This window comes from Moschus berezovskii, chromosome 26 (genome assembly GCF_049115385.1).
Source record: "Moschus berezovskii isolate FMDL1 chromosome 26, NW_MosBer_1.0, whole genome shotgun sequence".
NCBI lineage: Eukaryota > Metazoa > Chordata > Mammalia > Artiodactyla > Moschidae > Moschus > Moschus berezovskii.
The window spans coordinates 43,094,009-43,166,097 of record NC_142485.1 but is presented as its reverse complement, the minus strand read 5'-3'; positions in this window follow the sequence as shown (position 1 = coordinate 43,166,097).

Sequence of the window (72,089 nt, the reverse complement as noted above, 5' to 3'; positions counted from 1 at the left end):
ATAACTCACACGATCTTACAGTCCTTTGCCCACATCCCCATTCAAGGCCACTGGAGACCTTGAAAGCTCAGTAGCTCTGGGATGGCTTTTTTCTCCAGGCCCTCAGGTCAGGACTAAACGAGATCAGAGCATCCTTCTTTCAAACCAATCTCCCTAAAACACATGTATGAAACTGTGTCTCCTGCTGTATATCCATGAACAATTCTTGCCAAAACTTCACCTTGAGAATGTTCTCCTAACCTTCCACCAGCTCTTATTTTAAGCAGTTACCTTCCTCTCCCCACTCCAGGCAATAGTCACCAAAGACAAACTACACCATTTGCATTTTAATCAACACTATCTTAATTCGGCCAATCAGGGTTAAAAATGACTATACTGTTGGCCTATGAATCCCTAGCATGAGAAATATCTGAGGTGATTCCTATGTGTATCAGAAACCCTCTGAGTTCACCTGAGCCATCTTTAAGATCAAGTTCAAATACTACCTCTCACCAGAGGGTTCCATTGATTCCCATTTTCCCCTGTCAAAATCAATTATTTGCTCCTGTGTACTCTCATGAGGCTATTGCTGCACACTTGTCCAAGCTCAGCGGTATGTATCTGTGTATCTATTTTTCAATTCACTAGATAAAAAAAATAATACAGTAACTCCTCAATAAATGTTACTGGACCAAATGTGTTATTCATCTGCAACCATCTATGTACAAAAGCATATTTCATGATATACTTATAATCATTTTGAGAAAAATCTGATAAAATATAGGAGCTTGCTTTAACAATCTGCATCTGAAGGAAACTTACTTTATATTCCAATACTAGTGAATTCTGATTCTAATCAAATAATGAAAAGAGACATATTTGGAATTTGGAAATTTTTCTTTCAAATATTTAATACTTGGAGATGAGGACAAAATATAACCAGTATTATTTAGTAACAGAACTTCTCAGCCCACGTGCTGCTCTCCCAGACGCCCCTTCTGTGTTGCCTGGTTCAGGCTGTAGAAGCAGTGATGAATATGCATCATTTTTTTAATGAGCACAGGAGGATCCCACAGAGAAACACCAATCTTGTTCTCCAAGCAGTGGTGTGCTTTTCAGAGAGAGCATTTAATACATTCCCAACTTTGGATCTTACTCTTTTCTGAAAATAGCTTTGGAAATACCATTTGCTGGAAGCATCTTCTTACATTCTCTATCTGGGAGCCTGAAAGCTGAGCTCTGTGGTAACGGCCACATCTCTTATGGGGCATTTTAGACTGTTCTTTGCATAATATTCAAATCATAAGAGAAGATTTGCACCTGGGCTCAACTATGTTCCGTGGTTTCTGGGGACAGGATCTTTGCAAGAAATCCATCTCGGCCCAGAAGACAAGGAGGAACATCCATCCATCATCTGCAGCGATGGAAAAACAGGAAAGAAATGTGGGAACAAAGACACAGCAATACCTGCGACAGGAAGTGGTTTCAGCAAGAGAGCTGCCACAGCAGTAAAGGAGCGCCTTGCTGTGTGTTCAGGTCGGCGTCCTCCAGGCAGAGTGAGCTTTGATTGGTATTAGTGTTATCATCGGACCCCTTAAGTCCTGTAGGGGAATTATTAATTCCACAGGGGATTCAACTTCAGTTTTTTTTGGTTCCAGTGCTGTTTTTTTGAGGAGCTTTCCATAGGTTTCCACAGTTTATTGTGATCCACACAGTCAAAAGTTTCAGCGTAGTCAATGAGGCAGAAGTAGATGCTTTTCTCTTCTAAAGAGATGGGAATACCAGACCACCTTACCTGCCTCCTGAGAAATCTGTATACAGGTCAAGAAGCAATAGTTAGAACCAAACAAGGAACAATGGACTAGTTCCAAATTGGGAAAGGAGTACGTCAAGGCTGTATATTATCCCCCTACTTAGTTAACTTATATGCAGAGTACATCATATGAAATGATGGACTGGATGAAGCACAAGTGGGAATCAAGATTGCTGAGAGAAATATCAATAACTTGAGATATGCAGATAACACCACCCTTATGACAGAAAACAAAGAGGAACTAAAGAGCCTCTTGATGAAAGTGAAAGAGAAGACTGAAAAAGCTGACTTAAAACTCAACAAAATTCAACATTTAAAAAAACTAAGATCATGGCATCTGGTCCCATCACTTCATGGCAAACAGATGGGGAAACAAAGACTTTATTTTCTTGCACTCCAAAATCACTGCAGATGGTGACTGCAGCCATAAAATTAAAAGACACTTGCTCCTTGGAAGAAAAGCTATGACAAGCTTAGATAGCACATTAAAAAGCAGAGACATTACTTTGCTGACAAAGGTTTGTCTAGCAAAAGCTATGGTTTTTCCAGTAGCCATGTATGGATGTGAGAGTTGGAGCATAAAGAAAGCTGAGCACCAAAGAATTGATGCTTTTGAACTATGGTGCTGGAGAAGACTCTTGAGAGTCCCTTGGACTGAAAGGAGATCAAACCAGTCAATCCTAAAGGAAATTAGTCCTGAATATTCAGTGGAAGGACTGATGCTGAAGCTAAAGCTCTAATACTTTGGCCACCTGATGAGAAGAACTGACTCACTGGAAAAGACCCTGATGCTGGGCAAAAGTGAAGGCAGGAGAAGGGGCTGACAGGATGAGATGGTTGGATGGCATCACTGACTCGATGGATATGAATTTGAGCAAGCTCTGAGAGTTGGTAATGGACAGGGAAGCCTGGCATGCTGCAGTTCCATGGGGCTGCAAAGAGTTAGACATGACTGAGGGACTGAAATGAACTGAACTGAACTTCCATGGGTTTAGGCATCTTCCATCCTGGTGAAGGCATTAAGACTTCCCTGGGGGGATTTCAAGTTGGAATTGAAACTCACCCAACTGTCTCCCTCAGCACTCTGGATTCCCTACAACCCTGCTTCAAGACTGCACCCATCCGGATGAACCTTCAACAGCCTCATATTGGTCTGGTCGCCATGAAGCCCTGGATGGTGTACAGTGCTGCCCACCCCATCACTTGCATGTAGTGCAAATAAAGATAGATTTTGAGGCTCATAAAGCCTGTTGCTTAAGGGACCCAACTTGTGTTACTTTACACACCTAGAGTCAGAGGAGGGGAACTCTTAGATTTCTAATCAAAGAGAGCAGGGGTGGCCCCTGCTCTCAGAGAGCTAGATTCAGAGGCCTGTGATAAGACACCAGCATTGATTGCATCTGCCAGGCTAAAATGTAACACGTTTTATTCACATGATGGGAAAGGGTGAAAGGCAGCTTCAAACCCAGCCTACCAGCTGAGCAATGCTGCGTTTCCATCAGGTTCAGCAGGAGGTCCAGAAGTCATCACTGTATTACACGGAGAGAGGACTTCTGAATGAATCAGTGATGAGGCCTCAGGTCACTTTCTCCATCACTGTGGCTTTGGGACAAGTGGGACTATCTCCCTCACAAAGCTTACGGTACTGTGAGGGGTCAAGCACTTCAACTACAAAAATGGGTGGCAAAAATGGCAAATTTCAAAACTACAATTTAACATATGGTCATGGGTCATTTCAATGACACTGTACAACTGCACAGAACTTTCCCATGGATTTGAATAAATATCACCATGTCTGCTCGTTGGAACAGTTTTGTAAAAGAGAAAAATAATTATAACCCTTATTTTACAGTGTATTTGAATTTCAGGTTATGAGGTTAACACAAGGATATACATCTATTGCAGTGGCAATCAGGACATTTAATGTCTATTTCAGGTTTATATATGTAGCGATGTGCTGAACTTTAAACTCTAGCATTTTCAGAAAGCCTACTACAACATTTAAAAACTTAATAAACTTAAATTTTAATGAATAAAATTTATATATACTTACATTTTGTTGTTGTTCAGTCACTTAGTTGTGTCTGAATCTTTGTAACTCCATGGACTGCAGCACGCCAGGCCTCCCTGTCCATCACCAACTCCTGGAGCTTGCTCAAACTCATGTCAATTGAGTCAGTGATGCCATCCAACCATCTCATCCTCTGTTGCCCCCTTCTCCTCCTGCCTTCAATCTTTCCAAGCATCAGGGTCTTTTCCAAAGAGTCAGCTCTTCCCATCAGGTGGCCAAAGTACTCGAGCTTCAGCTTCAGCGTCAGTCCTTCCAATGAATATTCAGGACTGATTTCCTTTAGGATGGACTGGGTGGATCTCCGTGCAGTCCAAGGGACTCTCAAGAGTCTTCTCCAACACCACAGTTCAACAACATCAATTCTTCGGAGCTCAGCTTTCTTTATAGTCCAATTCTCACAGCCATGCATGACTACTGGAAAAACCATAGCTTTGACTAAGTGGACCTTTGTCAGCAAAGTGATGCCTCAGTTTTTTATTATGTTGTTCAGGTTTGTCATATATAAAGTATATTACAGAATTTTAAGAAACTATGCAAAGCAGGCCCAATTTGACAATCAATCACGTTAATATATTTTTCTTGACATTTGGCCTCAAATTAAAATCTAAATTAATATGCTACTGCTTACATTGTTTTCTTCTGTCATTTCTCTGAGGATTTATACAATCTATTTCTTTGGATTCTACTAAGATATACAACATGTAGCAATGCAGCATCCTACTGACAATTTCATTTTACTTTTACCTGGTTGGTCTTAAAGATAAAGAGTCTCCTTTGGCACATAGTTTACCATGAAACAAATGCTGGAGCCTGCAGCTCTTCCAGCGCTGAGTGGCTTCTGCTAAGTCCCCACAGCGCTCTCCTCTATTTTCTTTCTTTTTAAAAAAAATTTATTTATTTTAATTGGAGGCTAATTACTTCACATTATTGTACTGGTTTTGCCATACATTGACATGAATCTGCCACGGGTGTACATGTGTTCCCCATCCTGAACCCCCTTCCCACCTCTCTCCCCATCCCATCCCTCTGGGTCATCCCAGTGCGCCAGCCCCGAGCATTCTGTATCATGCATCAAACCTGGACTGGCAATTCGTTTTACATATGATAATATATACGTTTCAATACCATTCTCCCAAATCATCCCACCCTCACCCCCTCCCACAGAGTCCAAAAGACTGTTCTATACATCTGTCTCTTTTGCTGTCTCTCAATATCCACAAATCAACCAATGTAATACACCACATTAACAAATTGAAAAATAAAAACCATATGATTATCTCAATAGATTCAGAGAAAGCCTTTGACAAAATTCAACATCCATTTATGATAAAAACCCTCCAGAAAGCAGGAATACAAGGAACATACCTCAACATAATAAAAGCTATATATGACAAACCCACAGCAAACATTATCCTCAATGGTGAAAAACTGAAAGCATTTCCCCTAAAGTCAGGAACAAGACAAGGGTGCCCACTCTCACCACTATTCAACATAGTTTTGGAAGTTTTGGCCACAGCAATCAGAGCAGAAAAAGAAATAAAAGGAATCCAAACTGGAAAAGAAGAAGTGAGAAAACTCTCACTGTTTGCAGATGACATGATCCTCTACATAGAAAACCCTAAAGACTCCACCAGAAAATTACTAGAGCTAATCAATGAATATAGTAAAGTTGCAGGATATAAACTCAACACACAGAAATCCCTTGCATTCCTATACACTAATAATGAGAAAATAGAAAGAGAAATTAAGGAAACAATTCATTCAACATTGCAATGAAAAGAATAAAATACTTAGGAATATATCTACCTAAAGAAACAAAAGACCTATCTATAGAAAACTATAAAACACTGGTGAAAGAAATCAAAGATGATACAAATAGATGGAGAAATATACCATGTTCATGGATCAGAAGAATCAATATAGTGAAAATGAGTATACTACCCAAAGCAATCTTTAGATTAAATGCAATCCCTATTAAGCTACCAACAGTGTTTTTCACAGAGCTAGAACAAATAATTTCACAATTTGTATGGAAATACAAAAAACCCTGAATAGCCAAAGCAATCTTGAGAAAGAAGAATGGAACTGCGGGAATCAACCTGCCAGACTTCAGGCTCGACTACAAAGCCACAGTCAGCAAGACAGTATGGTACTGGTACAAAGATAGAAATATAGATCAATGGAACAAAATAGAAAGCCCAGAGATAAATCCACGTACCTATGGACACCTTATCTTTGACAAAGCAGGCAAGAATATTCAATGGAGAAAAGACAATCTCTTTAACAAGTGGTGCTGGGAAAACTGGTCAACCACTTGTAAAAGAATGAAACTAGAACACTTTCTAACACCATACACAAAAATAAACTCAAAATGGGTTAAAGATCTAAACGTAAGACCAGAAACTATAAAACTCCTAGAGGAGAACATAGGCAAAACACTCTCTGACGTAAATCACAGCAGGATCCTCTATGAACCACCTCCTCTATTTTCACCTCACGGTGGCCACTGGCTGCCATCTTACTCACGCTGCCCTTTGTCACTGCTCAGACCTGCTGCCCATGTGCCCATGGTCTGCACAGCTCACACTCACTGCTGGATTTAGGCTGCTTTTAAATAACTGCAGATGCCTTCCATATACTCAGATTCCAGGAAATTTTATTTTTATTCCCACATATTTCTATCTTCAATTATTAATAATTTGTTCATGACCAAGTCTGGATGGTGCTAGAAGCTTGATTTGACATTTGGCAAGCTATTTTGAAAAAGGTGTTGGAAATTTGATTAGGATATCTGCAGCTTTCCCAGAAATCAGAAAATATACTGTGATATTTTGGTATATATATTGTGGTTGTTTAGTTGCTAAGTCGTGTCTGACTCTTGTGACCCCAGGGACTGTGGCCCACCAGGCTCCTCTGTTCATAGCATTTCCCAGGCAGGAATACTGGAGTTGGTTGCCATTTCCTCCTCCAAGGGATCTTCCCAACCCAGGGATCAAACCTGCATCTCCAGTGTCTCCTGTATTGCAAGCAGATCCTTTACCACTGGGTCACCAGGGAAATGCCATATATATATATATATATATATATATATATATACACACACATACACATACATACACACGCATATATATTTGGAGAAGGAAATGGCAATCCACTCCAGTGTTCTTGCCTGGAGAAGCCCATGAACAGGGCAGCCTGGCGGGCTACTGTTCATGGGGTCACAAAGAGTTAGACACAACTGAGCAACTAAGCACACACATATATTTAACACAAGGAAATCCATCATATTTTTAAAGAATTAACTCCACAACTATTTCAAAAAACTGAAGAACACTTCCAAACTCATTTTATGAAGCTAGCCTTGCTCTCATTCTAAAGCTAGACAAAGACACCATGAGAAAAGAAAACTACAAGCCATATCCTCAATGAACACAGATACAAACTTCTCAATACAACACTAGCAAATCAAATTCAACAACATGTTAAAAGAATCCTACACCATGACCCAATGATTTCACTCCCGAAATACATGGATGATTGAACATATGAGAATCAATCAATATGATGAATTACATTAGCACAATGGAAGCTGAAAGCCATGTGTTTATCTCTATTGATGGAGAAGCATTTGATAGAATTCAACACCATTTTATGACAAAAACTCTCAAGAAACTAAGAATAGAGGGTAATCATGTCAATGTAAGAAAGATCATACATGAAAAACATACAGCTGATATCATATTCTACAATGAAACACTGGGTTTTCATTGTAAGACCAAGCAGGGTTTTCCCGTAAGACCAAGAAAAAGGCATCTGAGAAAACATGCTCCTTGCCTATCAAAATGGAGCAGGCCAGTTCAGTTCAGTTCAGTCGCTCAGTTGTGTCTGACTATCCGCAACCCCACGAATCACAGCACGCCAGGCCTCCCTGTCCATCACCAAATCCCGGAGTTCACTCAAACTCATATCCACAGAGTCGGTGATGCCATCCAGCCATCTCATTCTCTGTCGTCCCCTTCTCCTCCCAGGCCCAACCTTTCCCAGCATCAGAGTCTTTTCCAGTGAGTCAACTCGTCGCATGAGGTGGCCAAAGTATTGCAGTTTCAGCTTTAGCATCAGTCCTTCCAATGAACACCCAGGACTGAACTCCTTTAGAATGGACTGGTTGGATCTCCTGGCAGTTCAAGGGACTCTCAAGAGTCTTCTCCAACACCACAGTTCAAAAGCATCAATTCTTCGGTGATCAGCTTTCTTCACATTCCAACTGTCACATCCATACATGACCACGGGAAAAACCATAGCCTTGACTAGACGGACCTTTGTTGGCAAAGTAATGTCTCTGCTTATCAATATACTATCAAAGTTGGTCATAACTTTCCTTCCCAGGAGTAAGTGTCTTAATTTCATGGCTGCAATCAGCAACTGCAGTGATTTTGGAGCCCCAAAAAATAAAGTCTGACAGGGTTTCCACTGTTTTTCCATCTATTTCCCATGAAGTGATGGGACCAGACGCCATGATCTTTGTTTTCTGAATGTTGAGCTTCAAGCCAACCTTTCCACTCTCCTCTTTCACTTTCATCAAGAGGCTTTTCAGTTCCTCTTCACTTTCTGCCATAAGGGTAGTGTCTGCATATCTGAGGTATTAATATTTCTCCCAGCAATCTTGATTCCAGCTTGTGCTTCTTCCAGCCCAGCGTTCCTCATGATGTACTCTGCATATAAGTTAAATAAGCAAGGTGACAATATACAGCCTTGACATACTCCTTTTCCTATTTGGAACCAGTCTGTTGTTCCATGTCCAGTTCTGACTGTTGCATCCTGACCTGCATACAGGTTTCTCAAGAGGCAGGTCAGGTGGTCTGGTATTCCCATCTCTTTCAGAATGTTCCACAGTTTATTGTGATCCACACAGTCAAAGGCTTTGGCATAGTCAGTGAAACAGAAATAGATGTTTTTCTGGAACTATCTTGCTTTCTCCATGATCCAGTGGATGTTGGCAATTTGATCTCTGGTTTCTCTGCCTTTTCTAAAACCTGCTTGAACTGTACAAGGAACAACAGACTGGTTCCAAATAGGAAAAGGAGTACGTCAAGGTTGTATATTGTCACCCTGCTTATTTAACTTATATGCAGAGTACATCATGAGGAACGCTGGGCTGGAAGAAGCACAAGCTGGAATCAAGATTGCTGGGAGAAATATCAATAACCTCAGATATGCAGATGACACCACCCTTATGGCAGAAAGTGAAGAGGAACTAAAAAGCCTCTTGATGAAAGTGAAAGAGGAGAGTGAAAAGGCAGGTTTGAAGCTCAACATTCAGAAAACAAAGATCATGGCATCAGGTCCCATCACTTCATGGGAAATAGATGGAAAAACAGTGGAAACAGTGTCAGACTTTATTATTCTGGGCTCCAAAATCACTGCAGATGCTGATTGCAGCCATGAAATTAAAAGATGCTTACTCCTTGGAAGGAAAGTTATGACCAACCTAGATAGTATATTAAAAAGCAGAGACATTACTTTGCCAACAAAGGTCTGTCTAGTCAAGGTTATGGTTTTTCCCGTGGCCATGTATGGATGTGAGAGTTGGACTGTGAAGAAAGCTGATTGCCGAAGAATCGATGCTTTTGAACTGTGGTGCTGGAGAAGACTCTTGAGAGTCCCTTGGACTGCAAGGAGATCCAACCAGTCCATTCTAAGGGAGATCGATCCTGGGTGTTCATTGGAAGGACTGATGCTAAAGTATACTTTGGCCACCTCATGTGATGAGTTGACTCACTGGAAAAGACTCTGATGCTAGGAAAGGTTGGGGGCGGGAGGAGAAGGGGACGACTGAGAATGAGATGGCTGGATGGCATCACTGACTCTGTGGACATGAGTTTGAGTGAACTCCGGGAGTTGGTGATGGACAGGGAGGCCTGGCGTGCTGTGATTCATGGGGTCGTGGAGAGTCGGACACGACTGAGCGACTGAACTTAACTGAACATCTGGGAGTTCACGGTTCACATATTGCTGAAGCCTGGCTTGGAGAATTTTGAGCATCACTTTACTAGCGTGTAAGATGAGTGCAATTGTGCGGTAGTTTGAGCATTCTTTGGCATTGCCTTTCTTTGGGATTGGAATGAAGACTGACTTCTTCCAGTCCTGTGGCCACTGCTGAGTTTTCCAAATTTGCTGGCATATTGAGTGCAGCACTTTCACAGCATCATCTTTCAAGATTTGAAATAGCTCAACTGGAATTCCATCACCACCACTAGCTTTGTTCGTAGTGATGCTCTCTAAGGCCCACTTGACTTCACATTCCAAGATGTCTGGCTCTAGGTCAGTGATCACGTTATCGTGACTATCTTGGTCATGAAGATCTTTTTTGTACAGTTCTTCTGTGTATTCTTGCCACCTCTTCTTAATATCTCCTGCTTCTCTTAGGTCCATACCATTTCTGTCCTTTATCGAGCCCATCTTTGCATGAAATGTTCCCTTGGAATCTCTAATTTTCTTGAAGAGATCTCTTGTTTTTCCTATTCTGTTGTTTTCCTCTATTTCTTTGCATTGATTGTTGAGGAAGGCTTTCTTATCTCTCCTTGCTATTCTTTGGAACTCTGCATTCAGATGCTTATATCTTTCCTTTTCTCCTTTGCTTTTCGCTTCTCTTCTTTTCACAGCTATTTGTAAGGCCTCCTCAGACAGCCATTTTGCTTTTTTGCATTTCTTTCCCATGGGGATGGTCTTGGTCCCTATCTCCTGTACAATGTCACAAACCTCCGTCCAGAGTTCATCAGGCCCTCGATCAGATCTAGTCCCTTAAATCCATTTCTCACTTCCACTGTATAATCATAAGGGATTTGATTTAGGTCATATCTGAATGGTCTAGTGGTTTTCCCTACTTTCTTCAACTTGAGTCTGAATTTGGCAATAAGGAGTTCATGATCTGAGACACAGTCAGCTCTTGGTCTTGTTTTTGCTAACTGTATACATTTCTCCATCTTTGGCTGCAAAAAATATAATCAATCTGATTTCGGTGTTGACCATCTGGTGATGTCCATGTGTAGAGTCTTCTCTTGTGTTGTTGGAAGAGGGTGTTTGCTATGACCAGTGCGTTTTCTTGACAAAACTCTATTAGCCTTTGCCCTGCTTCATTCCGTGCTCCAAGGCCAAATTTGCCTGTAACTCCAGTTGTTTCTTGACTTCCTACTTTTGCATTCCAGTCCCCTATAATGAATAGGACATCTTTTTTGGGTGTTAGTTCTAAAAGGTCTTGTAGGTCTTCATAGAACCGTTCAACTTCGGCTTCTTCAGCGTTACTGGTTGGGGCATACGCCTGGATTACTGTAATATTGAATGGTTTGCCTTGGAAACGAACAGAATCATTCTGTCGTTTTTAAGACTGCATCCAAGTACTGCATTTTGGACTCTTTTGTTGACCATAATGGCTACTCCATTCCTTCTAAGGGATTCCTGCCCACAGTAGTAGATATATAATGGTCATCTGAGTTAAATTCACCCATTCCAGTCCATTTTAGTTCACTGATTCCTAGAATGTCTATGTTCACTCTTGCCATCTCCTGTTTAACCACTTCCAATTTGCCTTGATTCATGGACCTAACATTCCAGGTTCCTATGCAATATTGCTCTTTACAGCACCGGACCTTGCTTCTATCACCAGTCACATCCACAGCTGGGTATTGGTTTTGCTTTTGCTCCATCCCTTCATTCCTTCTAGAGTTATTTCTCCACTGATCTCCAGTAGCATACTTGGCACATACCAACCTGGGGAATTCCTCATTCAGTATTCTATCATCTTGCCCTTTGATACTGTTCATGGGGTTTTTACGGCAAGTATACTGAAGTGGTTTGCCATTCCCTTCTCCAGTGGACCGCATTAGGCTGTGGTCCATGTGATAAGGGACTGTTAAAAGTGCAATTCTTCAGAGATACCCCACCTTTGTTTTGGCCATCATTACAAACTATTGGCAAGACCTAAAAGCCCTTCCAAGACTCTGGGACGTTTTTTAATTCACCAGAGCAACAAAACCTTTATGGCTCCTGTGTTAAAGGCTGTGAGTCTGAACAGAGACATTTTAGTGATGGCTGGATCTGACACTTGGAATCAGTATCACAATACAAATTTTATAAGAGAAATTACAGATTGAAATTCTAAGCCATAAACATACAGCCAGTTTCCAAACTAAGATAAAAGCAAAAATAAAGAAAAATTGTTTAAATTCATTTCCCTGGCTACTAAAAATGAAGTCCCAACCTTGTTAAAACTAAGTATAGAATGGAAGCAATGTTATAAACAATAACTGTGTATTTTTATTTGAAAGATTAACGTCAAGGTCCCAAGGAGATCATTACATTTTAGAACTGACATAAAACTTCACTCACCTATTGGTATTATTTTACTATGTTCTATGAAAAGAACCGTATTCAGAGACCTTGATCTCCTGTGTTTACTAACATCCAATTCTGAGTCCTCTGTTCTTTTCAAACTTCAACTGCAAGGTTATGCTCTTCAGCTCCTCCCCAACCCACCCTGCAGTAGAGTCTTCTCTGCACTTGTTAGCATGCCTTCCTCATGATTCTGAAATCTGGAGCCTTCTTATTTCATGCTTGCCAGCGTTTCTCATCTTCCTTATTCTTGAAGAAACATTGCTTATAAACACTCCATCCGCTAGACTCTTCCATAAACCTCCTTAGTTCCAAATCACTCCTGCTCTCAGTATTTGCTGAGGCCTCTGAGGGGATCCCTAAGAGCTGGACTGTTCTCCATGAACTCTTTACAGAACAAGCTTAAAATAAATCATGCCACCAGGGGAGCCCCATGTAAATACAGAAGTGCCAAATTAACATCATCACTCATTGTGGCCTAGTTACTTCTGTTAGAAAGATGTCCATGCTGATACTGAATTCCAAATTTGCAAGTTTATCACTATTTTCAGTGTGCAGGACCAGGGTGAGCTATCTCCAGAAGCCCAAGACCCCCTACAACATACACTTTGGGGTTGCTGACAACGAGAGCACAAGCTTTCTCTGGACAACACAGTTACCAATAGAGGAAAGATGAAGCCAAGCTGTACCTGCTCAGTGATTCTCACCAAAAGCATCCATCAGCTAACCCACTCCCCTTATCAGAAGATGGAGTTAACAAAGGGCAGAGAGATGCCAGTGCATACCTTAAGAACACACATACTGTTCTTTTATGTTGGCGTGCAAACGACTTACCCCAAACTCTGGCACACACTGTTTCAACACTCAGGCTGTGGTTGCTGTTAAGTGTTAGTGAAACGAGGGGGAAATGTCTAAACTAAATCAGGAGTATGGCCCTATGGAAAGCTAACATTCTACCTCATTGACCCTTGACCCATATTCCAAATCCATATCTATGTTTATGATGATAATTTATTTTCTTGAAATGTTTCTTTTCACATTTCAATACAGATTAGGTGAAGGTCTTAAGCTGAGTTTAGAAGCGTCTCTTCTTTTCCATTTTCTGGAGGATTTTGTATAGGACTAGTGGCATTATTACTGTGTTGTTGTTTAGTCTCTAAGTTGTGTCTGACACTTGCAACCTCAAGGACTATAGACTGCCAGGCTCCTCTGTCCACGGAATTCTCACTGGGTTGTATAGCCATTCCCTTCTCCAGGGGATCTTCTCCACTCAGGGACAGAACTCAGGGTTCCTGCATTGCAGACAGATTCTTTACCACTGAGCCACCAGGGAAGCCCAGTTATTTCTAACATGTCACTAACATAAAAGTGCTATCTTGTTGCACATGTTTTTTCAGACCTGAGGAATATTACCTAGAGGATAAATTGTTAAAACAGAAATGCCAGGTTATAAAGCAGAAAATTTTACTAGACATTGCCAAAATGCTTTCTAAAATATACTATCAATTTATACTTCCATTAAGACTGTAGAAGAGAGACCATCTCACCACAGCTCTCCAGTAAGGATATTATCTTTCATATTTTAAAAAATCAATAGTCTAGATGTAATATTTTATTGCCATTTAAATGATCAATTCTGTACATTTTAATTACGCATTGCCCACTTTAGCAATTTAGACAGTGTTTCTGCTGAAGTTCAACATGCAATTTGTTAATAGGATTCCACAGGCAGTAGAAGCAACCTTCTATTTGCTATTTGTTTCCAAAATACGTACATACCATACAACATTTGACCTGTAGAAATTATACTCAATGTTGACTGGTAGATTTGATATAAATGGGGCATAAATACTTATCTAATGTTCCTTCTAACGTCTCTGGAATTAACTATATTCTTTGAAAGCATAAACTATGGGACTTTTCCCACTGTTCCCAGAAGAAACTCTTCTGTTCTAATGAAACTCTTCTGTTCTATCGAAACTCTTCTCCTACCTAGATCTATAATCCTTCCAATTCAGACACTAGCATTCTCAGCCACTTTTGCACTTACAAGTATTAGTCACTGGCTTCACCTACACATAGATGAGTCAAGAGTTAACTATTATCTAGCACAATTTTCACTCTCATGCCAAGAGAAAGATGTCCTAAAGCATAAAATCTAGAGTGGCTCTGGTAGTCCCTGGTTGTATTTTCTCCTGGGCCGTCCTCACATTATAGGATAAATCTGTTCCTTATGGTTTTTTGCCTGCCTAACATTTTTATTTTTTTCAAAATGTTGTTTGACACAAAAAAATATATCTTTAATATACTGATTCTCTTATATACAAAAGTATATACAAATTTATGCAAAAATTACACAAGTATATACAAAAATTATATACAAAAGTATGGCTACTGAGATGACCACTTGAAATAAGTGCTACCACACATATTGTCACTGTACAAGGTTCTCAGTTCCCAGGGCCCGGGTCACCCAGTTCAAAGACTGGGCTATATTCTGGGTACACTGAGGATGTAAACATGACTGGTGGTGGAACCAGCCTGGTCAGGAACTGACTTCATTTATATATGAGACTCCTCAAAGCATACACGTTTTCAGAATTCTTTTTTATTTCCACAACATATCATCTGTAAAGTTTAAAATTTTTATATTGGCTTCATAAACCCTAAAAACAATGATAAATCTTTCTAGAAATCAATACATCTATATTGCTCACAAATATTTTTAGGAACTCTATTTCCTCTATTTCTAGGGCTTCAGTTTTGTGTAGAAATATTAGGGTCAGAGGGCACTGACTATTCTAAGTGCACCAGATGGTCCCCTCCTGGTATCTGAATACTGCCATGAACATCACAAATTCTGAGGAGACTAGCAACAGCAAAGTCCACACACTTAGAGAAGAGCAGAGCTGAACTGAGTCTTATAGGAATTTGGACTGTTTGAGACATAACATACAAAACTGAAGAAAAGTTAACATGCAAAAATGAGATAATATTTTTCAAATATTTGAACTATAGATATATTGGGTAGGGATGTCATGCATTACTAACCACTGGGTCAGAGCCAGAACAAATGTGCATACTGAGCATTGGTCTGAGCTCACTGTTCAGAAGACTTTGACAACAGGGTTCTTCAAGGAGAACTTGCTTGCTTCAGAAGGTTCTACATTTCATGTCTCTGTACCTTTCAAGCTGGACAGCCAGTTAGGAAGCCTTGTGGTTGAGAGGTCTGAGTGTCAGATAGGGTGGATTCAATGAATGGCTTTACCCACAAGTTAGGCTTTGTAAGGGAAGGGTAGGTAGTGAAATGGGTAGAGGAACAGATTTGTGATCTGATTAATTTCACACATCAATGTGACTGGTCAGGGGCCCTTATCAAACACAACTTCGAGGTACGTCTGAGAGTGTTGCCAGATGAGTTTCATTCCATTTTAGTGGAATGCTGAGGTGCTGCAGCACAATTCCAGCCGCCCTGTAACCACACCCTGACGGCCACCACGCCTTCTTTCTGAGACAACATATCTTTGGTTCTCCTCCAGATCAAAACACACCGCAGGGCCTATCTCTGGTCTCTGTGCTCTTTGCTCCATATTTTCTCCTTGGCGCACCCACATCTGGCTCTGCCTCTCACCATCCTCGTTTCCAACAGGAATGGGATTTCAAAACCAGACAGCTGAGTTTCATGAGAGAAAACTCTTCCTTAGAAAACAAGGCCAACTAAGGAGTGTGGGGAAAATTGATGAAATTTGAAAACCACCATTTTATAATTCAGAAAAGAAGTTGTCTGTGAATAATAAACTAGTCCATGAAAAGATAAGAGAGAAATGAAGACTCAAGCAATGTTGGATTATCACCATAACACTGAAGGTTCAAACCACATTTACATGGGGAAATGGATGTTTTGAAACCAGCAGAGTTAGAACTGCACAGAAGAGAGAAGCAGAGGAGTGCAAGGTCTCAGCTCGTGAGTGATGAAACATAAGTACAATTCCTTAGAAAGAGCACATCAAGAAAGCAAAAAACACAATGAAGAACTGTGAAAAGTGGCATGTGAGATCATCAGGTAACACAGAAAGTAAAAATCCCATTAGATCAAAAGAAGAAAAAAATGAACTTTGAGTCTCATAATTTTAAGGCATAACAGAGTATTCATTGGAGAAGGAAATGGCAACCCATTCCAGTATTCTTGCCTGGAGAATCCCAGGGATGGAGGAGCCTGGTGGGCTACTGTCTGTGGGGTCGCACAGAGTTGGACATGACTGAAGCGACTTAGCAGCAGCAGTAGCAGAATATTCATTATTTGCTTATCAAAATATATGGTTAACATTGTGGTTATTACATAATGACACTATACTTGGGCTAACATAATATATATACACCAGTATTACCAGATTAAATCCATTCTTTTCAACTCATAGAAAGCAGGATTCCGAAAAATTGTTAACTGTATAATATAATCTAACATCTGGACAAAATTCTTTCATAAATACAAAAAAAAATATATTAAGGCTGCAACAAAGTAATTTTTGGGTGATTCTTTTGCTAGCAGAGCAGGGAAAGCAGTGTCCCCATGCTGAATTAATTATGTTTGATTGCAGCAGCTGAAGAAGGGTGTTTAAAGTGGCCTTTTAAAGACTATTATCCTTCACTGAGAAGAGTTGTTTGGCAAGTTAATGACACTGGAAGTATTATCAGTCAATAAAAAACTAAGACAAATAATTTCAAGTGAACCTTCTTGGACCTTTAAGAGTCAATGGATGTTACCAATACTGCTTAGTTGTTTATTCCAAGAGTCAATGCCAAGGCTGAAATGACTGAAAAAACAGTACCTATGTTTTTCTTCTATAGAGTCTGTTCTATAACCACAATTGACAATATTTTCAAAGAAGCTGAGGAAACACTAATTCAATACAATGCAAAGGTGAATCTGTATGTTACAAAGCATGGTGGTGAAAATATATGTAGAGCATAAAAAGTCTTTGAAAAATATATAAGATGTCTTTGAAAACAAAATATGTCAAATATCTGTGGTTATTCATTTTATGATCAATCACCAGGTATTTTTCAAAAACATTGAATTTATTATGCATTATTGAACCAGTTGTGTCAAGGATACCTGTGAATTATTGTCAGAAACTGAACATTGACTTGTCCAATACAAAGCAAGAAATGGAATGGCTAGGTAAAACCAGACCAGTTAAAGAACTAGTCAAGGACTAAATATATTTAAATAAAAATATGACTGAAGAAGGGAGGATCCCCTGGAGAAGGGAATGGAAACCCACTCCAGTCTTCTTGCATGGAGAATTCCATGGAGAGACGAGTCTGGTGGGTCACAGAGTTGGACACAACTGAGCGAGAAACATTTTCACTTTTTCATGAGTAAAGAAAAGTGCATTGAGGATAGGACAAAATGCATAATGATCTTAAGTGTTCTTACAACTTAGAAATAACACAATGGTAAATGAAAAGAACTGTCAAGAGAAAGTTAGGAAAAGAGTATTCTGGGGGGATTATAATAGGTAGAAGTCAAGAATTAAAGTTAATACATTATAAAACTAAGAAAGGAAAAATGAAATGAAGGACATTATAAACATAAAAAGGCCCAGATGAAAACAAAATATAAATATCCCTGGAATTTTGGGTTATATAAAGAATCTACCCCAAGTCACTGTGGTTTTAAACAACATCTAGATAAGCCACTTTATTTAGTCAAAGTGGCTTGAGGCCCAAATGCACTGCCAGGGAGGGAAGGAAGGCTCCGCTGGTGGCCGAGTGGTCTCTGTACACGGAGAGGGGCAGAACCACGTGGAGGCTGCATCTGGAGACCTCCTCACACTCAAGGCAGCAAAATAAATCCAAATGAGGAAGCAAACACATAGACCACACAGAGACACAGACAAAACCCCATAGAACACAACAGACACCGTGAATAAACATGACAAAGCACAGTTAGCCTGCATCTAATGATACAGAAACACCCAAGCCACCTGTGACACAGTCCATAGGGTAACTGGCAGTTTATTGTTTCCTAAGCATTATTACCTATACATGGAACGAAAAGCTAGGAAAATAACATGGAAGTACTCAGACCAGGGAATCTTAAGTCACATTTGAGCAATGGGTCTGCTATCAGTCCTAGAGGAATAATGGGAATAAAAGCTATTCTCTTGCTGTAAACAGCTGGAAAAACCATTAAAATACATGAAAATCAGTCTCCACACACTGGAAAACAACTCTAACAGGACTGTGACTCTTGAGATAGGTGACAGTGTGATGATTCCTACAGTTGCCCTGTTTTTCTTGGAGGAACTTTCATTCCCACCTCAGTGAGTGACCAGGTTTGAAGATACTGGGGGTGGTGAGACTGTAGCTCACCTGGGAACTCACACACTGCTGGTGGGGATGTAAAATGATGCAGGTCATTTGAGAAATACTGTGTCAGCTTTTTTAGAAAATACTGAAAATATACCTCTCAAGCAATCCAGCCCTTACACTGCTAGGTAACATATGGAATTTATTAAAATTACATACACTGTCTAAAGTTCAGTCTTTCACAAAACTACAGCTGAACACCTTGAAGTTGGTGGTTTATAAGATCAGCTCTTAAATGAGCCCACTGCTGCTGGTTGGGCTGTTATAAAATGTTTACCTGGTTTCCCACTGCAGAAAACAAGTAGAAGCTGTGACAAAATGTCAGAAACAACCATATCAATTTCCTGAATATTTACCAAATGCAGAAGACAATGCATTGGGCAGATTTAATTCATTTTTATAAAAAAAGAAATTACAATTCTGGGCAACTTTGTCATCTGTGAGTCTGCAGCTTTCCCACCAGCTGTCACTCCCTTTCCTGATTGTCTGGATGGGGCAGCCTGTGGCTTCATGGCCAGAGGAAACTCCATGAGGCAGGACAGAGGTCGTTCACACACCATGACCTTGTTGGCTAAACCGGCATTTTTAGTTTAGAGCACAGATTTCTCACCCCAAGCTGGCAGGCTGCATTCAGGTGAGAGGCCATCAGCCAAAGACTTAATAGGAATATCCTAGAAGGAGGAGAACCATAGAAGGACTGAGACATGCTGTCCACACCTCTCCCTGCCTGCTTCCCTGTGAACATCTGGGGGAGACAGATCCAACACACTGAGATAAATGAAAGCCACTGAGCACTGGATGCACATCTGAATGCATTTCTCAACCCATAGACAAGTCAGTTTTCAGAAGTTAGAAGCTTTATAGCATAGACACCTGATTACAACTCTGTTTAAACCACTGGAACTGGTCACTGAACTATGCATAGATAGATGGGACCATAGCATAAATAAAGAAGTAAACAGACAGATGATAAAATAAGCAGACACAGCCAGAGCTGCACATCAGGAGAGACACTAATTTTGCAGCTGAAGTTCAGGCCAGTTACTAAAAATAATTCAACAGTCCTGAGGGGGGGAAAAAAATCTTGAGTGCTTGCTGTACTTTATCTTAAATGTCAGTTTTCAACCAAAATTTCCAGTTACAGAATCAGGAAAGCATGATCTATATTAGAAAAAATAAAAACAAAGCAATCAGTAGCAACTGTCTGTGTGGAACTAGGTGTTGGACTTAGTATAAGCTAAGTTAGTTAGTTAAGTCACTCAGTCATGTCCGACTCTTTGCGACCCTGTGGGCTGTAGCCCACCAGGCTTCTCCGTCCATGGGATTCTCCAGGCAAGAATACTGGAGTGGGTTGCCATTTCCTTCTCCAGGGGTTCTTTCTGACCCAAGATCGAACCCAGTTCTCCCACATTGAGGGCAGACGCTTTAACCTCTGAGCCACCAGGGAAGCCTTGGACTTAGTATAAAGAGATGTCAAAACAGCAACTATAAATATGTTCAGACTGTTAAAGGACAATATACTAACAATGATTCAACAAATAAGAAATATCAAGGGAGAAATGGAAAGCATAAGAAAGAACCAATAGGAAATTCTAGTGCTGAAAGTAAAATGAAAATAATTACTGGATGGTCTTAATGTCAGATGTTGAGATGGTGTAAGATAAACAATGAACTTGAAAATAGATAACAGAAGTAATCTAATCAAAAAAGAGGCAAACAAATATTGAGGGGGAAAAAAAATCATGCCTCAGAGATCAGGGCCAAGCTCTCCAACTCAAGTGAACAGGAGTTTCAGAAAAGGAGGGTAGGAGGAAACAGAAAAGTATTCTGTAGAAATAATGGCCAAAATCTTCTCAAATTAAATTAAAACATTATGAAAAAATCAAAGAAGTTTAACAAACTACAAGTGGGATATAAAATCAGCACACCCAGGCACTGTCGAGTACTTTGACATTTCAAAGATTTTACCCTAATTGCAGGGTACAGAGTTAGCTGATGTGGTATCAGAGTAACGTAGTTTCTCCTCCCTTGAGTCCTTGGGGGCTGGTGAGGCCCAGTGGGCATGTATTACAGTTAGGAAATCCCGACCTGCAGGCAAATGTGCCCAGCATCTTAAGAGACACACCCTATTCACTGTTCTCACAACACGAAAGCCTGCCTTCTGCTCTGGAAGGAGACAGCATGTCTGTCTTCCAAGGACATTCTCTACAGAAATGTCCTTAAAAAGAGTACAGAACAAACATTTCACAGGCAAATCCTAAATAACCTAACTGTACTTTCCTCTCTATTTCCACTGGGTTAGCTGTCTGCTCCACAACAGCGAAGATTACGTGACAAGGGTTATACAGATTCCAGCTCCTTTCCATGAATAAGTACCCTTCAAAGAACAGGAAGCATTTCTGGGTTTCACTCCAGACCTACTTCATTAGCGGCTTTAAAGGGAAACCCTTGGGGTACCATTTAATTAACGAGGTTATTCCTAAACACAGGAAAGTTTCTAAAACTGTCCACAGAATCTAACAGAAGCTCTTAAAACTCGACCTATGAAGCCCTTTGTGACCCACTCTGCGTTACCTGCTTCTCAGCCTTGTCATCCCCACACCACGCAACTCCACCATATCAGAATGCATGCAGCCAACAGTCCCCAAGGACTTACATGCCTGTGTCCTTGACGGAACATGGAAGTTAAGGCCCAGCTTTGAAATGATGAGATGGATTCTAAAGTGTTCATGAGCGGACCCCACCTATGGGTATTCTGGATGAGATGGTTGGATTGTATGGACTCAATGGACATGAGTTTGAACAAACTATGGGAGATAGTGAAGGACAGAGGAGCCTGGCGGGCGGCAGTCCATGAGGTCACAGAGAGTCTGACTTACCAATAAGAGATTAAGTCCCAATTCAAGGGCCCACTTTGATTTCTCTTCCTATAGAAACATAGGACTCTACATTCTGAGCACAGTGGCTGAACAAATAACTCCTCCCAGCCTGCCGGAGATGTCACTTACTCTACACCAATGTAACTAACTTGTCTTTAATGATAAAAGTAAAATTTAACAACTTGCCTCTTTTTTTCCTTAGAAAAAGAGGTGATATATAACTAAAAGGACACAGCGGGAAGTATAATGGGCTTCTCTGTGCTCGTCACCTGGTCTTGTTCACTCCAAATACCTTTGTGCTAAAATTTCCCAGAGTCACGTGTGAAAGCATTACTCACACCAAAACGACACTCAATTTATATTGAATACCCTGTGTACACACTAATACAGCTACTCTCAGATTTAAAATGCATGTCTCTACTTCAGGTCTTTAGATTCTACAGCTGGAGATGGATGCGGCTGGGTAGGGGTCCTTCCTCCCGTAATTCCATCAGCTCCTTCAAGTTCTGTGGAAGGAACGTGTCAAATAAATGAAACACAACGGGTCTGCTGAGAAGTGGTTGCATTCAAACCCCTGGCCCCTGTGCTCCAGCTGGAAGACCAACCCTAAACCCTCTCCACATAAATCTGCTGCCACCACAGGACAATGGTGGAGTCTCCACATGGTGTTAAGTCTTCTGCATCTGGCCTGCTGAGGTGCCCCAGGGGTCTCTCTGCTATCTGGAGAAAGAACTGGGTACTGAGAGCATTCACAGTGCCTTTCTCTTCAAAGAGAAATGGACTTTAACCAGGACTCCGAGGTGCTGCTAAGTGCATCACCAAACACTCCCAGCAGGCGTAAGACAGAGAGAAGAGGAGCTCAGGCACCTCCGCCTGCCCCTCTCTCCCCTGGACCACTGGGGGACTTTGGGGATGACTGTTTCTACAGGAACCAAAGCAAGCCTGGCAGAAACTACCAACGAGTCTCCTCTGTTTGTAATGTTAAGTGGTGCTTCCACTTGCCATATTACAGACGTTTATAATATTTACATTTTATAGAAGTGTGGGTTACTTTTGCATACATGCAAAACTTCATAAAGACAGAAAACAAGAGAAGCTGCTGTGGTAAGAGAAGTTGTCATAATAGAAACCAACTAATTATTCTCTACTGTTAATGTCTTATTACAGCTTATTCCTGGACTTTAAAGTGAAGGATATGTAAAGGGGGGAGGGCTAGGTCCTGAAAGAGAAGCTCCTGAATCTGCTTCCTGTTCACAGAGAGTCCTGGCTGGCTGCTGAGCACGCGGCTCTGTTGGGAGAACTGACTCTACTTTCTTGGTTCTCTTTCAACTAACTTAATCTGTTGTTTGTGTCTCCATGCCCAAGAACCTGCTAGAAGATCTGAAAATCTCCACAGTTAATTCCCTGTCACTCCAACACATAATTTTCTTACACTGACAACAATTTTAAACAACAGAATATATAGCATCTAAGACTCTAGATATTAATTTGTTAGGACAATAGAGTTTATAAAAATTGTAGGACACCAAACATTTTATAAAAGTTATTTAAAAATTATTATAGAGAATAATCCAGTCCATTTATAAGCTTGTTCTTTTAAGCCCTTAACAGCCTCAGTCAATAGTGGAAGTTAAAAAATCAACAACAAAAACTAGTTCCAAATGTTTGTATCTTCTGACTTTAATCTTTATATCAGTAAATAAAATACTGAAATTCAACTAACTTAACCAATTACAATGGTGATAAACAATTAGCATGTGTAAATTAAGAATATGTCTTCTCTAAACGATACTGAGGCTATTATGTGGTCTTTCTGGATTTTGTGAAGGGACTGATAATATATTTGCATATCATAAAGTACATTTTCTTTCTTTTTATAGTTTCCATTTTCACACTAAGTGATTAGATTAAGAAAATAAACATTAATGAGCTAAAAAGTCTGATTTAAGAAGATATTTTTAGAATAAATTAAAATAAATGTCTTGCCCACTAATTGGTTTGGGTGTAGACATCAACAGAAGTACAGCATGTTCACTATGGGCATTGAGAGGGTGGAAAGGAAAACTTCATAGGCGCATTCTTTGCAGCTTCTGCAACTGAGAGAGAACGCCACCGAGCTGCTTGGCCAATGGAAGGGACCTGCTGGGTCTTCAGGCCTGCACCACAGAAACCCTGCAGCAGCTGTCATGGCCCTCTGGAATCTTCTCGGGTAGGCATTACCAGCTGAACCCGACCTCCATCCATTCATCACGACCTGTGAGTGGCCCTCTAGACCCTCCAGAACACATCTGCTTCTAGACACCACTGCAGGACCTCACTCAAAGCCAGGTGGAGCACAGGTGCCCAGCTGAGTTCTGTCCAAATGCCCTAGCCACAAAATCAAGAGACTCACTGTTCAATCTCCAAAGTTTGCTCACTTGAGACGCACTAGCTACCCAATTCACTCGTCTTCTCTGTAACCCACATCACTTGCTGTTCCATCACACTGTGAGTGTCTGATCAATGACTGGTGGTTTTATCCTGCAAACAGTGCAGTTTTCCACTGTTATCTGTCACTGTCCTGCTGAGGGCCCACTAGTTATCCCTGATAGTTGGTCTCAGTGGCTTCCTGTGTCGTGTGATGTTCCAAGTTCTATGCCCAGTTTCTCAGCAGTGTGATTATTTCCAAAGGGTCAATGATAAACTGGGACATATAGGAGCATGTGAGCAAAAAGAAAACGTGGTCATAAAGACTTACCAACTGCAACTGATGCTCACCATCTGCAGATTCCCTATTTATGAGTTTGCCTAATCCAAACTTGATATGTAGCCCTACAATCAATCCCATGGTGCTTTAATGAGCACCAACTGTATGTCACAATTTAACAGAACTACAAATTTTGTTAAGAGAACAAATGACAAAGACCAAGAAGACATGGACATTACTCAGCGTTAAAACATCCTCAAAATCTTAGCCATGTAATTTTCAAGGAAAATTTTCTGATCATATGAAAAACTTAAATTCTAAGGTAAAATACCATCTGCCACTTTAGTAAGCTGAAACATATTGAGTGCACTCTTACTACATTAAATTAATAATTTATTTACTAGTACAGCATAATGATATTAGAAAGCAGTTAGTTTAAAAGTAGCACTTACCATGTGGGAGGCAGAGTTATGGTCCCCAAGACACAGACATGCCCATCCCTGGAACCTGTGAACACATCACATATATGATCAAAGGGAGGATGGGACTAAGGTCAGGGTACTGAAACAGGAGAGCCTAGGATCAGCTAGGAAGAACAATCACAACCATCCTTCAGGGCAGAGGAAAATGTGAACCAAGATGGGGACTGTCAGAGAGATGCAGGGTGAACAGGGGGTGGGTGGAAGCCACCAGGAAAGGAATGGGGGGCTGGACGGGCAGGGGGAGGATGGGGACAGAGTCCTGCCAGCACGTTGACTCCAAACTTCTGATTCCTAAGACTGGAGGATAATACTTTCACAGTGTTTTAAGCCACTGAATTTGTGGCAATTTGTTAAGGGAAGCAACAGGAAATTAATACAGAACAGGACGGAAGCCACTGCAGTGCCACAGAAGCATCAAGAACAAAGTTTCAAAGGCCTCCAAACACCAACTGCTCATTTATTCACGTGTCTGTGACTCTGCCCTGGACAGGGCCATGGCCCCTAAAACTCCTATGTGGACCCCTAACACTCAGTGCGACAGTTCCTAAAGACAGGGCTCTTAGGAGGCAATTAAGACTGAAGGCAGGCATCAGAGTGGGGTCCTGGTGTGATGAGAGGGCGTGGGGGAGACCCCACTCTCCCGTTCCTGCATTCTTGGAAAGGCTGCAAGATGGCAGACAGCCCGCCACACGTACAAGCCAGCAAGGGAACCCCCACCACAAGCCAGCACAGGGTCGCATATGTCCGGCTCCCGGTATCTGTGTGTGAGCCCCCTGGCCTGTGGGTTCTGTTGGCACCCCTGCTTAGGTGGGCAGAGGAAGGGGAATGATGCAGGGTTCACTGCTCGGAAGCTGCAGGTGTGCATGCACCTTCTGGGGGTGCAGGGCGACACGACCCCGGGACCCCAGGAGTCCCTGTCACTGTGACTGACTCTCGGGCAAAACCTGAAACTTCTCTGGGCCTTGCTTTGTTGATCTATAAATTCAGGTCGATAGGAACCATGGGGTCACGGTCAGGCTGCGGACCCAGGAGGGTCCTGAACTCGCTCTCCCCAATACCAAATCGACAGCTACACACAGAACCATTCCCTCTGAGAACCTGGACACTCCGCTGAGCGACGCTGCCTCTGAGAGGGCGGGGGAGGGGAGGCTGGACAGGGCTAAACCCTGGGCTCTCCCTGAGGGGCAAGGTCTGAACCCCACACGCACCTCCCCGTCCACCCCCAGAACCCCGGGCGTTGGGAACGGCCACAGCCGAGCCCACAGGGTCCACAGGAGCCTCCCCGAGAGGCCTGTGCACTCACCGCCTGGACCGACCCTGTCAGCTGCGAGCCACTGGAGGGCCTGGGGCTCACAGGGAGGTGGGGTGTCCTTGGGATTAAAACCAGGCCATCAGCACCTCCCGCTTAGTCCGGCGCACCCGGAACTCCACCTGAGCTTGTCAGGTGCCTGCACCTGGAGTCACGTCTGAGGCCCCAGTTTACCACAGTGACCCTGGTTTTCCGTCTGAGGCAACAGATTTACGTCACAGACCCTGGATTTACGTCAGTGACGACAGTTTTACATCAGTGGCCCCAGCTTTACGGCTGAGGCCCCAAATTTATGCTAGTGGCCTCGGGTTTACCTCACGACACCAGACTTACGTCAGTGGCCCCGGCTTACAGCTGTGGTCCTGGATTCACCTCTATGGTCCCAGTACTGACTGCCAACCGGCGCAGGTCCTGGCTTGGTGGCCGCAGGGTCTGAGGCTCAAGACCCCCAGGACTGTAGACACCTGCCTCGGTGAAAAGCAGCGGTCTGAGGGTCTGGCTTGGAGTCAGCCAGAGTCTCTTGCTGACTGAGACTATCCCGTTAGGGACACTGTCGGGGCTGGGCAAACCCTGAACGGCAACACAGACTTGGCCGGGTGTCTGCATGTCCACGGTCGCCTCAGCTTCATCCACGGCAGTCATGGCCGCAGGCCCGGGTGACCATGAGGGGTGGGCGGACGCAGATGCGGGATGTTCACACACGCACGACGGGACGCTACTCAGCCGGGAAGGAGGAACTGTAGCCATTGGGACCGCACGTGGGCCCAGAGGCCTCAGGTGAGTGAGACAGCCCAGACACAGACGCGACGGTCTCTCTCCGCGGCTTGTAAACCACAGCAGACAGACAGGCCCAGAGACTGGAGAACAGGGTGCGGGTGGAGGTGATGGGGGAGACGGGTGCCAAGGAGGAACTTCCAGCCCGGGGGGCGTGGGTGTCCGGCGCGCGGACCCCGGCTCAGGACCAGGCCCTGGACGTGTGTGACCTTAGCTTGGAGGGTAAAGTCGTAATATTCTCCTTGTTAAATCAGGCCATCAGCTCAGATTCAGGGCGACTCTCATCAGTTGCTTGTCAGTAACGCGGGGGCACATGGATCTCATCGTGGGGAGTGACCTGTGAAGGAAAGTTACATGGCTCAAAACAGCCTGGAATTAAAACTCCCTTCCAGGTCCTCCCCACCATTCTATGAGAAAACAAAGAACATCCAAAAAAAAAATGGACATTAAGATTGATTACATCCAGCTCCCAGCCGGTGCCAGCCTCTGGCTGACCTCCAGGATACCTTGCCCCAGCCCTTTAAGAGAGAACTACTTCGAACAACCTTGGAGAAAAACAGGCTCCCTTAAGATAATAGATTTCCACATGTATGCCTCAGTCAGTCAGTTCAGTTGCTCAGTCATGTCCGACTCTTTGCGACCCCATGAATCACAGCATGCCAGGCCTCCCTGTCCATCACCAACTCCCAGAGTTAACTCAAACTCATGTGCATCGAGCGGGTGATGCCATTCAGCCATCTCATCTTCTGTCGTCTCCTTCTCCTCCTACCCCCAATCCCTCCCAGCATCAGGGTTCCAGTGAGTCAGCTCTTCACATGAGGTGGCTGAAGTATTGGAGTTTCAGCTTCAGAATCAGTCCTTCAAATGAACACCCAGGACTGATCTCCTTTAGAATGGACTAGTTGGATCTCCTGGCAGTCCAAGGGACTCTCAAGAGTCTTCTCCAACACCACAGTTCAAAAGCATCAGTTCTTCGGCGATCGGCTTTCTTCACAGACCAACTCTCACATCCATACATGACAACTGGAAAAACCGTAGCCTTGACTCGATGGACCTTTGTTGGCAAAGTAATGTCTCTGCTTTTTAATATATTATCAAGGTTGGTCATAACTTTCCTTCCAAGGAGTAAGCGTCTTTATATTTCATGGCTACAATCACCATCTGCAGTGATTTTGGAGACCCCAAAAACAAAGTCTGACACTGTTTCCACTGTTTCCCCATCTATTTCCCATGAAGTGATGGGATCAGATGCCATGATCTTAGTTTTCTGAATGTTGAGATTTAGGCCAACATTTTCACCCTCCTCTTTCACTTTCATCAAGAGGTTCTTTAGTTCCTCTTCACTTTCTGCCATAAGGGTGGTGTCATCTGCATATCAGAGGTTATTGATATTTCTCCCAGCAATCTTGATTCCAGCTTGTGCTTCTTCCAGCCCAGCATTCCTCATGATGTACTCTGCATATTAGTTAAATAAGCAGGGTGACAATATACAGCCTTGACGTCCTCCTTTCCCTATTTGGAACCAGTCTGTTGTTCCATGTCCAGTTCTAAATGTTGCTTCCTCACCTGCATACAGGTTTCTCAAGAGGCAGGTCAGGTGGTCTGGTATTCCCATTTCTTTCAGAATTTTCCATAGTTTATTGTGATCCACACATGTACTTAAATTCTTTTCTTGGGTTAGTTCAGGAGCTCATTAATCTGACTGCTGCCCCTTCTCACCTCATTAAAGGTGATCTGTTCCTATCAAGTGCCAATCTTGTTCTTTTTCCGAACTTCACCTTCTCTAACTTCCTTACCCTACAACCTGTGTGCCCAGGTGTTGAGGCAGCGGTCGCGGGACTCAGGGTGCTGCTGATCTCATGGCGTGGACGGACACGCGGGTGGCACATGCACCTGGGACTGACGTGCTGAGCGTGTCTGTTATCCCTCAAGAGAAATCACTGTGTGAACTACCCCAGTGAGCCAGGGAAGTTCCTGTTGCTGTAATGCTCCATTTTATTAACACGGTTACCTACGTGCCTGTATTTTAGGTAAAATGGTGAAACATGGTTGGAATAGAAAAGGACCAAGACACAGGCAACTGAAATTCACGTTTCTTTCCTGTGACTGCGAGTAACTCACCGTCTCTGTAAGTTTTGACATTATCCTCAGCCGTGTGGGGATATTGAGGTTGAAATGTGAGGACAGAGATGAAGAGATGTACATGACTGAGCCTAGAAGGAAGAGAGACTACAGGAGTGTCATTTATTAGTTCTGTTCCTTGGCTGTTAGGATTATGATTATTACATGCCAGGAAACAGAAAACACCAACCTGTGAGATTTTTCACATTTATTTTATCCTTTAGGAAACTTAATGGCCTTTTAAAAAGTTCTCCTCTGGGAGTTTTATACTCGGTTTTCTGCTCTGTGCTAAGTTATCTTGGGTTTCTGTCACCTGAAATTGTCTCCTGAAGCAGAAAAAGATGGAAGAACTGCTTGTCTCTCTGGTGGGGAAACACTGCGCCCTGGAGACAAGAAACAGGCAGGCAGGTGGTGTCATGGGGGCAGGGTTCTTGGGTGATGAGACTGAGCTGATGGGAGTGACTCAGAGTGGAGTCCACACTCCCACCCCTGACCGGGTCAGAGCCCCTGCCTTCAGGTTTTACCTCCTGTGAATACCGAAAAACTGAAGATTTCTATCTGTCCAGGTGTGAATATCACAGGTGGTAATGTATTTATATACTCTTCTTACATATAACTTCGTTCATACTTTCTGCCTCCTTATTTTTATTTTAATTGCTTGCTTTTATTTTATCCTGAATGAAAAGCTTCTTTACATTACTGGTATATATTGTCCACAGAAGGGGACAGTGTGGTGATGGGATCATGTCAATGGTGGGACTAAAGCTGAAAGTTGACCCTTAATGCTTTGCCTCACTTCCTTAATATTTTATCATAATTTCCTACCCTTTATCAATATTTTTTTGTGGTTTAACTTAAACGTACATTGAAAAATCTGAGATGGCTCAGAATAAACCAGAATTTGGATATTCTGAACACAGTATGAAGGACGCTTTTTATATCTGTATTGATATTTTTTGGTTAGTGGTGATGGGGAAGAGGATGACTGAGAAGAGGATGAGATGGTTGGATGGTATCACTGACTCAATGGACATGAATCTGAGTAAACTCCAGGAGATAGTGAAGGGCGGGGAAGCTTCTGTTCATGGGGCTGCAGAGTCGGACAGGACTGAGCCACTGAACAACAACAACAATCTTTTTTTACCCTTAACACTAATTACTGTGTAAAAAAAGAAAAAAAAACAGGGTGAAGTCCTCATCACTTTAGAACTTAGACTAAAGTCAGGTTGTCTTGCCAGGACTGGAACAGGATGTGGCAAGTGAAGCTATTAAATCAGATACAGAATTTAGGGGTGCACCAAAAAATTCTGTAATCCAGATAAATACTTAATGCAGTATTTTAAAAACTGAAAAATAATGCAAAATACCTGATGAACAAGATACTAAGATTTTAAGTCAAGAGAGCATCAGATAAATGGATTTAGACACATAAATCTACACCCACCAATTCATGCAATTTTGCCGTTAATTTCCAGGAATGCAACGAAGTACTTAGTACAGTGAGTTCTGCAGACTCTGGGGACATAAAAGAGTTTTTATGTTTAATAACTTGAGAGTGGAGCATTTGTGACTTCAGTTTATTGGCTAAGAACATTTTTGTAACATAAAATGAACTGCAACTTAGAGAGTATGAACTATCAATTGTGTTTATGATTAAATTTCTCAAGAAAAAATATAGTAGTTAGGTTTTAGTAGTGACTGGGAAATCTCATTACTGCTAAACAGCAAGTATCTTGTTTTCCCAGAAGGGTAACCGGATCTCAGAGAGGAGATCACACAGTGTTTGCAAGATTGACATCTGTAGAGACCTGGGGATTGTAAGGAATAGCAGTCTTACCAACATCTTCCCCAGATATACATGAGGGGTGTGTGTGTGTATGAGGTGGGGAGGGGTAGAGGGAGAGACAAGAAGGAGGAGGAAGAGGGGAGGAAGGAAGAAAAAAAAAAGATAAGTAGGTAAAAGGTAGGCAGACAAAGAGGTGGAGATTTTAGCACATGTGATAGGGCATTGAATAGAATTAGAACATCTCCTTTTCCTCCCAGTGTACCAGCCCGGAGCATCCTGTATCATGCATCGAACCTGACTTCAGGAGCAAGTTTCCTACCTTTCAGCTAACATTCACTGTGGGAGGAAAATTTTAAAAATATAGCAAATTAATTGGGTGTAGTAGAGGAGGGCAATTCCAATTGTCAAACAGGTGTACTTGACTCTGATAGAAACCTTGGAGGACTGTCTCTCCCAAACATGCAGTGCATAGCGTTACATCTGCCCATGAGCTCTGACTCTGAGTGTCCGAGGTGAGGAGTATGGACAAGACCTTAGATGCTTAATTTAGAAAATAATTCTTGGCATATCAGTGCATAGTGGTAAACTACCTCATAAAATTGTAATTTTAATGCCATTGTTATTTGAGAGAAGGATCAGCTGAGAGAAAGGAGTTCCAGTTTTGACTAAATAATATTCCTACTGAGAGGGGCCAAGTAATTCAGAAGTGCTGGACCAGTTTTAGTCCCATTAGTATTTAAATGATTTGATTAGAAATGATAAAATTCTTAATTGGACTTTCAGAATAATAATTGAGTAAAACTGCTTTGCGTTATTAGAATAGACCAGGTTAAGAAATTGATGAGCACAATGTCTGAACAATGTGGGCTTCTGAGGCGAAGGCCAGGCTTTCCTGAGAAAGATGGAGGAGCCAGCTCATATGGTCCTGCATGTAAACATGTTCCCCGCCTCCACCAGAGATCCTTGAAGACAAGAGTTTAAGTACCAGTCAGTGTGGAATATTCAGAATAAAATTGCTTTTCAGCACCTACTACTAACAACCTGGTTTACCTTTCTCTTTGTATTATAAAAAGAGAATTGTAATAGAGTGGGTCATCCCTCTATTTTATTCAAGTAAAAACTGCTTATGTTACGAGGGTCATTTCCGACTTATTCCATGTGAATTTGCATAGGCTCCCCTCAAAGTTAGCCAGGCTGGTCTCTTCCTCTGCTTCTCACCCATCACATCAGTTTTAGTTGATACTTGAGAGGTTGCCTGTAACCCCCAGGAGACTGTGGTCCCTCTGAGGACGGGAGACATTTCCTCTTAATGTCTAATACCTCAGAATCTTTACATGTACTCTAAATAAATGAAGAAGTGGATTAAGTAACTCATCATCTTGAAAGTATCTCTCTTTTGCCACTGCATTTTACATGAAGAAAGTAAGCTGTGTTTTGAAGATTTATAATAGTGCTTTTTTTTCCTTCTAATTCTATATTAAAGCATGGACATGGGCACACATGGGCACAATTGGGACTTCCCAGATAGTGCTAGTGATAAAGAACCTTCCTGCCAATGCAGGAGATCTGGATTTGATCCCTGGGTCAGGAAGATCCCCTGGAGAAGGGCATGGCAAGCCACTCCAGTATTCTTACCTGGAGTATCCCATGGACAAAGGAGCCTGGTGGGCTACAGTCCATAGTGTTGCAAAGAGTCGGATACAACTGAAGCGACTTAGTACACATGCACAATTTGTCAGTGTAATTAACCAGGACCAGCTCCTGGAAGCCCTAGAATTCAAAGATAGTATCCTGGGCTGAGGTTTTGGGATGGAAAGAGAATAATAGTTCCATTAGTGTCAAATACCTAATACGTTTACTTCACACTTTTATCGATAGATGTGGTACAGTCAGTGGAAATTTAACAATATATGCTATAAAATTTTAATGTAGCTTTTATTTCAGTAGATAAAAATGAAATTAGCAATAAGGAGAAGGGGAAGACAGGATGAGATGGTTGGATGGCATCACCAACACGATGGACATGAGTTTGAGTAAGCTCCGGGAGTTGGTGATGGACAGGGAAGCCTGGTGTACTGTAGTCCACGGGGTCGCACGTGACTGACTGAACTAAATTGAACTGAAGCAATAAGAAATACCATTTTGACTTTCAAAGACTATGATAGTGTATTTCAAGATCTTAATGCATTATGTGAGGTACTGGGTGACAGTCAAAACTGAACGACACCCACAGACCATGCAGATCACTCAGCCAGTTTTAGCTGAAATTGGGGATTTCATTAGTTCTCTTTCTAGAGTGTCTTTCAGTAAGAGAAAGGTATTTATTTACATTTCATTCCTTATTCTGTACCTCTTAATAATGAGTCAGTATCTCCAGAAATAACTTGAGCTTAAAGCAGAATAAAAGAGCCTGATAATTTCAATCATGAGTAGACCAAACGAGTTGTTTTCAATCTGTGTATAACTAACTAATCTCTGGTATTGGCACATGTACCCACCTGTCCTGGATTTGTATCAGGTAGCTAAAGTAGGTTCTCCCTTCTGTGTCCCTGTATGCAGAGTTACTGACACTGCCATTCTGACATGGAGTCTCCTGTCGTCCTGAGGACAGTGTTGGTAGGCAGCAGAAACCTCCTTTCCATCCTTTCCAGGAGTGAGCCACACTGGCACACTTCCGTCTACATCTGGGCACCAGGCAAGTGTCTGGAAGTGAGTCATTCTCTTGAGAACATTTGCCTCTAGGATTTAGGGGGAAGTCAGTTTAAATCAGAGCTCTAATAACCTTGAAGGTATAAATATAGTTTAATGAAACACAGAGTTTGACAGAATTGCATAGTCAGGCTGCTGCTGCTGCTTCAGTCGTGTCCGACTCTGTGCGACCCCATAGACGGCAGCCCACCAGGCTCCGCCATCCCTGGGATTCTCCAGGCAAGAGTACTGGAGTGGGGTGCCATTGCCTTCTCTGGCTTAGTCAGGCTGGAGAGAGTTAAATATAGGCCAGGAGAAGATCACTGATGTTAGCGGAACAAGGCATTTCAGCTGGAAACTGGAAATGATAGGTTTTGAAATGTGGTCCTTGTGGAAAAGCCTACAGAAGAGTTCAGGTAGCTCTTGGGCAGAGAGCAGATTTAAGAGAATAGAAACATGCTTTTAATTAATGTGGTGACTAAAAATACAGAATGTTTCTTTTGTGGTCTTTTTCAAGTATGTATCTCTATTTAAGTTCTCTTTCTATGTTTCGATAATCCAGCATGATAATTTTATGCCACAGAGTTTTAGAAATCCTGGCACATCAGTGAAGAAAAGGTGTTGGCTAAAATATTTCATGTTATGTGAAAGCAAAGACAGAAAATTGGGATAGATAAAAGCATTTAGGAATTTGATTATTAAAATGTGTATCTTAGGAGAAAAGAACTGTTTCTGGCTTCTGTTTAACACAGGTTAGAATCATTAAATTAAGAAGGTTCATAGGAAGATATTTATTTTTAACTTGCAGAAATGTCTAAGGCAAATAAAGTATCAGTTCAGTTCAGTTCAGTCGCTCAGTTGTGTCTGACTCTTTACGACCCCGTGAATCACAGCACGCCAGGCCTCCCTGTCCAACTCCCGGAATTCAGAATCAAACTCATGTCCATCAAGTCGGTGATGCCATCCATCCATCTCATTCTCTGTCGTCCTTTTCTGCTCCTGCCCCCAGTTCCTCCCAGCATCAGAATCTTTTCCAGTGAGTCAACTCTTTGCATGAGTTAGCCAAAAATTAACCTTTTTAAGGACTTCCCTGGTGCCCCAGTGGTTAAGGATCTGCCTTCCAAAGCAGTGGATGTGGGTTTGATCCCAGGTCGGGAACTAAGATTCTACATGTTAATGGGCTGCTAAGTCTGCACCGCAACTAAGACCTGAAACAGTCAAATAAATAAATACATAAATAAAACAGTTAACTTTTACATTCCCTGTTTTCAGAATTGTCTCATTATTTTGCTGGGTTCAATTGTGTTCCTTCCCCAAAATGTGTTGGAATTTTAATCCCTACTTCCTCAGAATGTGATCTTACAGGACCTCTATAGGATCTTTACAGTGATTATCAAGAGAAGAATGAGGTCTTTGGGTGGATCCTAAATCAGTATGACTGATGTCCTTATAAAAAGGGAGAATTTGAACCCAGACATGCACACCAGGAAGTTGATGTGAGGAGAAGAGGAGACACCACATGCAGCCGGGAGTGATGCTGCTGGGATCCCGAGCCGGGGGCTGAGGGAGCACGAGGAAGCCAGGAGGTCACCACACTGCAGCTTACGTCCAGATAGAACCTTCCCAGAAACAGGGTCATGAACCAAGCAGTCTGTGGGGGATTCTCTATCGTGTTAATAGTTGGAGGCCATCTCCAGTATGAAGAAGCAGACTGGGGAGAACGTAGTTGGGTGGGGGTGGCCTCCATACCATTTGGGTGGCTACCCGGTTCTTGAGGAAATGAAAACAGCTGTACTGGTCTCACAAGTGGAGCCTTTCCAAGAAGAGAAGTGAAGCTCTAGAAGCAGTTGAGTCTTCCCCTGTTCTGCCAGAAGGCTTGCCCACATTGTAAAATCTAGACTTTGGGAGCAGAAGTCCTGGTAGGTGGAGCTTGCGTGCTTTCTCTGTGCCTTCTGAACAGACCCTGTCAAAGAAAGTTCCGACCTGATCTCTCCAGCATCTAAGAGACTTCTCAGAAGGAAATAAAAAGGGCAGCCTATTTTGGAAACTAGGCCTATGACAAATGTTAAAGGTCTCCTCCACAGATACTAGTTAAAAGCTGGAGACATCTAAGCAGGTAACTGTAACGTATTCAATGCCAGAAGCAAAATTTGGATCCAGTTTTTTCTTTGATAGACTAATACGTTTCTCGTGGCTAATATTATAAAATCCTAGCTGTAAGATCTCATCACACCTGCTCGTATTTTGCTAGTGGGCAGGCACACAGAGGCATTCCTCAGGCCCCTTCCTGTGGCTTATGGCAGTTCTAAGTCACTCTCCTCTTTTGTGCCCCCTCACACTTGTCAGAAACCTACTACCACATCCCAGCCATGGATTCAGTTACCTGACACGACCAAACAGCCTCCTGACCCCCGGGCAGTGGGAGTCCCCCCGTGGGCCTCCCGTCCCCACGCTCAACCTCCGGCTGTAACCTCATCACTTCTCAGGTGTCTGCACCGTATTTACTCCTGCACTTGTATTGTTGTTCTTTGGTTTGTTCGCACATCAAACTGCCTTTTAGGTTTAATTCATCCAAAGTGTGTTACAGTCAAGGTCTCTGAATTGGTGATGGCTTTCCTGTGGGATCCTGGGGGTCCCGGCATGGATCTGCTTTTCTTCTGTCTGTGAAGTGGGAACTGAGTGAGATTATGGGAAGTTAGCCTTGCTGCGATGAAGGTTCCACAAAAACACTCAGTTTTTTCCAGTATTTAGTAATGAAAGATGTTAACGTGTTGATGGTTATCAACATCTCTGGCTTAATATAAATTGAGGATGTTCTTGAGTTTGTATCAGTTATGGAAAGTAGTTCTGGGTCTTTGTCAAAGAAGAATACAAGGTGAATTTGTTTGAATGTTCATGCTTTCCTGAGAGTACATGAGTGCGCACTCTGTTGTTAAGTTCTGTCTGACTCTGTGATCCTGTAGACTGTAGCCTGCCAAATTTCTCTGTCATGGGATTTCCAAGGCAAGAATACTGGAGCAGGTTGCCATTTTCTTCTCCGTCTTTCCAGAGTATCTATTGTTAAAAAGTGGTCCTAAGGGGCCATCTGCATGAGGATAATTAAGTGGAGACTAAAGTGCTGAGATGATAAAGTGGATTTTGATAGCATCAAAGCTTGTGGCTGTGGTGACCTCAGGAAATTGAGATGCTTCGGGCCACAGCTGTGTCCTTCCCCAGCCCAGCAGACTCTGCCTCTGCCTATCCTGGTCCTGGCCTAAACACTGGAGGAGGCTGTTTGGATACCATCTTTTATGTCACTGTTTTTCAAACAGTTGTGTGGATGGCAATCAGCATTTTGAAAACAGAGGAGAGTAAATAACAGTGCAGATACTGAAATGGTGTGTCTATTACTCCAGAGGCAATGTGACACGTTTCCTGGAGGCCTGCCCCTTGCCCTGGGCGTCCTCCGAGCCCCTGCCTGTGGCCGAGGCCGTCTCCTGCTCAGCACTTCTGTCTGGAGCTCACCTGGCCTGGGTGTTTCTTTCACGGGACGGCCCTGGGGAAGGCTAATCCATTTGAGTCCTGGAAGATTGTAAGCTAAATGCTGCCAGATCAGCAGGATTACAGAAACTCACAGTAAGCCTGCTTTCTCGCAAATGTTTCTGCTCGTTTCCTACAGGTCTGTCCTTGGCAGGCCTTTCTCCATCCATTCCCTGTGGGGCCAGTTAAGTCCCTTGACGCTCCAAGTTTCTCTTCTCCTGGGGTCCCGCCATCCACTGAAGCCTCTTCCCCCTTGTCAGCACTGGGCTTCTGACATACTTCTGCAGTCTGTGACTCAGCAGAGCAGCCATGTTTGCTTGACAATAGCCAGCAAAGCCTACAGTTTTGATTCCTTTTGTAGATTAACATTTAAAATATCAATAACTACTCATAGGGGCCAGAAGATTTAATGTGAATCACTGGTAGTTCCGAGGGGCTTAAATACCACAGAAATACATGGTTAATTTCCAGCCTCATGGAATGACAAGTCATTTTTTTCTTGACCACAATGACTACAGAATTTAAAGCAACTTAGAATAGCACGTTTGAGTATAAAACATGTGATGGAAAGATGATGACTCTTACCATGCTTAAGCTCATGTAGTTTCTTCCTTTAGCACCCTATTCTTATTCTCCATCTTGTATTACAATCTCACAATTATTTTTCAACAGAAGAGAGATCCTTAACTTCCAGAGTAATTTCTAAATATGTTTGGATCAAGGGTGAGGTTTTGTTTTTGTCAGATACTGGCAGTCCGTGAAGAATAGCCTTTTGCCTAGATCCTGACCCTTGACTTCTTTGATTTTTAAAAATTTTTAAAAAAATGTGGAAAATTTACAACCAGAACCTTTTTCTCCAGATTGCCCAAAAATCTCCAGATGATATTTTTGTTAACTGAGTCAGTTAAAGAAATATTTCTGTGAGATCCTGTGATCCAGCCATTGCATTGAGCGCTCAGCTGCATGTGGTGGTGTCCATGACGGGCTTCACCAGGGTGGAGGATCCGACAAGTCCAATCTGAACAGAGGGACCCTGGGGGTGCTGCAGCTTGAGGTGAAGGGGGGCATAGAGGCCGTTTCCTGACGAGGGGAGGTGGGAAGGGCAGTGGCTGGCATGTCTTTGCAGTGTCTGAGAGGGGTGGGGGCCTGTAGGGAAGAGTCACACTGCAGGCAGTGTGATCTGAGAGTGTGTGTGTGAGAATCACTAGTGTTGATTAAATCAACAAGTGGTCGAGAAGCTGGAGCATTAGAAATCATTGAGCATTTTTCTATGTTTAAAACAAAACTATATAAAAAAGTACCACTTTCGTTGGAACCAGTACACACCTTGCAGACACTGTACCTGGTCCCTTGACTTTGGTTTTTCCACATGGATGTATCAGTTGAAAGATAATCTAACATGTTCAGTTTTTTGAGGTAAATCCCATAAGGAAAGACTGGTTTTAATGTAAAGTGGTGGTTTAGAATATGGGCTTTAACCTCCAGGGCAGTACAGCATTTGAGTGCTTTTCATAGGCTGCCCTGAGTCAGATGGCATAATCTATTGAAAGGATAGTTAATTTTGGTAACTTAATAAAATGTGCAGTCTGGCTGCAATATGGTTTGACTGAGATAATGTATCAGAAACGGCCAGCAGAGACTGGCGGTGGGAACCACGCAGAGTTTGGCATCGCCCTCCTCAGGCTCGCTCGTTCCTCCTCCTCCTCACCGGCTTAAAGGAACAGAAAAATCCTTTGGCTTTTTATTTTATTTTTATTTTTTCTTTAAGTCACTGTTTATTTTTTTAAAATTTATTTTAATTGGAGGCTAATTACTTTACGATATTGTAGTGGTTTGGTCATACATTGACATGAATCCCCCCCGGGTGTACATGTGTCTCCATCCTGAACCCCCTCCCACCTCCCTCCCTATATCATCCCTCAGGGTCATCCCAGTGCACCAGCCCTGAGCACCCTGTCTCATGCATTTAACCTGGACTGGCGATCTGTTTCACATATGATAATATACATGTTTCAATGCTATTCTCTCAAGTCTTCCCACCCTCACCCCCTCCCACAGAGTCCAACAGACTGTTCTATACACCTGTGTCCCTTTTGCCATCTCAAATATAGGATTATCATTACCATCTTTCTAAATTCCATATATATGCGTTAGTATACTTCACTCATTTTAAAAAGGAAGATCCAGGTTTAAAAAATAAATACTTTCAAATGGAATATATCCTTCTTTGTATTCATTTATTTCTTTTGTAATCCTATAAGACTGAAACACAATGTGGAAAAGTAAATGGAATGTTATTATGGTAGATTTTTCTTGGCTTTACATTATGTTTGGACACAGTCACCAACCAAATATGCAGACTGTGGTGATACTAAGAAACTGCTATTAAGAGATACAATTTTTCTTAGAAGTACTATTTTAAACAGGGTAGAGAAATCTGTAGCATTCCGTACCCTTAAGATGGGGTTAGTCACAAATGTACGGATACAGTGTTTTCTGTGCATCATTTATACTGTATGATTTTTGTCCTTTAGAAAACATATTTTCTTTTTTTAGGTAATACTTATGATAATCTGGATTTGTCTCTTTCATTGAATATTAAGGATTTATGTATATATTAATAAGATGTGTTGGATTATCCTAATTACTTTCATGTGACTTTGCCTTGGAGACCTAGACAGTGCTGTGACAGTGAATTTCCCAGAGTGGATGTGAACACTGGATTCTCAGTGGGAAGACCATTTTGCTTCCTTACAGCCTGGTGAGCACATGTTTGAAAGCACCTTCAAGAGAGTCCACTGCTGGAGGAGACGTGGGTGCAGCGGAAATCCATGGCTGAGGGCATGAAGAAAGGACTCAGTGCTGCGGACGGTTTCCCGGTCTTCCTAATTTGTGAAGGGGATGTGGTGCTGAAGAGGCGACTGGGAGTCCACCAGGACTTTTGAGGTGGCAGTGCTCACGTGGCCCTGGGTCCCAGCCACTTCCCAGGGAGCTGAGTCTCTGATGAGTGGCCCCTCTGGCCTCAGGTTCTGCCATCGTGTGTGTGTGTGCGGTGAAGGCAGCAGTGCAGCTCCATGGGCTGTTCGTGATGAGTTCATGGCAGGTGGTCCCTGAGCCCCCATACAGCCTGGAGACTGCTTTTATTAATAGTAGCTGCTCCATCCTCCCCATCCCTGCACAGACTCAGTGCACTCACTCAGCGTGATGGGCACAGTCAAACACAGCAAGGGATGCTTTCCCCTGTCATTATGCTCACCTTTTCTGTCCAGTGGAATTGATTTTTAAAAAAGTTTTTCTGAGCTCCTGCCCTGTGATGGAAGACACAGGAAGGATCAGCTGAATCTCTCGACCCTGTGAGAACACGCGCTCCAGCGAGCAGGCAGCAGCCCGGGTCAGCTGGGCTGACTCTGGGGAAACTGCTGTAGGTGTGCACCAAGTGCTAACCATGGGCTGCCCGGTTGCTCAGTGGTTAGGGCCCTGCCTTGCCACGCAGGGGATACCAGTTCCGTCCCCAGGCTGGGAAGACCCCTCTTGCCGCAGCACGACTCAGGCCGTGCGCCACAACAGCTGGGCCTACGCTCCAGAGCCAGTGAGCCACAACCACTGAGCCCACGTGCCGCAGACACTGCACCCACACCCTCGAAACTGTGCTCCACAGCAAGAGAAGCCACGCGAGGAGGTGCCCACACACTTCAATGAAGGGGAGCCCCCGCTCAGCGCAGCTTGAGAAAGGCCTGCACAGTAGTGAAGACCCAGCACGGCCAAAGACATAAAAAACCTTTAGAGAAAAAATATCATGACGTTATACCCCCAAAACCTGCGCATATATTAAGGACAAAACATTTTGCATAATCCCAATATTATTATCAAAGTCAGTACATTCAATAGCAACACTGACGTTACTTTAATTAATTTTATTTAACTTTAATATTAATAAATGATTCAAACATTGCTACTACAAAATACGAAACATGAAACTTATCCTGTTGTGCTAATAATGCTCACTGAAGTGTAGCATCTCACCTCAGCTTTGTGATTAAGTCTCCTCAAACTTTCACCCACACACCACCCAGTCTGTCCTTGTCTTTCATGAGTTGTTTCCAAACTCACTGGGTAGTTTTGTCATAATTTTCAGACATCTGCATTTATCTGATTATTTCCTCATTAAGTTCTGGTTGAACACTTTGGAAATGAAATCATACAGGTAATGTTTGGTCTCCTTCCCAGTGTGTCTTATCAGGAGGTCAGTTTGTCCTTCTGGATGGTTCTGTGTGCTCTCCAGATTTATCTATTGAAAGGTGCCTTTTCCGTTTGTAGTTAATAATTATTCTATTCTGTGATGTGTTGATATTATGCAAATAGTCCATTCTCTTGAAAGCACTTTTCACTGAATGATTTTAGCATCAGTTGACAATCCCTAAAAGACTCACTTACAGTGGTGGTTGCAAACTCGTCATCTTTCTAATGATTTTACTCCCTGTGTGTTTATTTGCTGGCATTCTTTCTGTATAGAGTTGTTTTCCCCTATTTCCTTCTCCCTCTCTGGTTTTCTGTAGAGGATATTGCTTTGGACTTACAGAGACTCATCCAGTCTTAGGACCAGAGTTCACTCATTATTGGTCAAAAGACTTGACATCACTCTGTCAACCTTGTCCCTTCCTGGCTTACCTGCAGTGCCCGGCTGCAACACTTTGTGACCTGTGGTGATGCCTTAGAAAGAGTGTAGCTGTGGAGTCCTGGAGGCCCGCACAGAGTTGGAAATTGCTAGCCCCAGTATAATTTTGAGGGAAAGCTAATTTAGTTGTTGTTTTAAGTGAAGTCCTTACTCTGTATTGAGTTCTGGAAACTTAAAAAAGAAGGAGGAGGAGGGGAGAGAAGAGAAGTGAAACACTGGAAATCAAAGAGAAGGAAAGTGAGCCTGTCCTCTGGGGCCTTGGAGGGCAGAGGGAGGCACGCGCTCACAGTGGCGTCTGTGTGCCCGACAGCGTCTGTTGGTGCGGGCCCTTCAGGCTGGGGGCAGCAAGCAGGTAGCAGGCAAAGACAGATGACCGTGCTCTCGAGCCTGCGTCTCCTGGGTTCCAGCCCCACCCCTGTAACAGAGGAAGGAACACAGAGAATCCACCTGTCCTGTCAGTGTTCCATCATGTTGCCTCCCACACCACTTCACGTCAGCCATCAGCACACTCAGCCCAGGCCCTCCATGTGTAAATCAGAGGCATTAAAATTCCTACTTACAAGGGCTCTTGTGAAGATTAAATGGTCGCATCCATTATCCTAATAAAAACAGCAGACATTTATCGAGTCCTTAAAATGCACCAGGCATTAGAACATGTGTTTACATATATTACTTTTGATCTCTATTTAAATGCAGAATGTTAAAAAGCCCTTAGCACAAAATATATGTGCAATGCATGGTAACCAGAATTATTATTAGGGAAACTGTTCTTAGTTTGTATATATCGTAACAATTGGTTATCTCTGTGTTTTTAAAGAATCACCATATTCAATAGACAAAGCTGGTCTCTTGTGTCTATTTTTTATATCAGACACCTGAAAGAACTGGCTCGTGTATGAGTACATGACATCAGTGCCATCTGTGGGAATCCCCTTCATTACAGTTTTAAAAACCATACAGAAGGAAAAGTATATATGAGTGATGTGAACAAAATCAATATTTTAAGCAAGCACCAAATTTAATTAGCATCAAAATATGCAGAAACTGTACAGTGTGTATGGTCTCCAGGTAATGCCAGTTTCTGTTTTCCTTTTTTTCATAAATAATGTAAATCCACATGAATCTCTGTTTTGGTTTTACAAATTCACAGGTGTAAATTACAGAAAAGCAAAATTCTATCAGAAGATTGTGTGGAAACTGTTCTCAAGTATTTCAGCACAGCTGAGCAGAGGGAAAGGAGAAGGCCCAGGAGACACCCAGGTTGATCACACCTGGTGTTAAAAATCCCGAGGAACCCTGGCAGATGACACAGCAGGTAAGATGGGCGTGGGGCACTTAGGTGTGTGGAGTAGGGGAGTTTAATGAGATAAAATGTTTTAAAGTGGTTTAAAGGGATTTTTAGATTGCACAGCTTAAACTTGCAGAGAAAAACAAACATTTTATAAGAAATTGAACTCGGGAATAGTATTTATCAATGTGGTTTTTCCTTAATGTCGTGTGAGGTTTTCTTTGCTGAATTCTCAATCCTTGATGAAAAGCCATTGTTATCTTTCAGGGAGATAAAAATCCGACGACATATATAACTTGTCTAAGCTAGAAATCAAATTGCCAACATCCGCTGGATCATGGAGAAAGCAAGAGAGTTCCAGAAAAACATCTATTTCTGCTTCATTGACTATGCCAAAGCCTTTGACTGTGTGGATCACAATAAACTGTGGAACATTCTGAAAGAGATGGGAATACCAGACCACCTGACCTGCCTCTTGAGAAACCTGTATGCAGGTCAGGAAGCAACAGTTAGAACTGGACATGGAACAACAGACTGGTTCCAAATAGGAAAAGGAGTACGTCAAGGTTGTATATTGTCACCCTGCTTATTTAACTTCTATTCAGAGTACATCATGAGGAACGCTGGGCTGGAAGAAGCACAAGCTGGAATCAAGATTGCTGGGAGAAGTATCAATAACTTCTGATATGCAGATGACACCACCCTTATGGCAGAAAGTGAAGAGGAACTCAAAAGCCTCTTGATGAAAGTGAAAGAGGAGTGAAAAGTTTGGCTTGAAGCTCAACATTCAGAAAAGGAAGATCATGGCATCTGGTCCCATCACTTCATGGCAAATAGATGGGGAAACAGTGGAAACAGTGTCAGACTTTATTTTTGGGGGCTCCAAAATCACTGCAGATGCTGATTGCAGCCAGGAAATTAAAAGACGCTTACTTGGAAGGAAAGTTATGACCAACCTAGATAGCATATTAAAAAGCAGAGACATTACTTTGCAAACAAAGGTCCGTCTAGTCAAGGCTATGGTTTTTCCCATGGTCATGTATGGATGTGAGAGTTGGACTGTGAAGAAAGCTGATCGCCGAAGAATTGATGCTTTTGAACTGTGGTGTTGGAGAAGACTCTTGAGAGTCCTTGGACTGCAAGGAGATCCGACCAGTCCATTCTAAAGGAGATCAATCCTGGGTGTTCATTGGAAGGACTGATGCTAAAGCAGAAACTCCAATACTTTGACCACCTAATGCGAAGAGTTGACTCACTGGAAAAGAGTCTGATGCTAGGAAGGATTGGGGGTGGGAGGAGTCGGGGCAACAGAGAATGAGATGGCTGGATGGCATCACCAACTCGATGGACATGAGTTTAAGTGAACTCCGGGAGTTGGTGATGGACAAGGAGGCCTGGCTTGCTGTGATTCATGGGGTCGCAAAGAGTCGGACACGACTGAGTGACTGAACTGAACTGAACTGAAGCTAGAAATCTGGAAAAAGTAAAAACTGCGACCAGCACTCGGGTCATTAGAGATGAATGTGTCTGAGGAATGGATTGTCACATAGCATGGAACTGTCCTGCGGTTTCTCTAGGAGGGCTCATTGTGTTTAGCTCAGGTTGGTGGGCGTAGTGCAAGAGGTGTCCATCTTCTCCCTAAACACACACTCAGACATGAAGTTTCCCGGGTTAAACTTCCTAAGAAACTTCCCTGCCCCCAGCCATTCCACAGTTAGGCCTAATGATCAGGTTCTCTCTCTGTAAGCTTTCTTAATTGTGTTGGGACTTAAGCAGTCTTGTCCTCCTGGATGAGGTATTTTGTGCAGAAATCAGCAGGAGACATTATCCTTGGGGATGTTAGAGGAAGCTGCAGCCATTTTGGGGGGTGTTGGTGTTTGGAAGGCAAGGAGAATGCCATCCCCAATTGATGAGTCTCCTTAGGAGTGTGAACAGAAGCTGCAGCTCATGTTCGATTTCCTTGCAAATCTAAATAGGAAATGGTGGCCCACTGATGTTGGTCTTCATAGTTATGTGAGTGGGAAGCTGCAGCTGAATGATGGTGGTGTCCTGGAGAAAGCAGAGGGATGCTGGGTACCCGCCAATGGATCCTTGGGAGTAGATGGGAGCTGCAGCAGATCGGTGACTTTATCATTGGGATGCAAAGGAGGATGCTGTGGTCCCAGGGCGAGAATGTCCTAAGATGTAGAAGAATCTGAGGCTCGTTCACAGTGTCACCAGGGGCTGCAGAGGGCAGCTGTGGTGTGTATGTTGGTGTTCTCGAGACTGTGGTAGGGAGCTGCTGCTGATTGAGGATGGTGTCCTCCGGTATCTGTCCTGGAAGTTGTGCAAATGATGAATTAAATGGGGATCTGTGGATAACTGGTGATGTCATCACAGGAGATGCACACAGTTCTCTGGAGCCAGTGACAGTGGTGTTTCCAGGGATGTAAATGGAAAACAGCGCCTAACTGACCATGGTCTTACTGGGAACACACAGGAAGCCGTGGTTGCTCTATGACCATGCCCTTAAAAGTGTTAGTAGGGAGGCTACAGCTCGTTGCTGGTGTGACCCCCAGAGCATGAAGATGCAGAGGGAATAAGATATTCCTTAGGCCTTAAGGAGTAGACTCAGAAACACACAAAAATATTCACATGCTTTTAAATACCAAGACATGCATTCTGCCTAACAAAACTGACTATAGGTGTATCTGTAAGAGCCTGATGTGTGAGCAGAAGGGTCTGCGTCTGCTGTGTCTGATGGAGAAGATGCGGAGATGCCTCTCTTGTCTCCTGGTGGAAGAGGAGGTCAGATACCACCTCCATCTCTTTCAACATGTCTTCTCTGTGTTCTCCACATCTCTGTGAGCCATAAGCTAATCATAACAGAATTATTTCCTCAAGTGTATTTTCGTCTCTGTGAAAGATACTAATTTTTCTTCTCTTACAGTAATGGTACATGTGGATGCAACCTTATTAAAACCTACTCCAGACTTTGATTTATAAAGCCTTTCCCCTAACACTGTTATTTAGGATTCATGTGTTGGCATAAGTCATTTTGTAGGTCACAGAGGTTTGAGACTGAACTTTATAATCTTTACGGCTCTGATAATATATTAGCGCAGTTTGAACTACTTTAAAATTGAATTTCTGTCAACTAATTCCTGAGATTTTTAGTCTGACCTATAAATTGTCATGTCCCAACAAGTATCAGTCATGAAAACATGTAAAAAGAAGATGAAGAAAATGATTTTAGTGGCAATACCAGTTAATTTGTCAATTACCACATGGTGATAGGAAATGATCTTTTTCATTAAATTTTATTAGGTGTTTATTATATCTTGTGGATAGGAAATTAGATTTTGATTTCAGATGAATCACATTGGAAATTGTATGCAATTGACAGAAAGTTAACAATTTTCACTGTCCTATGTATATTATAAACTGAAAATCAAATTCAGTTTCTTTACAAAAGCCAAAGATGAACTTTTTAAGGTAGAACTTTCAAATATGATAACTCTAGTGTCAACATAGAGAAACCTTATTTTAAGATTTATTATATGAGGTAACTTCAATGTGTGCTTATTATATGTTCATGGGACTACCAGTTACATTTTTAAGCTACTGAGGGGTTTTCATTGTTTTCGAAAATGCTTTGTCTGTGCCAGTAGTTTTTCAGTGTAATTGTATGTAATTGTACGTTCATTCTAAGTCACTTCAGTCGTGTCTGACTCTTTGCAACCTCATGGACTGTAGCCCGCCAGGCTCCGCTGTCTGTGAGATTCTCCAGGCAAGAATCCTGGAGTGGGTTGCCATTTCCTCCTCCAGGGGATCTTCCCAACCCAGGAATCGAATCTGTCTCTTATGTCTCCTGCATTGGCAGACAAGTTCTTTACCACTAGCATCACCTGGAAGGCCAAAAAGAGCACTTGTCCCACAAGCCAGCCAGGAGATTTCATTGTATTCGAAAATACTTTCTGTTTGCCAGTAGTTTTTCAGTGTAATCATATGACTTATTTGTGCCAAATAAATTAGTATTAATTTAAAATGCAGACAAGCAGGACAATGATAAAGTCAAATGACAGAGATTTAAGAGACTGAAATGGCAACATAAGAAAAATGGTCATCGAGCAGATCATGAAGACAAACTGTAGGAAGGACGTGACTCTTCACGCACACACAGGGCTCTGACATAGAAGAACCTTGTGATCTATGTGAGGTAACAGGCAAGAGTTACATGGACAACAGCTTACGATCACTAGCAGAAAAATTTGTACTGTTCTGAAATGGCAGACTGTAACGAATCATTTCTGTAGTTTTCTCTCACACCCATCAAAAAATTGCCAGTGCTGCTGGATAATACAGAATAAAAATGTGTGGGTTTTGAGCCAAAACCTTGACATCAAAAGATGGAGATGACTAGAAACAAAATAACTTTTCTAACATCATAACTAGGAGCGAAATTCGAGTCTCCAGTATGTCCTGTATGCCCCGGACAGTCACTTCACAGTGGTGGCAGGAGTCTTGAGACCCACATCGGAAAGGACGCTGTGTGTGCCTGGTGTGTCAGGGGCTGCAGCTGTGATCTGTATACAGATGGGGCCTGTTGACAGGAGCAGAAAAAGAAGACTAGAGAAAGCCTGCTCCTCTCAGTCTTAAAACTGTGAGGAGATCTTGCAAATGCCCGTGGTCATGAGTGGAAAAAAGAAATTGAGATTGGTCCTCAGGGGTTCCATGCCGGCATGTCTCAGCTCTCAGTGTAGACAAGCGTGGTACTATCCTTATTTCATGTTTTTCACACTCTGTACTTTCTGTTGATAATTTCTCTCTTGAAAAAGGCCTCTGAGTAGAGTGCTGAAGTGAATCTATGGGAAGAAGTGAAGTGTTTAGAACACTAAGGCCAGAAGGCACAGTGGACCTATAGAGAAGTCTCTGTCGCATGGTCTCATTCAGCTGCGATTTAGTGGTATTGGGCTGGGCTGAACATTACTGAGGGGCTGATAGACCTTGGATATTGTGACCAGAGGCTGGCAAAAGCCCCCCTGGTCTGCCCTCCAATGGCTGTTCAGGACTCACTGATACTGTGTTTGCAGCAACTCTATGGATTATATAACTGCAAATACTGAGAATTTGCCTGAATCAGTTGTCTTTGTATGAAAAATATTAGTATTGTTCAAATACAAATTACAACAGAACATTTAAAGATGGACTTTTAAAATGGTAAAATACGATTTTAAGAATAGGTTAGATCATGGCACTCAAACAAAATGAAAATATGGCAAAGATTCATTTAATTTATAATTAAGGAGGAAACCAGTAACCTGTTACAACTGATTCAGAGAATTCAATCAACACACACACATATGAAACTGGAAATGCTGAAGTGAACCTTCATTACAGGTGCAAAAACCTAGTCAGTATCCAGTGTTGAATATCATTTGCATTTCTGTGGACAAGTATAATTTGTGTTACTATCAGTGTTGCAGAGAGAGTTGTAAAATAGCTCAAAGACAATGAAAGACGCAGATAATCAAAACACATGCTAGATAGGACATCCAGCAATCTGTTCTGACATCTTTAAAGAAAGTAATTCTCCATTATTTTTGTGACAGGAATCAACATTTTTGTATAGAATCAGCATGCCAAGAAAATAGTGCTTTTATGTATCAGTATTAAAAAATTGGAAAGTAGATTTTGGAAAGCAGACTTCTTTTTCAGTATTAGTAAAATACACGGGGTACCCCAGGAGGAAGTGGTGACTAACAGTGTATTAGTGCACTCCCCTGTTGCCCATGCTGTGCATTCTCTCTCTTCTGCTTCTCACTGTGGTGGGCTTGAGCATCCCACCACCTATAGTCAGGACCCTTCTCCTGGCCTCCCTGCCACTGCTCTGTGACATAGAAACTACCCTTGGCCCAAATACATGAACACACAGAAGGCGTATAAATCATGCACACAGAAGCAGTCAATAAGTGTTCACTATTGTCTTTGTGTCCTTAGGTCACAGAATTTTGCTCAATGACTTATGGTTCTTTTGACCTTCATTTTGTTGATATATAGTAACAGTTGTTTATTCCTCCAAAAAATTTAAGCTTCTTTGAGCTTGTGTGTGTGTGCTAAGTCACTTCAGTGGTGTCTGACCTTTTGTGACCCTATAGACCATAACCTGCCAGACTCCTCTGTCTGTGGGATTCTCCAGCCATGGATACTGGAATGGGTTGCCTATCTTCCTCCAGGAGATCTTCCTGACCCATGGATTGAACCTGAATCTCTTATGTCTCCTGCATTAGCAAGCGGATTCTTTATCTCTAGTGTCACCTAAAAAGAGCAAAGTAACCATTTTTACTGTCATTACTTTTGAAGAACTCAGTACTGCTTTTTCTAGACACAGTAAAAGAGCAGTTGAAAAGGTAATATATTTTATTTTTCAAATTCATGGATTTGATCTATGAAGTTCTAATATGACAATAGGATTTTCAGTTTTGGGATCCTCTTTATTGTATTTAATAATACAAATGTGGAGGTTTTGAAGCGTTGCCTCAGTTGAGGAGTAGATGGGATCCTGGCCAGATGTTCTTACTTGCCTGATTTCTGACTAAGGCTGATGTGGTTCTCAGTAATGTTCTGTCTTGAGAAGGAAAATTTAGTTTGAGCCAATGTGTTACTCATAAATCCTGAAATTGCTAGCTTTTAAAATATGTTTATGATGAGTATTCTACCTTTAAATCTTCATAATCTCATTTATTGTTTTTTTCCATTTTAAAATAGGAAACAAGTACAAACTTAAAAGATAAATTCTGCCATATGAAATAGTTATTGGAAGCAGTGAAATTCTCTAAATGCACTTTTCTCATTGTAGCAAATATTTTAAAGTAGCTTTATAACAAATCCTGAATTCCTCAAGACTGCCATGCCATACATGTCAGTCTTTGCATGTGAAATAAGAGAAGGAATAGTTGTGAGATGAAGTGGATGTGCAATTTGGGTTCAAATGTGATGTTGATTTCTCAATTTTACATTGATTATTCTAATTTCAATTCTGCTTATATTGTTCCGAGTGTCTTCTCTGCCCATTGTGTGAGCAAAATGATTAAGCACACCTACCTCCATTGGAACCTAATGTTGATTAAGGCACTTTATGCAAGGAAGTATGAAATAGGCTTTGATGAGAAAGAACAAAAAATATTAAATTACTGCTGTGGGGTATGTTGTTTTAAATCATGAACTTTGCCATTGGCTCATGTATTTGAAGAGTGCAGATGCACGGAAATCTCTTTTGTTCTTTTTGTACATGCATTTAAAAGGTGTAAAGAAATGCTTCTATGTAGCATGTTCTCTAACTGGGGTCTCCTGCATTGCAGGCGGATTCTTTACCAGTTGAGCTATCAGGGAAGTCCATTCATTGTCACAGACAATAATTCAATAACTTTTAATTTAATAACTGTTAACATTTAATATGAGTTCCACATTGGGCCTCATACTGTAATGAAAAATACAATTTAGTTTCATATGAAAATCAAAGTGAAATTTTCAAAGAGAAAGCCATTTGCATTTTTTGTAACTGGGAAATACTAAACTAAAGTTTTAAATGGTCATTCCTGATCCTCAGTGAAGAAAATATACCTATTTTAACTATATATATTCATATATTTTGATATTGAAATATGATTTTTTGCTATTTCATTAATATTTGATAAATTCCTATTATGATCAGACACTGAGAAAGTACTGGAACAAAGAAAAACATTTCTCCATTTAGAATTCATCTTCAAAGGACCATTTTCCAGCCATATGTTTTTAACAAATTAGCTTAGTCTGGAACTTACTTTTCTTCATCTGGAAAATTAGGCACTTACCAATTTGTTTATAATCTGTAAGATTCCTGAGAGCTAAAGAATTCAGTTAAAAGTATATCTTGCTGGAAATTTTTATCCCAGAGAGATGATGGTTCCCTTAACCTATCCTAGACTTTCCAGTTGTAAGCTTGTCCCAGGGTCTCAGGAGTCAGGGATGAGGAGCCAGACCTCAGGGGCCAGTATTGACTGAGAAATAGGGGTCAGACCAGAGATGACCTTTCAAGGAGCCCAATCCCAACTGTATCCACAGAGAAGAAAACTGAAGAGGGCAGAGATCATGAAGATACCAGGATTATCTCATTGTGACATGCATAATCAAGTCTGTTAGGAATACACACACACATACACACACAGACACACACACACACACACACACACACACACACACAATGTGTTTGCTGATTTCTCAAAGAGGAGAATGCTAAGATCCCAAGAAACACACACACATAGAGAAGACTTTAGTGTTCTTGGGACTGGTGTACAGCCAGTAAGAGACCCAGCAGGTAGACTCCCCACCAGTGGATGCAGTTTTGAGCAGAACCTATGAAGAGAGACAAGAATCAGAAAACAGTGGCCAGAACCAGCTCTGCTGAGCTAAGGCTTGTTGATAAAGTGTGGTACTTACACAAAACATTGCCATCACTTCGGTGCTCATACGAATTATATATTTTATTCATACATCATTCCATCTGTTCATCCATCTGTCCATTGTCCATCTAGTTTTGATAAAGAAGTCATGGAGATGGGGCCTATGTAGCTTCTGGAGGAGCCAGAGGGGAAATATGTCCTGAGAGGACATAGTGCCATCGAGCGGCCCTTGAAGTTGCAACCTCTGGCCCTGGGGACAGAGAGACAGGCTGGTTTGCCCCATAAAGAACACACTGGTTTGTGGAACAGTCGTCCGAGGCAGGCCCCAGCTGCTCTATTGCAGGGTAAATGGTTCCCCATGAGCAGTGGTTTCCCTTCAGCATTATTGTACACAATTGTTTTGAGTTGGTATTTATTCCGATTGCGTCCATTTGATGCAATCCTTGAGTGGCTGGAAGAGAGACTTCAAGTGTTAAATTTCAGGAGGACTGTATTTTAGAAAGTTGCCCCATTTATTCTATTCTTTTCTGTGACCTAAGAAGAAACCACCCTTGACTTCTCTAGTTAGCTCTGTGTTTGCCATTTTTACCATTGAGTAGAGACCCACTGAAAAATGCCTGATATGCACACAGCTCCTTTGCTGATGTTAGTTCTGGAAGAGCTTTTGGGCTCCTCTGACGTTGTTCCACATGCCAGAGCATGTCCCAGAAGGGCTGCAATCTGCTCGTACAGGCAGGATAGCCCTCCTCACACTGACTCCTGATGACAGGATCCTCTCAGAGACCACAGAATGCCTGAGTAATGGGTTCTTAGGCACCTATCAGGAGCCTGGCGGTGCCTGAGATGCTGAGAGGCCCCAGGATGCACAGCAGCCCAGGAGGCAAGAATGCAGATACCACCACAGGCAGCTGCCGATTATCCAGGGGACATTTTCATCTGATTGAAACATGACAAGGCTATTGTGGAGCTCTCAGCGTAAATACATGTATATTACCTTCCAAGTGCAAACCCTTTAATCCGGCTTGCCTCACGCTGACATGACTTCAAAGTAAAATGACCTTCTGCCTTGGTAATTGAGTTATCACTGCAGTGTAAAAGTTGATAGAACAAATATTGCTAAGAAATGTAACTTTCCATTGATTTGTTCAGGAGTAGACTCAACAAGTAGGTACCTATTTCCTGGGAAAATACCATTCTTTGCTTTCAAAATGAAAGTATTTTAGTGGAATAGTGCAGGATTAACCCTCAGTTTTTGTGTTAAGCACTGGAATATGCTGAAAAGAGAAAAATAAATAGTGACTTTACGAAAGAAGTTTGGGAAGAAAATCAATGATGAATGACTTTAACAATAAGAATTATAATAGAATTTCTTTATTTTCCACCCATATTATACTTCCTTTGTCACATTACTAGGTTAACACAATTTTCTAGATGCGTTTGTTTCTTGTACATACTCTTAATATTGTTCAACAGATTATGATGGAACATCTCCTAGGCATTGAAAGTGAAAGCTTTAGTCACCCAGTTCTGTCTGACTCTTTGTGACTCCATGGACTGTAGCCCACCAGGCTCCTCTGTCTATGGGATTCTCCAGGCAAGAATGCTAGAGTGGGTTGCCATTCCCTTCTCCAGGGGATCTTCCCGACCCAGGGATTGAACCATGGTCTCTAGCATTGCAGGCAGATTCTTTACCGTCTGAGCCACCTGGGAAGCCCCTTAGGCAGTAAGTAGTAACACATGCACTAATCAGTTGTGTTTTTATTTATTTCATTTCTTGTTGTCTTCAGAACACAAGCTCCTTCTTTAACTTTTTTGCTGGAACGCCCCTAGTGGTCCAGTGGCTAGGACTGTGCTGTTGGTACAGAGTGCCTGGGTCTGGCCCCTGGTCAGGGACTGGGTCCCACAGGATGTGACTGGGGTCTGCATGCCACAACTGAAGACCCCGTGTCTCCGTGCAGGTCCGAGGCCTTGTGTGCTGTGGCTAACACCATGCACAGCCAAACAAATCATGGAGGTAAATAAGTACTAAAATCTCTGCTTAACACTCAGAATAGTATTGAATGAGGCTTGCAAGGCTCTGAAGTGTGGGAAATGTATTGAACAATGTTTTATAGAGTCAATGATTTAAAATTTTTTATTAAAATTTCTTTTAATGTCACTGAATTATGCTCCAAGTAGAGGCCTGGCGTGCTGTGATTCATGGGGTCGCGGAGAGTCGGACGCGACTGAACTGAACTGAACTGAAATCATATACGACACAAGCAGATGTTTTTAACGTTTGATCCAGTGACTTTACTCTTTGTTGAGTATCCAATACAGTACATTCTTGGCTGTATTTTTTCACAGAAGTAAAATTGAATTTATACTAAAAAAGAAAAAATCAGATAAAAGCAAAAGAGAGAGAAATGTGCACATTTTGAAGACTGGCCAGGGTACCTGCTGGATCCATTGTTTTATGAAAGGACACACATGTCATCTGAAATTCCGGATGTGAGGGCCAGCTCAGCCTGCTGCTCTTCACTTCGTTCTCCCCAGTCCAGTTTGCTCGTGTGCAAAACTTTTCCTGCTCATAGGGTTTAGGTCATGATTATATACACATATTAAAGTGATATGTCTGTATGTTGAGGACTATCTTAAAATATCTTCATGATGTCTGGTCATAAAGTGCATTACTGAGAATCATAAATACTCCATGGACTCCAAGTCTCTAAGTGGAAGACATGAACTTGAATTGTATTACGGTTCTCCCTCTGGTTGACTGTCCGAGGACCGTCCTAGGGCCCTTCACTCCACCCACTTCAGGCCAGCTGCGTGCCCTCTCCTGCTGAGTGTGTCTCCCTCCCCCAGATCTTGTCCTCACCCATGTCAGAGATCAGCAGAGCTGGTCCCTGAGCAGTGAGGATGGATTCAGTCCAATAACTGTGCAACGGGAGAGGGGCCAGTGTGACCTGGAGTCAGCTCTGGCTTGTGCAAGGTTTAAAGGGAGGGTGAGGGGGTTCCATGAAGCAGAGTGAGGCACGTGGAGGGTGGGGCTGTGCAAGTCGGTCAGGGTGGCAGTCAGGAAGTGGGGCTCCTCCCGTCGAGGTGGGCCAGTCCTCAGGGGTGCCTGCAATATCTTGTCTCCTCGTGGGAGCATTTCAAGAGGGGCTCGGACTCCCGGGGTGAGGCCTGGAGCTGACCGGAACTGTGTGTGTGTCTGTGCAAGTCTTTACAGGCCGGACAAGGCATCAGGGAGAAGAGGGGCCTCGCCACCCACAGGAGCTGTCTCAGGAGCTGGGCAGCGTCCCGGTCAGGGCCACTCCACAAGCTTGTTTGTCTCTTTCCAGGTCTCCAGTGTCTGACTTTTATCCAGGGCCTACAGGTACTTGCATCCTGCTCTGGGTAAATGAGGGTAAAGTGCTCTGGGGTCAGTAAGTGTGGGGACAACTTCATGCCGTCTTCGGTTTGACCAGCGACACGGGAGACATTCATGGTAAGTGCTTCCAAGGGAGAGATGGGGAAGGCAGCCCATTTTGGTTGTCTGACAGGACACCGCGGCACCTGTTTCCTCTCGGTTCGTCAGTTACACATGTATTCAAGCCGTTCGTGACACCGATAGCGGCGGCAACTCCAGGACACTGTCTGACGAAGCACAGCCCTCGTCAGCACTGCTTCACGTTGCTAGATGAGAGCTCTCGTTGTGCTCTGAAATTTAGGAGCATAGTTTTCACCTAGAGAGACTTAGGTGAGATGTTCCTAGTCAAAGCCTATTTGCATCAATTGAGAATATAAAACCGTAATACTAGGTACAGGCACTGAATGGTTACTGGCACCATTTCATTTCTACCCTATTACTGGCAGTATCATTTCTTTAAATGTGGTGTAGATGGATTTAGGAAGCAAATTAATTCTTGCAGTAATCAAACACTCCAGAAAGTTTTAAAGCAGTGTGATTAGCAAAACAATTTAACCCAATAATCTAATTTTGAATATCTAGGCAGTAAAAGTGAAGCTTCTCTTAGTGCTGTTAATGTTGCCTGTTGAAATCCATGAAAAATATGACCAGTAATAGCTGTGAAGTATAAATTAAGACCACAAATAGGTATGCTATCCTTTCAGCAGATACTTAGGAATCTTCACTGGAAAATTTTGACAAAAATATGGATTTTATTATTGTTGACAATAGGGCATCTGATTTTTTAAAAGCGCTTTGGCAGTGAAACATAATTTCAGGCATTAGAAACTCTCCAGTTTGACAAATGGCATTTTAATGGGAGACAGCATATGAGAAAAACATGTCGATAATTATTTCTGATCATATGCTACCCGGTTGCTAGCGTCTGTAATTCTCACTGCTAAAGTCATTCAGTTATCTCGGGAGAGTCTAGATTTTCTGTCAGATATTTTGAAGTGTATTACAGGGTTTTATTTTTGTTGTGGGAGGTTTTTAATTTTTTTTCACTGAAACAAAGCAAATGAACTGCCGGCATTGATTTCAGCATGTATTTCCAGTGTGATTATTCAGTTCAGTTCAGTCACTGAGTCCTGTCTGACTCTTTGTGACCCCGTGGACTACAGCATGCCAGGCTTCCCTGCCCACCACTAACTTCTGGAGCTAGCTCAAACTCATGTCCATGGAGTCAGTGATGCCATCCAACCATCTCATCCTCTGTCGTCCCCTTCTGCTCCTGCCTTCAATCGTTCCCAGCATCAGGGTCATTTCCAGTGAGTCAGTTTTTCCCATCAGATGGACAAAGTATTGGAGCTTCAGCTTTAGCATCAGTCCTTCCAATGAATATTCAGGACTGATTTCCTTTAGGAAAATGGTTTGATCTCTGAGCTGTCCAAGAGACTCTCAAGAGTCTTCTCCAGCACCACAGTTCAAAAACATCAAGTCTTCAGCACTCAGCTTACTTTATGGTCCAACTCTCACATCCATACGTGACTACCGGAAAAATCATAGCTTTGACTAGATGGACTTTTGTTGGCAAAGTAATGTCTCTGCTTTTTAATATGCTATCTAGGTTTGTCATAGCTTTTCTTCCAAGGAGCAGTGAAAGTGAAAGTCACTCAAGCGTGTCCGACTCTTTGCAACCCCATGGACTATGCAGTCCATAGAATTTTCCAGGCCAGAATATTGGAGTGGGTAGCCTTTTCCTTCTCCAGGGGATCTTCCCAACCCAGGTATTGAACCAAGATCTCCTGCATTGCAGGCAGATTCCTTACCAGCTGAGTCACAGGGGAAGCCCAGGAATACTGGAGTGGGCAGCCTATCGCTTCTCCAGTGGATCTTCCTGACCCAGGAATTGAATTGGGTGACTTTTTGACCAACTGAGCTATCAGGGAAGCTAAGGAGCAAGCATCTTTTAATTTCATGGCTGCAGTCACCATCTGCAATGATTTTGGAGCCCGAGAAAATAAAGTCTTTCACTGTTTCCATTGTGTCCCCATCTATTTGCCATGAATTGATGGGACTGGATGCTATGATCTTAGTTTTTTGAATGTTGAGTTGTAAGTCAGCTTTTTGACTCTCCTCATGGAGATTCCTCAAAAAACTGAAAATAGAACTGCCATTTGACCCAGCAATTCTACTGCTGGGCATACACACCAAGGAAACCAGAATTGAAAGAGACTTGTGTACCCCCGTGTTCATCGCAGCACTGTTTACAATAGCTAGGACATGGAAGCAACCTAGATGTCCATTGGCAGATGAATGGATAAGAAAGTTGTGGTACATACACACAATGGAATATTATTCAACTATTAAGAAGAATGCATTTGAATCAGTTCTAATGAGGTGGATGAAACTGAAGGATAGTATACAGAGTGAAGTAAGTCAGAAAGAAAAACACCAATACAGTATATTAACGCATATGTATGGAATTTAGAAAGATGGTAATGATGACCCTATGTGCGAGACAGCAAAAGAGACACAGATGTAAAGAACAGACTTTTGGACTCTGTGGAGAAGGCGAGGGTGGGATGATTTGAGAGAATAGCATTGAAACATGTATATTACCATATGTGAAATAGCCGACCAGTCTAAGTTTGATGCATGAAACAGGGCACTCAAAGCTGATGCACTGGGATAACCCTGAGGGAGGGGATGGGGAGGAAGGTGGGAGGGGGGTTCAGGATGGGGAACACGTGTACACCGGTGGCTTATCCATGTCAGTGTATGGCAAAACCACTACAATCTTGTAAAGTAATTAGACTCCAATTAAATTAATTAAAAAAAGAAAGCTTTCCTAAGTGATCAGTGCAAATAAATAGAGGGAAAAAATATAATGGGAAAGACTAGCGATCTCTTCGAGAAAATTAGAGATACCAAGGGAACATTTCATGCAGATATGGGCACAATAAGGACAGAAAGGGCTTCCCTCATAGCTCAGTTGGTAAAGAATCCACCTGCAATGCAGGAGACCCTGGTTCGATTCCTGGGTTGGGAAGATCCACTGGAGAAGGGATAAACTACTCACTCCGGGATTCTTGGGCTTCCCTTGTGGCTCAACTGGTAAAGAATCCGCCTGCAATGTGAGAGACCTGGGTTCAGTCTCTGGGTTGGGAAGATCCCCTGGAGAAGGGAAAGGCTACCCACTCCAATAATCTGGCCTGGAGAATTCCATGGACTCATGGGGTCCATGGGGTCACAAAGAGTCAGACACGACTGAGTGATTAAGCACACATGTTAGGGACCTAATAGAAGCAGAAGATATTAAGAAAAGGTGGGAAGAATACCCAGAAGAATATATAAAACAGATTTTCATGACCCAGATAACCACAGTGGTGTGATCACTCACCTAGAGCCAGACATTCTGTTATGCAAAGTCAAGTAGACCTTAGGAAGCATCACTATGAACAAAGCTAGTGGAGGTGATGGAATTCCAGCTGAGCTATTTCAAATCCTAAAAGATGATGCTGTGAAAGTGCTACATTCAATATGCCAGCAAATTTGGAAAACTCAGCAGTGGCCACAGGACTGGAACAGGTCAGTTTTCATTCCAATCCCAAGGAAAGGCAATGCCAGAGAGTGTTCAAACTACCACACAATTGCACTCATCTCACACACTAGCAAAGTAATTCTCAAAATTCTCCAAGCTAAGCTTTAATAGTATGTGAATTAAGAACTTCCAGATGTTCAATCTGGATTCAGAAAAGGCAGAGGAATCAGAGATCAAATTGCCAACATCCACTGGACCATAGAACAAGCAAGAGAATTCCAGAAAAACATTTACTTCTGCTTTATTGACTATGCCAAAGTGTGATTATTACTTAAAGTCTAATCGATAATAAGTCTGTTTGACTTATTTTAAGCAGAAGTATACAGAAAATAAGGCTTTCCCCCTGCTGAACACTGGCTGAGTAATCATGATCAGTTCAGGGGGATCGATTCACTATGGAGTGAATCCTTTTCCAGTTCCTGAATGTTGATAAAAGTTGTCTGTTCTGAAGTTGTCATTTTTACATGACAGATGCTGGGCTCAGAGTATGCTTCCTTTTTAAACATCCTTATTGAAGTATAACTGATATTTAAAACCTGCACATGTCTAAATGTGTGCAGTGTGAGTTTGGGCATACGCTATACCAGTGAGACCACCACCACCATCATGGTGACTTGCGGATCCGTCACCTCTACAAGTTTCCTCCTGACTCTTTTTTGAGACTCTCGGTGGCATCCTTCAAGGGCAGGGCAAGGACTTTCCAGCTTCTCAGGTGGCCACATTGTGTGTGTGTTTCTGCTGCTGGCATCTTCCTTTCCTTTGGCGCTCCCTCCCAGGTCTGAGCTGCCTGGCCGACCTTGGTCCTGCACATGCCATCTCCCTGCTCCCTCATCCTCATCTGGGCCCTGGGGTCACCTGTGCCCCCTCCAGCCCCCAGGTGGAATGCCACAGATTTCAGGACCCTGAGCCATTGAAGCGCACAATTCCCCACTCTCTACTGTCATGTCTGGTTATATTTTGATTCCTCCTATCAGATCCACTGTCTCCAAGGAACTTTCCCTAATTCTTGTGGATGTAGTTTGAATTCTTCTTGGTTAAGTCAGAAAATATCAATACTCTGTGCCATGCTATGCATCTTTAGATCATGAGCTTTTTCATAAGTATGTACATATTTGGGTTGTGTGTGTTGGTGTGAAATAAAATGATGATAAGTAAACATCTGGTGAAACCACAGATTACAAAGTGGAATATTACCAGTTCCTTTAGATCCTTAAATCTGTGCTGCTTACCTCATTTATTATTTTATAAACATATATTGGATTTGACTCTCCATGTAGATTGTAAATACTTACAGGTCATAAACTTCTTGTTTACCCCAGAATGCCTGATACCTAGTAATCATTCACAAAACAATTTCTGGTTTATTTATATGCCTGACTCACTCATCAGATGATGCATGTTCCTCTAGGACTATTCAGTTTATTGTTGTCTAATATTTCAGTGCACATTGGTGACATTGATGTAAACTCCTTGTTGAATGTTAATAATTTCTTCCCAAGGGGTGTGACTGGTCCCCATTGCTTTAGGAAAGCAACCTCGACAGCTTCTAACCATCTATGAAAACTCTCCAGTGATTCCAACCTCTTTCACAAAAAAATCCAGATTATCTGTGGTGCCCCCCAAAGTCTGACCCCGCTGCCCTCCCTGAGCACTGCACCCCCTGCTCTTCCATGCACTCCCCCGAGCCACTTGCGCTCCTCACGGTCACCTCAACAGCCTGGGGCAAATCCCAGCCCAGGATGCTGCCCTTTTCTTCCTTCCACCTGGGAGTCTCTGCTGAACGCCTCCCCCTTTTGCAGGAACATTTTCTTCATCTCTCCTGTTAATGCAGAAATCCCTTTCTAGCCCTCCCATCTCTTCTCCCCCACCCCCATTTTAACTTGATTTTCACACATAACATTTATCACCATACAGCTTTCTAAAATCTATGCAGTTTACTAGTTTATTTTTGTTTCCCATCTCTTATGAAAGAACTAACTTTCCTGTTTACTTAGTGCTTTATTCCCAGATCTAGAAAAGCACTTGGCACATATTCAATTAAAAGAAATAGTTTTGAATTAATTGGATGAATGACAAATGTGTCACTAGACTAGGAGATGGGGGGCAAGTTGTGCATCACATCTGTCGGCCAGCTGCAGATGCGCTGTATGCTGTCAGAGATTCACACAATCAGGACAGTTCTTCAACTGAGAGCTAGTAAGTATAGTAAGCACAAGCTGGAATCAAGATTGCTGGGAGAAATATCAATAACCTCAGATATGCAGATGATACCACCCTTATGGCAGAAAGCGAAGAGGAACTAAAAAGCCTCTTGATGAAAATGAAAGAGGAGAGTGAAAAAGTTGGCTTGAGGCTCAACATTCAGAAAACTAAGATCATGGCATCTGGTCCTATCACTTCATGGCAAATAGATGGGGAAACAGTGGAAACAGTGTCAGACTTTATTTTTTGGGGCTCCAAAATCACTGCGGATGCTGATTGCAGCCATGAAATTAAAAGATGCTTACTCCTTGGAAGGAAAGTTATGACCAGCCTAGATAGTATATTAAAAAGCAGAGACATTACTTTGCCAACAAAGGTCCATCTAGTCAAGGCTATGGTTTTTCCAGTGGTCATGTATGGATGTGAGAGTTGGACTGTGAAGAAAGCTGATCGCCGAAGAATTGATGCTTTTGAACTGTGGTGTTGGAGAAGACTCTTGAGAGTCCCTTGGACTGCAAGGAGATCCAACCAGTCCATTCTAAAGGAGATCAGTCCTGGGTGTTCATTGGAAGGACTGATGCTAAAGCTGAAACTCCAATACTTTGGCCACCTCATGTGAAGAATTGACTCACTGGAAAAGGCTCTGATGCTGGAAGGGATTGGGTGCAGGAGGAGAAGGGGACGACACAGAATGAGATGGCTGGATGGCATCACCGACTCGATGGACATGAGTTTGAGTGAACTCTGGGAATTGGTGGTGGACAGGGAGGCCTGGCGTGCTGTGATTCATGGGGTCGCAAAGAGTCGGACACGACTGAGCGACTGAACTGACTGACTGACTGACTGAAGTATAGTAACTGGCTTGCCCACTAAAGTGTAATAAATACTTAATATTCAGTTCTTCCAAGGATAGTTTTGTTTGGTATGTAAGGAAAATCATAAGTATTTGACATACTTAAAGAGAGTTTGATGTGTTACGTGGTTAGAAGAGTGATTTCAAATTCCAAATATTGAGCTAAGTTTGATGTTAGTGGCTAATGTATATTAGTAATAAATAAAGACACGAAAAGCTACCAAATACGAGATGTCCACCTCCTTAAACCGCTGAATGACGTTGGCATCAGTGCCCCCTGCTGTTCCTTGCCCCTGCCCCCATTCCTCCCCCTTACTAGACTGCAGCCAGAAGGGGTGGTATTTTCCTTCTAGCATCCTGGGAGAGGCCAGGCCCGCACTCTGTGCAGTCTGTGCTGAGTGCTGATGGGCAGGGAAGAGAGACTGAGACGAGATGACTCTGGGCTGAAGGCTTGGGAGGAGCCTCACTGCCCTGCCCCAGAGATTCTGGAGTGGGTGCTGGACAGAGGGAGAGGGATGGTTGGGGGGAGATCAGAGCTGAGTTTCCTCTGTGGACCAGGTGGGAAAGGCAGTGCCTCCGGATGAGGGGGAACATGACTAAGGACACACTTGGTTGAACTAGAGTCACCATGTCATTAAGCAGTGAGTAATACTCTTCAGATAATGTCTACCCATTAATCCAAATCAACCAGTGAGGTAAATAACATGAGGTATTAACAGTGAGGTAAATAACATTTACATGTCTGCTTCCCAACCATTAAAATGAAATAAATACATATCCCTAGAGAGGTAGATATGTGGATGGCAATATAAATATATACAAATATATAAAGAATATATAGAAACTGTCATGTTGAACAGTAGGAATTTAGTTGAAAGTGCAGTGCTTCTACAAGCTCCTTTTCAGCTTTGATACAGCTAGGAAAAGGGAGATACACTTGGGCACAGAGCCAACAAAGTAGGTTGAAGTGGTAATTCCAAAGGAAAAATCAGGTGCACTTCAAGGACAAGATCAGCAGTGGAGCTAATTTTAGAGACAGTTCTGTTGCTGTATCTGACCAAGTGGTGCGCACACCCCCAGCTTGGAGCCAGGGCTGCAGCAGAAAATAGGTGCAGCCTGTCAGGGGGTAGCTTTCCTCTCTACCACCCAGTTGTCAGGGGTCTAGAAGGGAAAATAGACATAAAGTACCTTCCAGGAATGCCGAACCGCAGTCCACAGGGCAGCCCAAACACAGATTCATTCCCACAGAGAGGATCCAGGAGCTTTCTCCCACGTCCAGTCCAGGAGCGAGTGTGTTTTGCCTGCCCTGGCAGCACCGGCTTCTGTGCCCATAGCAGCCGTGTAGATGCAGCTGCCGTTGAAGGCCTTCACCTCCTCTGTGACTCGCCACAGGAGTGTGTCCTAAAGACGCTGAAATAAGCTTGAAACTGGATTATTTACTAGAAATTTCTCACATGCCTGTTTCTTCTCCTTGCTACTGTGGGAATGACCTCCCGTAAATAATTTTACTTATTTCAATTCAGCCCTCCCCTCACATTGCACCTTTATTCCCAAGAAAATGGATCTGGTCATTGTAAAGGTCAGCCGACCCTCAGAAGAAATCCAGCGATTTATTATTTATGCAGGAGCAGGCCAGGTGACATTTGGGTAAGACAGCACATCACTAGCGTAGTGCTGGTGTGACCGTGATTACCTTGGTGATTTATTTCCTCCTCCTTTGCTCCTTACTAAGTATTCCTGTGTTGCACTAAATTGCTTCAGTCATGTCCTACTCTTTGCAACCCTATGCACTGTAGCTCACCAGGCTCCTCTGTCCATGGGATCTCCAGGCAAGAATACTGGAGTGGGTTGCCATTTTCTCCTCCGGGAGATTTTCCCGACCCAGGACATGAGCCTGTCTCTTATGTCTCCTGCATGGGCAGGCAGGCTCTTTACCACTAGCACCGCCTGGAAGGCCTGTGTTACTTCTATGTATTGCTCATATATTCCTCACACTGGAGAAGTATAGTTTTTGTTTTGCTTTAGTCATGGTCAACATGATAAAATATTTATGTGATGAATTTAAGATCTTTCTCACAGTTACTTGAAAAATTAGGACTAGTGAAAATTAGAACTTTTTTTTCAGTGCTCATAGTATGTATGAAGTGAATGAGGCAGATGTGCACCTACATTTGTCATCATTAATCAGCACAGCTGCAGTGCAGGTCAGTTAGGAGTTGTGTTCCACTGAAATGAACTCCAGTTAAAGCGGGACTTTCAGGTTGTTGTCAGTTGTTAAGTAAGTTTGTTTTTCCTCATTCAACTAATCTGGGCTCAGTTCAGTCGTTCAGCCGTGTCTGACTCTTTGCGACCCCATGAAGCACAGCACGCCAGGCCTCCCTGTCCATCACCAACTCCTGGAGTTCACTCAAACTCATGTCCATCGAGTCGGTGATGCCATCCGGCCATGTCATTCTCTGTTGTCCCCTTCTCCTCCCGCCCCCAATCCCTCCCAGCATCAGAGTCTTTTCCAGTGAGGCAACTTGTCGCATGAAGTGGCCAAAGTATTGGAGTTTCAGCTTTAGCATCAGTCCTTTCAATGAACACCCAGGATTGATCTCCTTTAGAATGGACTGGTTGGATCTCCTTGCAGTCCAAGGGACTCTCAAGAGTCTTCTCCAACACCACAGTTCGAAAGCATCAATTCTTCGGCGATCAGCTTTCTTCATAGTCCAACTCTCACATCCATACATGACCACGGGAAAAACCATAGCCTTGACTAGATGGACCTTTGTTGGCAAAGTAATGTCTCTGCTTTTTAATATGCTATCTAGGTTGGTCATAACTTTCCTTCCAAGGAGTAAGCGTCTTTTAATTTCGTGGCTGCAATCAGCATCTGCAGTGATTATTCTTCAAAACAACTTTCTGTGGACGACCAAGAGCTGCTTTCTTCCTTTGTTTATATTTATGAATTTTTGAATTTATTTCCTAAAGTCTTGAAAAATGTAATGTTTGTTTCTTACAGCAAGATGAAAAATATACCTATGACAAATTTCACCAGATTTCACCCTGAGGCTGTGTATGCTTTAACGATTTTACAACTTAGGAATGATTTTCGCACTGTGTGCAGAGTGAAATCTTAGAAGAGAATTCAGATATGACAAGAGCACAGCAATTGAACAGATTTGGCTCATGAAATAACTTCATTATTAAAGATGATTTTAATAGCTTCTGTGTTTTCACTGTATAGCTCGTATCAGGAAAGTCACTAAATGTGTGAATTTTCTGCTTATCAAATTAGGCAAATGGAAGGAATGAGTCATTTCATTTAGCCAAAACCTGCTGGAAATATCTGAAATGGTGTGACTATGTCTTTATGCTATTATGTGAAAGAAAGCAAGTTTAATTCCCACCCTCTCCATGGTATCTCCCCCAAGACATCTGAACTGGGCATCTCTCTCCTGTCACACATGAGTGCTTCTATCTGCAGTTAGCTATCTACACCTTTATGGTTTTAATGTTGTGTAAAAAACTCTTCTTTTGTGTATCTTTGAACATACATTATAAAATTATATTCATGAAGAGTTTTTCAAAGACATGAGTAAATACTTATATAATACTGAAGGAGGGAATAAAGATTGAAATTATGGAGTCTAAGGAAACTGAATTTTACAAGGGAGCCTGGGAAGATACCTCTCAAACATCAAATATCTGTTGACTCATTTATGATGATTGACTCTAGATTGTGGCATCATAGACATTTCATTTTTTTCTGTTCACTTATTTCATTGCATATGTTCAGCCATAGACTACTTTATATAAATGATTATTTTATGGGCAGGTAAAGTATTGCTGTAAAGGGTAAAGCAGAAAACAAGTAAAAGAAGGAAGTATAGGCTGGAGAGTCTGCTGGCATGCTCACTGACGTCAGGTGCCCAGGGCAGGGCTACACAAAGATGTGCAAGACAAGAGTTGCCCGTGTGAACCAGGATTCTGGTTGCAAGATGCAAAGAGGCCAAGTGTCAGGTTATGGTCTCCACAGCCACTTCCAGCATCTTGCATCTCTCACGTCCTCTCCATGTGACCCTGGTACTTCTCCAGGCAGACGGTGAGGGCTGCATCTCCTCCACAGGGCTGAGAGGGAGGCTTGTGAACCTCTTTGGGAGAGTGGGGTGAGGCTGAACCCAGCACTGAGAAGGCCATGCAGCCTCCACCTGGAGCTCTGCACTTGGGCCCACAACCAGCACAGAGATGCGCAGGTGTTCAGGGTCACCGCCAGAAACGCGCGGGTCTTCCGGGTCACCACCAGAGACACGCAGGTGTTCTGGGTCACCACCAGAGACACGCGGGTGTTCCGGGTCACCACCAGAGACATGCAGGTGTCTGGGTCATCACCAGGACTGTTGACAGCCACATGCTTGGTCTTCCCTCCTACCCAGGTCCTCTGTGGGGTTTTCTGTACTGACTTACTTTTCCACAGACCGCATCATGGTCATCTGATGTGACAGACTGTCCTCTATTGTGGCAGCCCTGATACAATATCCAGTTCATTATAAATGACTCTCAGGTGTGTCTTTTAACTTTCTCATGGATTGTAGTCTCTCCATTTCCATGGGCTGTTCAGCAGACTATGAACATTTGTCTCTGTAGAACTTCTGTATGGCACCAGCTTGGTTTCCTGTTCACTTCTGCCATGCTCCACATTCATCTCCTCCATCTCACAGTGTCACATTCCCTTTTATCCTTCAGTCACCCTGACTGATTGCAAGATTAATACTAAGATCTTCAACATGGCCCCAGGTAGACTCAGACCCTGCATCTGGCCTTGGCTCTGCCCACACTGTTGCTGGCTCCGCTCTCACGTTACAGTCTGTGTCTTGAGCATGTTACTCTGTTCACTATCATAGCGTCTTTGAATGCGCTCTTCTTTGGAATGCTTCCTTACCTCTTCTCCAGAACATACTCCTTGACCTAGTTAGGATAACCAGTTTTTCCAGTCTCAAACTCTTGTTATTTGCTTTAAGAAGACTTCCCTGAAACCATCATATGGAGTTTAGACAAGAATAAAGTCATATTTTATTCATTGAAGACAACATTTAATGAAATATGATAAATATACCTTTTCCTACAAAAGAAAACTTTTCTTATGAAAACGTAAAAGTGCTTTGACGTATACATTAAACCTACAAAGGAATATAGTTATTTTGAAGTCAGTGTGATAATAAGCAGCAGTGATCTTGATTGGCTTGTGTGAGGAGGGATGTCTTTTATAAATACTTAATATCCTGTGGGGACCAGACCCCTTTTCTTTGAGTCAAATAAGCACTGCTGATAGAAGTCACTGAGATGAGACTTTTAAAGCTGAAATAGGAGCATATGCTAATTTTCTGCATGCTTTCAATGACAGTGCCTTGCTTCTTGGAGCCTGCTCTAATTCTTCAGTGCCATCTTGTTCTTCACAAAAATGCAAAGAATTTCAAATATGAGAAACAGAAGCAAAAGCTAGAGCAATTTATATTAATAATGGTCTGTGGAAGCCAGTTACTGTCAGGGAGGGAAGAATCAGTGAACTTAGCTGTCAACCTCAGGACCCTTGCACCTGACTTTTCATTTTAGCTTCTATGAGACTATGTGCAAAGTCCTGGGATAGCATTCTCTTACACCTTATGTCATGGAATTGTCACACAAACCTGGGCAATACATGACATGAACCTTACGTGCGGATCATCGGTGTCCATTCTGTTATTCAGTCGATATGTATGGCTCGCCCCCTCTGGGCGCTGTGAGTTGAGGAGATATGGTGGTGAACATGGTTTCTTCCCTGAACTCGCATAGGCCCAGCAAGAACAGCTGACCAAGTGTGCTAAGGGCTTAAATCCAGGGACCCTGAGTGTACCAGTTTCCACGCCAGGGCAAGGAAAGAAGCTGTGAAAGCCTTAAGTAGAACTGCAATGCTGGTGGAACTGGATTCTTCCTCCTGACCCCACGGTCTTGTTCTCTGTGCTCTGGTGTCTCTTGTTCAGGCCAGGTCTCTGCAGGAGTGCACATGCCCTTGTCTGGGCACTTAGGACTCAACTGCGTACCGGTTTCAGCCCATGGTCTCAAGCAGCAGGTACTTTTTGCTGTATTATTCAACAAGGCTTTGTTTACGTGGACAAACAAAAATATCTTGACTGCATGTCTTGTTTATCACCCAAAGAAAGTAAAATGAGAATTACATCTTTGTTTTCACACTTTTGTTTAAACCCAGGGTGTCTTTTTCAGCTGTGTGGTGTTTTTGACTCACCCAAGGTAGGGAAAGTATGGGGTGTCAGGACATGAAACTTCCAGCCGTGCCTGCTGCCACACCGTCCTGCGGTCACCTCACCAACAGAGATGGAAGCATTGCTGTTAATCCAGGATTATGTATCAATAGAAGACAGTTCTGCACACTGGAACTTAAATTATAGGATATTATGTGATTTCCCTTGAAAAAGGTCATTGCATTTTCACAGAATTAAGTGCATCTGGATCATACCTGCAGCATGGGACGCTCATACTTAAACCTAGTTTTCCTCACCTCCTCCTTTCATTGCATCCCAGTTTGGAGGTCCTCAGAGACCTAGATGGCGATCATGACCTCCCGGAGACTCAAGCACTGTGCTTACTGGTAAGCAGGACACAGGCTTTCTTGTTGCACACAATTGGAACATCATCTGTGCTCCTTTACGACGACTCTCCCTGTTTTAACCAGCCTGAGCGCTCTGCAGTGAGTCACTGCTCTGAGTTAGAAAGCAAGGGTAGAAATAGTATTCTTGAATATTTCCTAATTTGTTTCATTCAACAGTTTAATTTCATAAATACATATTTATCTTTGTGTGTGTATGAAGGGCTTTTTGATAAATGCTGTGGCAGGTCAGTGGGGACAGTGACAGCTTCTTGCCTGTCCATTAGATTACACTTTTCTGAGTAGAGATGGTGTTTGTAGATTTCCTGTTGCCTCAACATACATCTCTCTTTAGGTCTGAGGATGGGGAAGGAAGAAAATTTAAACTGCAGTCGATGCAGAACCTCCAACAAGCTAGTAAGGCATCCTCCTCTCTCAGTTCTGCCACTTGTAAAACTGAGATCCCGAGCATATGACTGTGCTGAGGTTCTGAGGAGATGAGAAAGAATCCAAAACATAGAAAGGGCTATTGCTACAAGATAAAGGGACCTTTGGGCTTCTCTGATGGTACTAGTGGTAAAGAACCCACCTGCCAACGCAGGAGACAGGAGATGCAGGTTCAATCCCTGGGTTGGGAAGATCCCCTGGAGGAGGAAATGGCAACCCATTCTGGTATTCTTGCCTAGAGAATCCCATGGATAGAGGAACCTGGCGGGCTACAGTCCATGGGGTCACAAGAGTCAAACATGACTGAAGTGACTTAGCACACATGCATGCAAGCATGCAAAGGGACCTTCAGGTGAAGGAAGTAGATTGGTTCCCATTTCCCTGCTGCATCTCCAGCATCGCATGTGGCGTTTTAGTGAAGAATTGTGGATAGAGGTGTCACAGAGATCATGGGGTTTCTTTCTCTCTCAATTATTAAGTGATTTAATATAACAAACTGTTTGAGTTCCTAAATTTACCAGGACTTGGATTGTCCAGTGACATTGAGAAGTAACTGTACATCATTCCTGGTAGCCAGAAGGTGAGGACAGCCCAAGTGTCCATTGACAGATAATGGATAAACGATAGAGGTACATCCATAGGATGGAATATGGTTCAGCCTGAAAAGGAGGAACATTCTGACACAGCGTGGAATATATGGGGTAACCCGGAATACATTATGCTAAGTGTGAAAAGCCAGAAATGAAAGGATGAATATCATATGATTTCAGTTGCATGAAATTGTCACAGAGACAGAAGCAGAATAGAACTTGTTGGGAGCTGGGGGATGGGTAGACAGGTACTTACTGTTTAACAGGTTTGGAGTTTCTCTTTTGGAGAATGAAGAAAGTCTGGAAATGGATAGTGATGATGATTACACAACACTTTGAATGTACTAATGGACTGAATTGTACACCCCAAAATGGTTAAAAATGGTAAACTTTATGTCTATTTTAATAAATAAAAAATAGTCACCCCAAAACACATGTAGTAATAGATTTAGGGCCCAAGAAAAAATTTAGCATTCTATAAAGAATATGGAAAAAGAAAAAATATCCCCTAAGTGTTTGGAAAAAAATTTTAAGTTGAAAGATATTTTATGGACCATTTCCTCTCTTACCAATTGAGGACTTATTTTCTTTGCTAATAATAGATTTATAATAGATCATTCTGGTGTGGTTGTTGTGCTTATATAATAAAGATGCTTTTCTTATGCAATAGACTAGCATTTCTCTTGAGGTTTCTACAGCTCCCTTTAGTTGTAACAGGAGAAAAAATGTAGAAAAGAGAAGTTTATAGTGAAATGAGCTGAAGATCCAAAAGTGAAGGCTTTGAATGCTGATCCCAGTTATGCCAGCGTTTCTGAGAAAATTCCTCCCATATAGCATCTTTCTGTATCATCAGATGAGGGAATACCACAGAGCTCACTTAGTTCTCTGAAACACTGAAGGGCACATTGGCAAAACTACTTTGAAATGTAAGGATAAACTGCCCCATTATGATTTTACATACTTTTAAACAATCGTGAAACTAATTTAAAAGAAGACTGCAAATGCGAGGGATGATGGGTTTCTCCTTGTACTATAAAAGCTGATGGGCATGGTACTCCTGGGGAAAGAAGACTGTGGACAGGACGACAAGATAACAGGGCCCCTGCGTTATCTGCCAGCATGAAGGCTGCTCTCCTATAAATGTCTGTGTGTTAGTTCCCAAGCCACAAGAGCACTGTGCTGAATAAGAAGAAACTACATAGAAGTAAGTTTGCATCAGAAGCTTACATGCTTTATCCTTTATAATCCTCACAATTATTTTCCAAGGGGAGTGGATCTGACCTGACAGAGGGAAACATGGAGGTTATATGTATAAAGAATTAGGGCTTTTATTTGAACCCGGGTTTGGCTGAGTCCAGAGGGAATTCGCTTTCTAGTATCTCCCTGAGAAATGTTATCTCGGGACCTGTTGCCTTTCCACTACTGAATCCTGGGGACTGAGAATATCAGCCAGCTCTCCTGATGTTCTCAAATCCCATTCTTAGTCATCTGCGTGTGCCAGCTACCCAGCAGTCAGGGGCTGGGTTAGAGAGACGGTCTCTCACTGCCCTAGCCAGTGCTAATAGCAAGACTTGTGAACACTGTAAAGATGTCAACACACTGAAGAGGACAGTGTTTAACGGTAATATTTTAATGTTTGCTGTTGTATTTTCAGTTCCATGCTGTGCTCTGGCATGGCTGTGGCTGACATGTCTACCCTCTTTCTATCCCGCTGAGTTACTGGTGGGGCCCAGGGTGCTCTGCATCCACCACTTAGTGGAGGTGGTGGTGCTGGTGTTTAGTTGTTAGTTGTGTCTGACTCTTGTATGTTAAGAGGTTAGGAATTTAGACAGGATGACTGTCCTGTCCCAAGTGTACATATGACTGCTGGGAATGTACTTAAGACTCACAGAACACCCCCAAGTGTTTGTATAGACCTGACAAGAAAAGCAGTGAGCTTTCTCAAGAAGACATTCACCTGACCTTCGGGAATCAATAGGTCAATAAACACTCTTTAGGACTTGAATTAAAGTAGGATCTTTACTCTTAGAAACAGCACCATTCTTCTCCTTGTGGACTTCCTGTGCTCTGCCTCACTGGAGTTGTGTGTACTCTCATCCATCATGAAGCAGCTCACATGGGAGTTACTTCCTCATGCCCTGCACTCATCTTGGAAGTGGACATACACAACACTGAAACACCTGCTGAAAAAAACTAGGCTTTCCATTTGTCAACACTGGCCATCTACCCTAGAAATTAGACTCCGCATCAAGTGTTATGAATTCCAATAAAGCAGAATTTACTGTCGGCAGTGGTCTTAACTCGAACTTGGAAAATCTATACCTTGAGTCTTTAATTTTTGCTGATTTCTGAACTTCCCCAATGGAAAAATTATTAACATTTCATTGAATAAACTACAACTTAATCTTAACATCTAAACATTCTTATATTCTCTAACATAATAAGATGAGGGAAATAAATCACTGAAAGTACTAATTTTCAGATGTTAAATACAGTGGATAGCTGAGAGTCAAAGAGAACTATGAGTTTACAGTTTGCAGTTTTGACAGGAGCAATGTCTTCTCATTTGGTTCCCATCATATCATTGCTTGCAGATGGCATAATGATAGTCAATCCCATCATTTGCAGTGTAATGATAGAACATGAAGAAATAGTGGACCATTCCCCTGCTGCAAGTCAGAGGTGACAGCTTAGCTGCAGCTGCAGAGAGCAACTGGCAATTTGCAGCCTTTATGCTGGCGAACATGTTTAACAAATAGGACTGAAAAACCAGAGACTGTAGAGTAGAGGCTAGCTCTAGTTCAGAAAACACTTTTCTTTCTACTCCTTAGATAGTCATGAAATGGCAAAAAAAAAAAAAAAAAAAGAAAATTTAAACAGAAAATAAATCAGTACCTAAATGACAGCCTAAAATGGATGCTGAGTCTTTACTACATGGATGTCAACATTGTATAACTGCACTTAAGGAAAGATAATTGTCTGATGATTATCACAGCCACTCAGCCTTGTTCATTTGATCGTGCTGGGCTCACAGGAAATACATGGGGCAGATGAATCAAGTACACACGAGGGGGCCAGCGCCCTGCGAGCCCCTGGGAATATAAAGGTGTTCGGCCCAAGGTTCTTCCCTTAGGGG